General features: G+C 46.4%; 3 protein-coding genes across 5 annotated transcripts; all 3 read left to right on the forward strand.

The window, feature by feature from the left end:
* The first annotated feature begins 239 nt into the window (after window positions 1-239).
* Window positions 240-17516, forward strand: LOC136573253 (uncharacterized). The gene is made up of 12 exons (XM_066574551.1): window positions 240-363; window positions 2079-2150; window positions 4163-4240; window positions 5158-5330; window positions 5423-5728; window positions 7085-7222; window positions 8751-8823; window positions 9324-9451; window positions 9907-9943; window positions 14576-14659; window positions 15392-15567; window positions 17466-17516. The coding sequence occupies exons 2-12, from the start codon at window positions 2117-2119 to the stop codon at window positions 17514-17516; spliced, it is 1278 nt and encodes a 425-aa protein (XP_066430648.1). The 5' UTR covers window positions 240-363; window positions 2079-2116.
* Window positions 17517-18630: 1114 nt separating this feature from the next.
* LOC136572628 (multifunctional protein ADE2-like) lies at window positions 18631-29811 on the forward strand. 2 transcript variants are annotated; one of them, XM_066573369.1, is made up of 5 exons: window positions 18632-19058; window positions 21193-21306; window positions 24793-24973; window positions 25073-25231; window positions 28533-29811. In XM_066573369.1, the coding sequence occupies exons 1-5, from the start codon at window positions 18849-18851 to the stop codon at window positions 28697-28699; spliced, it is 831 nt and encodes a 276-aa protein (XP_066429466.1). In that variant the 5' UTR covers window positions 18632-18848; the 3' UTR covers window positions 28700-29811. The 2 variants fall into 2 exon arrangements, with proteins under 2 accessions (XP_066429468.1, XP_066429466.1); XM_066573371.1 differs by lacking the exon at window positions 21193-21306 and having other exon boundaries at window positions 18631-19058.
* A 23280-nt stretch (window positions 29812-53091) lies between these two features.
* On the forward strand, window positions 53092-59035 carry LOC136572629 (multifunctional protein ADE2-like). Of its 2 annotated transcripts, none has more exons than XM_066573372.1 (10): window positions 53092-53204; window positions 53334-53369; window positions 54438-54635; window positions 56105-56283; window positions 56973-57152; window positions 57249-57362; window positions 57561-57644; window positions 57946-58126; window positions 58538-58696; window positions 58808-59035. In XM_066573372.1, the coding sequence occupies exons 2-10, from the start codon at window positions 53354-53356 to the stop codon at window positions 58972-58974; spliced, it is 1278 nt and encodes a 425-aa protein (XP_066429469.1). In that variant the 5' UTR covers window positions 53092-53204; window positions 53334-53353; the 3' UTR covers window positions 58975-59035. The 2 variants fall into 2 exon arrangements, with proteins under 2 accessions (XP_066429469.1, XP_066429470.1); XM_066573373.1 differs by having other exon boundaries at window positions 53172-53204; window positions 53338-53369.
* Window positions 59036-67988: the final 8953 nt, after the last annotated feature.

A 67988-nucleotide genomic window follows, 5' to 3' on the forward strand; every position in this document is an offset into this window, starting at 1 on the left:
TATGTGTTTATGCTTCTGGGGGAAAAGCTCATCTCAATGACAAGACCTGCAGCTCCATATTAAACACATGCAGAACACTTTCCGCATGCGCCGTCACTACTTCCGCTCTATGGACCGCACGTAACCCGGAAGTAATGACGAGCGGCCAGCCTATAGGAAAAGTCCCCCCGTTCTGTCGCATTCTGGTTTGCGGCGCACATGACCCGGAAGTGATGCTCACGTGATGGCTGAAGCTTTGTTTCCGTAGTAACCGATTGATTTACTGTCTGCCTGCTGCTGTTGATGAATGTAGCAGCATCATGGACTTCAATGGCAGCTGACAGCTGCAGGGCCTTTAGAGACTGGTAACCTGCGGTACGCAAGGTCAGTCCTGGAACCAAGCATCCTGTATCTCCAGCTGTACAATGTTACAGTGTTTATTAGAAGCCTAGGAAAAAACTATTTAAAGGGATTGTCCTCTATGGGAAATGTCCATCTGTCCGCAGTGAGAAGGCCGGAGAGTCAGATAATACCTGAGGCACGGCCATAGGCATTATTAGATCTGCTACAGACTATTTGTTGTGGATCTGCGTGCGGACACTGCGCAGTGTTACAGTGCTGGCAAAGTAGATGAGGATTTACCGCACGGCTCATCCGCACGCTGTGTTAGGGATCCGCAGTGTAGACTGACCTACGCCATGGGCCGTCTCTTTCAGTGGGCCGTGCCAGAGATAGCCGGGCCACAGACGTTTGGGTATTTCCATAACTCCATTGAAATGAATGAAGTGGCGGCTGCGCATGTTCAACCACCGCGACCAGCCGCTCCATTAACCCTTTGTGGACCAGGCTGTTTTGTATCTTAAGGACCAGACACTTTTTAGGGATTTTACCCATGTGGTTTTACTGCCCTATTTTTTTTCCTTCAGCTACCAAAATTATTTTTGCTGTCTGTTTTTTTTTCCGTGACATACAGGGCTATTTTTTAAATTATCTTTTTCACTAATTTTTTTCAGTTTTTTTAGTATTATTGGGGTTAAAAGGCTTAAAAAATGATTTTTTTAAATATATATATATATATATTCAATTAGTATATTTACACTAAAATAAAGTATGGGAACGGGTTCCTCACTGTGTTTCGGACGTTTTGATATATAATATGTATGGTTTTGGATTACAGGGCGCATACGGCGCTGGTCTTGATTGGCGTCAGTGTTGGGTCATTTTCTTTTTCATATATATATTATTATTTTATTCTGTAATCTTTTTTTACTTATTTATGTACCCATTTTTTTAACATATATGTCTCCCATGATGTCATATTAGACCTCTGGGGATCATTCACATGGTATTTATTTATTTTTTCATAAGACACTTTCCCACTGTAGCTGGGGCATCCATAGGAGCCCCAGTTACAGAGATTACAACCCCTGTAGTGACATTAGTCACCGGCAGAGCTGATCAGGGTCTGCCAGGTCACGTGATCGCCGGGTTGCGTAGTGGAAGTTATACTTCCATTTTCACTCTTTAGTACATAGCGCTCACTGAGCCCTATGTACCTGGGAAAGGAGAAGTGGTTAATCCCACGCCATATTTTTGCCATCGGATAGGATTAAAGCCCAAGACCAAGCGCCGTAAAGTTACAGCACTTGGTCTTTAAGGGGTTAAGTGTGAAGTCCCTGCAGGTGGTAGAAGCATCCCCGCAGTGACAGGATAGGAGGACATAGGAGCCCTGGTTGCAGACCCCCAATGACCAGCAAGATATCTCCTATCCTGTGGATAGGGGACAACCTGAAATTCTGGTACAACCTCTATAGGACTGTGCTTTGTTAAACACATTGGCGCGACCAAGGCCTCTTAATGAGCGGGCCGAATCTTGCTGCAAAATACATGACAAATTTGCAGATTTTGCTGCAGAATCATGGCAAAATTCATAGTGAAATCTACGCCCCGTTCAGCTGTACCCTAAAAAGGTTCTGTCTGTCGGAAGAGATTTCCAGGAAGAAAGGCGATCATTTGATCACCATAATACAAGATTCTGATTTTCTTCTGTGTTCATCTGTCATTTGGCCAATTTGATCTCATTGTATTTCCTCTTGTAGATTGCACTCCTGGGGATGACCGAGAGATAGTCCTAAGCATGCAGAATATAAAGGAGGAGCCCGTGGATGCAGGTGAGAGATGTCCTCGATAAGATAACTAATATCCGCCTTCAAATTCCATCATCTTTTTTCCTTCCTTCCTTGTTCTGCCTTCTTTCCCATTATTTTGACCCTCAGCTGACTCTTGCAAAGAGTCACTTTTTTTTCATTTTCTTCCTTTTTTTTACCTTCTTTCCCATTATTTTGACCCTCAGCTGACTCACTTTTTTTTCATTTTCTTCCCTGTTATTTTAACCCTTGTCTAAAAGTCAAAATAATAAGGAAGAAGTTGGAAAAAAGGAAAAATATGATGGAATTTGATCCCAGAGCCCATTTATATCCTAAGTAGTAATTCACTACTGCTGGTCCTTTGCTTAACCAATTTTTTACCTTCTTCACTGCTATTTTGACCCTCATCTAAGGGTCAAAATAATAAGAAAGGACGTGAAAAAAAGGAAAAATATTATGGAATTTGAACCAGAGCTCCTTGTATCCTGGGCAGTAACTCATTGAGCCACATTTAATCCTTTACTAAGCCGTCTTTAAAGGTGATTACTTACAGCCAGGACATGCCATCGCTTTATGATTGGTGAGGGATTGACTTCGGGGGTCTCCAGCAATCTTGAGAATGAAGGGGCCGTAGCACTGATTCAGCGCTGCTGCCCTTCACAGTCCTTCTCTGCACAGTGGCACCAGATCTGGGTAGCCAGGAGAGCCGCTATGCAGGGAATGACTGGGCCACAAATCAGCTCTGCAGCCCCTTCATTCTCCGGATTGCTCGAGGTTCCTGAGGTTTAACCTTCACCGATCATAAGATCATGTCGTAGCGACCTGCCATCACCTTATAAAATGTGGCTTTAATTTGGGGGTTTCTCTTAGTTACCAGAATGTTGGGGTTGAAGTCTACTGAATTATATCCGTTCTTTTCTGGAAACACATTCTGTACTATCACATGACTATAGTAAGTTAATTGGCTAATTAGTTGCTTCATTATTGCTCCTTACACTAGAGAATGATTTAGAGCTGGAGAGCAGCAAGGACGAGGAGTTTAGAATAGTGTCAGTAGACACTGCAAGGGAAGCCAATGACTGGGGTGAGCATGGTGATAGATCTTTGCTCCATGTGTAGTCGGATGACAAGATCTCCCATCAGCTGAAAGGTACGAGCCGTGAACCACTAGATGTGTGCTTTACTATACACATGCCCACAATTAAAAAGCTTATGAAGGTTATAGGTTTTAGAAATAAAACACTCTGTTTAGGGTATTTTCTTCCCATAGCCATTGTTGGCATACTTATAGTACACGGCATTGAAGGGGTTTTTCAAGACTTAAAAAAAAAATTGCCAAGCTCAAGACAACTGTGTAAAACAGACAAAAAAATCAGTACTCTCCTTTTAAATGGTATCCTGCCGCTGCCCCAATCCACACTGCTGGTCCCAGAAGCTCCTGAAGGGCCATTGATGTATTGTAGCAGTCATGCTAGCAATGGACGATGTGTGACTGTCGTTGGAGCTTCCAGGATTGGAATAGCGGTGTTGGGCTGGGGGGTGCCATTCAAAAAGTGAGTTCTGATTTTTTATTTTTTTTTTTATTTAATTTTTTTTTACTTTGTTTTACACAATTGCACCCCCCCCCCCATCCTTTTCCCGGGGGTGGGGGGGGGGGGGGGGTCGTAAAGGACAAAAGGAGGTTTTCCAGGGCTAAACTATTGATGTCCTATCCTGATCAGTAGGGGTCCGCTGCTCGAGATCTCCACCAATGGTCTATTTGAAGTGGCAGCGGTGCTTGCCTGAGCACTGTGGCCGCTACAACCCATGCTAGGCACAGTGTTGTACGTTGAATAGTGGCTGTGCCTGGTATAGTAGCTCAGTTCCATTCACTTGAGTGGGACTGAGCTGCATGTGACTCATGAATGTGATATCTTATACCTGAAAAGAGACCGCGGTACACACCCACGCCTCATGGCCTCTTTAATCAGCTGATCAATTGGGATCCTGAGGAGCGGCACCTCCACTGATTGGCTAACATTTTTACCGTTATTTAGAAGCTGATGAGAACATTGTGGATGGCGATGAAACTCAGGCAATCACTTTACGAAGCAAGAGGATGGGATGTCCATACGGTGAGTTAATATCATATCATTGGAGATCTGAGACTAATGCTGCAGAGCCTGTTTTGTTGTATGATGTTTAGATACTTTTATCTTCTTTTGCTTGACTTAAAGGGTTATTCTAATCCTAGAACTGATGGCATGAGCACAGGATGTCTAACTAGAATGACCCTCACTTCACTGATCATTGCATGCTATGTGTGACATCATTTATTGTTGTTCTGTGGTTAAATGACTTTATGTTGTTCTCTACCATTTCTATATTGGTCTGTTGCCCCATATCTGGGTGTAGTGCTGCGCACCAGACTACTGAAGGAGGGGTATTCCCATAGTAGATAGTTATTGCATCTCATCTTCTTTTTTGCTGCTGCTTCTAAGGAGCAATGAAAGACATAGGTCCTTTCAGACATTTCTATGCTATCCTGTTGCTTATGCTATATGTATGCTATGACCATGCAAATCCACAAGACTTAGTAAAGCAGCTAATGAAGATCAGTCCAATAAGAGTCATGCTGCTTTGTCTACAACAAGTGCACTTAGCAGGTTAGGTAAATGTAGGATCAGGAGAGGCAGAGATTGTGTACACACTGACTGCAGATCTGAGAGCAGTGTGGGTGCAGGGCAGGAGCCTGTGAAGACAGTCCCTCCTCCACAGTGAAGAAGATGTCATAATGTCCTAGTTACTACAGAAGCTGAACGCCTAATGGCAAGCAGTGGATTGTGGAGGGGCTGCACTTGATTTACAGCAGTAAAACAAAAAAACTTAATGAAAGTATGTTACAAGATTAACGAGACACATGCAGGCTATAGGAAGAGCATAAGTTGTCTGCAAAGTTAGCGTCCTTCTAAACTGAATGCGGCATGGTATAATGTGTATATAATTAAATAATAAATAGGTCTTCACCATATTTTCTTTTTGTATCTTATAGATCATCACGTTCCATCAAAAAAAGTGATTTCCGAACACATAACTTCTGCTCCTGTTGAACTCTCATCGGGGATGCAAGCTGATGAGGAAGAAGTCTGGGAAGCACAGCACCTTATTGATCAGCATGGTGTCTATCTAAGGGATCATTCGGACCACCGTAGATATAACCCTCAGGTGCATTTCACAGTGTGTGCTTCGTACAATTAACCTGTTCCTATGATAGTCCTGTGTGTGGGAATGCTTGTTCTACCTTACATATGTTGCAGCAGCAAACAAGATTTCAAGGAAACATCATTTTTAATCGCTCAAGAAAACATGGCCGAACTTCCTCTGGAAAATTTCGGAAGGTCTGTAAAGATATCATATGTTTACCTGCCGAATACCCGGAGGATAACTGCACATACAGAGTGCCACGGGGGAAGGAGAGAGAACAGTTCGCCATGCTGGGACTGGTGGGGAAGATCCTCATTCAGTCTTCCTGGAACTTTGAGAATTTCAGGGCTGAAGTAATTACCCTTTTCCGAAAGTATTTCTCATGTTCAGAAGAAGAGTTTTCTTTTAATTTCCTACAGGTAGGAGTTTAAGTGTCCATTATATCATTACGGTGATATCGCATGCTGTATAAGTTCACAGTTTCCTGAAGAGAGTGTCAGCTTTTGGAACCAGTCTAACTAATATATGAAGTATGAACGTGGGAGATGTTACAATTAGAGATGAGCGAACGTACTCGTAATGAGTACTTACGCACCCGAGTACCGCCATTTTCGAGTACTTCAGTACTCGGGTGAAAAGATTCGGGGGGCGCCGGGGGGCGGGGAGAGGCGTGGCGGTGCGGGGGGTAGCAGCGGGGAACAGGGGGGAGCCCTCTCTCTCCCTCTCCCCCCCACTCCCCACTGCTACCCCCCGTGCCGCCACGGCGCCCACCGAATTTTTACGCCCGAGTACGGAAGTACTCGGAAATCGCGGTATTCGGGCGAAAAAGGGGCGTGGACGAGCACGTTCGCTCATCTCTAGTTACAATGTCACAGCAGTGCCACCTATTATGGACATTGACTTGTAGGAAAGCTACCTGCCTACAGGTGGCGCTGCTGAGGTATTGTACCATCTATTTGCATAACAAATTTCCCAGAGAAGCATGGAATGGTCTTTTAAGTCTCCTCACACCTACTAGGTAGTCTCCACAAGGAGAAACTGTAGCCCTCCTGATCTAATATGCTAAGAACATGCATTATGAGCAGTTTCCTAATATGCATGTTTGCCTTACTGCTGCTGTCCCCTATTTTCTTTCACAGTCCTGCACTTGAAGGGAATCATTTGGGTACCAGATTGTATTGGGTGTAGATTTGTAAGAATATATAGCGTGTTTTTCACTTTGATGATAGGACGCACCTAGGTTTTAGAGGAGGAAAATAGGAAAAAAATATTTTGAATTGTCACCAAGGGACTCTAGGTAACAGTTGCAGGGATCGTACAGAATGACGGAGGGCCACTATAACTACTTTCTCTTCCACAGCAGGAGCAGTGAAGCTCTGGAACAGCGGCGCTCATGTACGGCGGGAGGAAGCTGATTGGTAGAGGTGGGGGAGCAGCAGCAGTTCACGCTGTCGCTCACCACCAATCAGCGGAGGTGGTAAGGAAAGAGAGAACTGTTCTCCTCCCCTGCTATGAAGTAGGGTCCAGCGAGCGCGCGGTGGATCGAATGCGCGACTGTGCATCATTCTGTGCAGTTTGAATTTCGACTCATTTGGTTTATAGACCGCACTGACTTTTTTTCCCCATTATGGGGGGGAGAAGTGTGTCTAATAAAGCGAAAAATCCGGTAAGTCTTTTGCATAGTTTGCACACCACAGAATCCTGCGTGCCTGCTGTATTTGAACAGGTTCTGTCACATGTAAGCTCAGAGGTTTATTGTTTCCATGTCTTTACAGTGTTTACCAGGGAATCGGAAATTGATTAAACCAAATGTGTCTGCAACCTTTAAATGGAGCGGTATTGCGATAATAAGCCTGGCCGCACAGGGCTCAGTGTACATCAAAACGCCACACGCACTCGCTGCACGTACAAAGGTAGGAGATTTAGCTTTTACATATATTATAATGAATACATGTTAGTGGATATACAGTGGTGCCTTGGGTTAAGAGTTTAATTCGTTCCGTGACGGAGTTTTTTACCCAAAACACTCGTAAGTCAAATCCATTTTCCCCATTGAAATCAATGGAAACGCCATTAATCCGTTCCGGATCGCAAAGCTGTTCCATTAATTTCAATGGGGATGCTGGTGCCCCATTGAAAGCAATATCCCCATTGAAATCAATAGGATGCCTGCACCCCCGCAGTGATTTTTGGGGAAGGGCTTTAAATATAAGCTCTTCCCTGAAAAACATCCCTAGCTGTAGTAAAAAATATATACTCGCCTGTCCGCTGCTGCCGGCGCTCAGCTGCATGTATCCACGTCTTCTCCCTGCATTGCTCTGAAGCTTTTCAACAGGCGGGGATTTAAAATCCCCGTCTGTTGAAAGAGCTGTGTCTGATTGGCTGAGTGTTTAGCCAATCACAGGCAGCGCTCTGCCATTCGTTGAATTCACCTGACTGTGTGCTCTTCAGTCTGCGTGGACGGTCCATATTGCATGTCCTGTTCTCCTCCATGAATACGAATGAGATTAGGATATGTAGCAATTATTTTTTTTCACACGGAGCATCAATCCATATGTATAGCCTCGTAGGCTGTAATGGGTCCATTTGCAGTTTGTGAAATACACAGACAGCACACAGACAGAAAATCCACTAGTGTGAGTAAGCTCTTCAGGCATAATCTATGGGTTTCTGTTTCCTTGTTTCATACTGTCATAATGAATTTGTCACTTAGCTTTGGGTGCGACGCATGTCACCTGACCAAAGATTGCCGTGTCATGCTGCCTTCATCACATGTAATATAAGTGATTGTAGTCGCCTTGCAAATCACAAGTTGCTATGATTGCAACACAACAGTCTCAAGAAATCCAAACCTTCTGGATTACATGCTATGAAGACAAGTTGACTGTGTGATCTGTAGCCGTGTGACACGTGTCACACCCAAAGTTGCTATATGGTCCCAACCTTAGTCTTCTATCACTTTCCTATTATTACGGTTATTTCAATAATTTTTAATTGTTATCCTGTTTTTTTTTTATAAATGGTGGCAGTGGGAGGGAATCCTAATAACATAATAGCAAAAAGCATTAATTGACTAGTAAATTACCCGTTGGTCTTTGGTTACACTTGTTGCAGTGATGCCGCATCTATATTCTCACATGACCGCTACGGTCAATCTCCTGCTATCAGCCTGCTCCAAAATCATCACCAGGGACATTATCCCGTCCTAGCTCATGTGACATGTATGCAGGGCGTCACTAGGGCCAGGGGACCAGGGACATCACGGATCTCATGATGGAGTGCTGAATGAGTGCTGTTCTAAAAGCACATTGTCTACAAAATATAGTCAGTGGAGCTTAAGCTGCAAAAAGAAAAGTAAAATTCGGGTAACCCCTTTAGTAGGACTTAAAGAATACCTCTTTCACAGATAAGGAATAATTGTATTTTTTGCTGCCTTTTTAGAATCTGTTCTTCACCACCAAGCAGTGTCTTCCTAGAACTGAGAGTGAAAATGTCAACGAGAATATTCCTTCCGGTAAGAGCCTGCTTTTCACCTTCAAGGGTGTTTTCACACATGTACATTTTGATGATGATGATTTTCATTTGGATCCACAGCAGACGTCCACCCCCCCCCCCCCCCCCCCCATTCAATTGAAAGGGTGAAATCTGCTGCGGCTCTGCATCATAAACCCTACCAGTTACGTGGATTTTGGCACTGTTTTTGATGCGAATTCATAGTAGGGGATTATCTAACTGTACACACTGCGCTGAGGATAGTACTTCACAATACCTTGACGTGTTTGGGCCGAACTAATCAGATTTGTAGCCAAACTTATGGCTCACAAAAAGGGGGTACCTTTAAGTTCCTCAATGGTCAGATACAACCAGGTGCCTCTTGGACTTGCGGTGATTAAAGCAGCATAATTTTGACAGTTTCTCTGTAATGAGCTAAGCAGATCTCTTACATCAGTGAAGATTTTGTTAAATTGCATTATTTGTATGACGTGGACATATTTTATTTTACATTCCTGATAGACAGAACGATACCTGAAATCATCCGGTCAGGAGATACTCGCCTCTTAAACAATGTGTACCAAATGGATGAGGAGGATTCTCAACACTACCCTATAAAAGACCTCAAGGTTCTCCAGCAGCAGGAACTGGTGGGTAGAAGTATTGTTTTCATTGATCACATTGCTTTTTCTTATGTTAAGACTAATTTAGAAACTTTAGACTATCCCTGGCATCCTGCTCTCTCCTCCTATTGCATTCAGAGCTGCATTCCAAGTTCTGCTTTTTTATGCACTCATTCTTCAGTGCTATACAGCCTACAGCTCCTGCAGAAGAATACTCTGTACAGTGAAATATGGAGCAAGGGAGAAGCAGTTCTGTAAATGCAACTTGGATGTGAGTGCATAAGGCCCTTTTACATGGAACAAAAAATCATTTAAAATGCTGTCCATTTACAAATACTCCCAGCGACCTCTTATAGAGGAGTATTCCCTTAATGGCCATGATTGGCCCCTTTAAGTGATACAATTTAGCTGCTTAGCTTACATTTATGTTACATCAGGCTGAAATCTCACAAATGTTTTGTTGTATTTATAATTCACTGTAGGGTTCAGATCCGTCTGCTGAAACTTCATCAGATACAGGTTTGTGTAAACTCCACTATATGTTTCTTTTGGATTGTTGATACACCTTGATATCAGGTACCTCCAAATAGTTCTGGAATTTCCTTGAAAATTATAGGCTATGCACACCTTCACAGCTTTTTTTGGGGGGGGGGGGGGGGGGACGGTTCTAAAAGTTTTCAACCGTTTATTTTTTGCACTTGCAGTATATCCCATTAAACTGTAAGCTGGAGGACTGAGATTATTTTACAAATCAACACTCTGGGGGACGGATGGACTGTGGAACTAATGAAAAGAGAGGGGATGATGTGTGATATATAGCTACACAAACAGAGGGTGGCGGAAGGAGATGTTGATACTGTAGTAATGTACATTTATGTTCCCTTTGTGTTATAGAATATATTGGTGCTATATAGGGTTGTTATTGTTGTTAATGTATGAAGAGGCAGCCACGCTCCCTCCTGAGAAGCAACGCTCATTTCTTCCTAAAGTGGCATATTTCGTCGTGAATGTAAAATGTCATACATTTCTCGTCTCTTGCATTGGGGGTCACACGCTATGACCATGGGTATAGCTACTGCCACTAGGAGGCGGACACTAAGCAAAGAAGGTGTTAGCTCCTTCTATTGGTTCATTGGTCTTCGGACTAGGGGACTTCAGGGCTGGTACTAGACTCTCCCTGTTTACCCCACCAAAGAGAGCTAACAGACTGGATTTAACCTCTCTGATCACAGCACGGTCCTCAGAATACAAGGAGACACAGTCAACGTTAATTTGACCCTGACCCACTAGCCATAGAGACACCCCACATTGGAGCACTGCATTTCTCCTTAAAGGCAGGCGGGTACAGGGGGGTACACTGCTGGAAACCAGGAGCTGGACTCTCTGCGGCAGAAAGGTAAGTAAGTATCCTCCTCCTAATGCTGTCCTTTCCCCTCTACTCTAAGGGCGCCTACACACTTGCGATTTTTTTTTCCTTTGCGTTTTGCGTTTTTTCTGAAGAGCAATTAGGATAGAATGTGTTCTTGTCCACTTGCGTTTTTTTTTCCGGTCCGTTGCAATTTTTAACATAGGAACTGTCAGTTGCATATGTGTCCTTATTTTTCTCTTAATGCACCCATGAATGTCAATGGAAATTAACGGAAAAGGCGCGAAAAACGCGCGGAAAACGCTGCGTTTTTCACGCACGAAAATCGCAAACGCCAGTGGGTAGGCGCCCTTATAGGGGTTTCAGGTACCACAGCGTCCACTGCCATCATAGACAGGCTACACCAAGTGTGTCTGACAATGCTGATTTTTTTTTTCCATGCTCAACCCTCCATGTGGTAGACCTCAGAAAAGGGCCATGCCTCCTGTCTTAAGGCATCCTTCCAGCTCCCCAGCCTCAGCATTCCCACCACAGTTCCTACAGGAGTGCACTTGGGGCTCTCTTCCAGAGATAACAGCTGCTCAGAGGTGGAACTTTCTGGGTGTCCGAATTCAGATCTGGACGAGGAACCGGTCTCTAAGCTGTCCTTTCTGGTCAATAGTTTGATAGTGGCAGTGGAAGAGATCAGTTGAAGGATCAGCTAATGACTACATCTATGAAAGCTATCACTTTTCGGCTCCCAAAATGTTCCCGGGAATTTTTTCTTTGCCATTCTGAATTTGAACCTCCCCGACAAATGCTTCACCATGCCTATGCATTTGGACATTATATATCCCTTTACAGAGGATTTGGTGAAGAAGTGGTCCTTTTTCCCAGTAGTGGACCCCCCAGTGTCCCGTTTGTCTAGGCATACTAACTTGCCTATAGCTGATACTGCAATCTTGAAGGACGTACGGGGCAAAAAGCTTCAATTCTTTGCCAGGGCCTCTTTTAGCTTGTGTTTGCCTCTACCTGGGTCAGTAGGGCCACTACTAAATGAGCTAAGTAATTAAAGGGGTTTTCCAGGCAAATACTATTGATGACCTATCCTCAGGATAGGTCATCAATAGTTGACCAGCTGGGGTCCATCGCTCAGGACCCCGACCGATCAGCTGAGTGGGCGCATGCTGTCAGCACCGCAATAACAGAGAGATCAGAGCAGAAGCCTCCGCGCACACCTTCATGTAGTGGCTGGCGCTTGTAACTGCAGGCACAGATCTCATTAAAATCATGTCCCAATATGTTGCGTTCACTGACATTTCCCCCACGTTGACATCCACTTGGATCATTACCAGTTCACGGCTGTAACATTCACGCTGGCCCTGTGGGACAAATCAGTGAACTCTCTTGATCACCAGATCCGACTACCTCCACAGCTTCAACGTTATCTTTTCTGGTGGCTGCACCTTTCTGACTTTGCATTAACAGGTCCTCACAACAGATGCCTGAAGAAGACGTTGAGCCACTTAGTCAAGATCTGTCACTTATGCATGAAGTCGTTGAAGTCAGTCATAGCGTCCATAGAACACTCATGTTTGACACTGCCTAATGCTCTTTTCCCTTTAGCTCCGCTGTCATCTGCTATGAAACCTGTCCTCAGGTCCTGTTTGTTCTCTCTACCTAAGCACATTGCTCTCTGCACTGGCCGGTCCTCACAGCGGATGCCAGTTTATTCTGTTCGAGGAGGGGGGTATGCTGTAGAAACTAACAACACAGGGCACTTGGACAGTACAGGAAGCCACCCTCTCGATAAAAGTTTTAAATCTTCGGGCCATTCTTCTGACATGTCAGCACTTTGGATTTGCTCTCTGATGTGTTTTACAAGCTCTCTCAGAGATAGGGTCATCCGGACATCAATCTGATTGCACCCAGATTTAACCACAAACTTCTCATGTATGTTTCTAGATCCCTCGGACTCGAGCAGTGGATGCCCTAATAATTCAGTGGACAGAACAAATTCCAGTTTCCATACATCTTCTCTCCCTTTCCTCACCCACCTAGACTTCTCAAGAAGGTCAAGCTGAAGGGCCTGGCAGTGATTCTCATTGCATCTGACCTGCTAATCAACACTCCATGGCTCCTCCCTCTTCGAGAAGTTATTCTCTTACAGGGTCCCCTTTTCCACTTGAGTTTGTCCACGTTTCGTTTAATGGCGGTTGAAGCCATGATCCTCAGAGCCTATGGTTTTGACGAGACAATAATTCAAACTTTGATGAAGGCCAGGAAACTCTCCTCAAGTTTATCATCATGTATGGAAGACGTTCTTCCTCTGGCGCAAGCAACTGTACTTCCATCCTATGCGGTTTTTGCTACCTCCCCTTCTGTCTTTCGTGCAAGAAGACTTGGATATAGGACTGGGCCTTAACTCCCTAAAGGGTCAGGTATCGGCATTGTCCATTCTTTTTCAATGTCCTCTGGCCTTGAAGTTAGCAGTCTGTACCTTCCTACAATGAGTTATACACTCCGCTTCTCCATACCGTTCTCCAGTCCCTGCTAGGGACCTTAATTCGGTACTGGGTGCACGCTGCAGGTTCACCCTTTCGAGCTGTTGCCTAACATCCCGACTCATTTTTTGTCCTGTAAGGTAGCTTTTTTTAGTAGCGATTACTTCCATCTGCATCAGCAGCCTTCTCCGACAAGCCTTCGTTCACTATCTTGCATCAGGACAAGGTGGTCTTGTGTCCCGTGCCCTCCTTCTTACCTAAGGTGGTGACGACACATCAATGAAGACGTTATTTTGCCTTCCTACACACTCAAGGGAATCTTCTCTCCATTGACTATACTTGGTTCCAGCCTTGAGGATTTACCTCTCCCAAACGTCTTCTTGAAGGGGCTCAGACACTCTTTTTGTGATTCCAGAGTGCCCCAGATGTGGACTAGCGGCTTCCAAATCCGTTACCTTGCATTGCATTAGGTCTGCAGCAGTGGAGGCCTATCGCCCCAAAGGCAGGGAGCCTCCCTTCCGTGTTACTGCACACTCTACTAAGGTGATGGGTACCTATTGGGTGGTATGCAGCAGTGCCTCTGCTCTTCAAGTGCATAATGCCGCTATATGGGCTTCTCTACACACCTTCTCTAAATTCTATCGGGTACACACTTTCGCATCCTCTGATGCCGCTCTCGGTCAAAGGGTCTTACAGACTGCCGTAAACTGAGTCCATGTATTTCAGTTTGCTTTCCCCACCCTTCGGGGCCTGCTCTGGAACATCCTATGGTCCTAGGTTGTGTTGCCCAATGCAACGGACAAGAAAATCAGATTTTTGTACTTGCTGTAAAATCTCTTTCTCATCTTGTTCATTGTGGAATACAGTAGCCACCCAATCGTTGGCAAATGTCGTTCACTTTTTTACCATGTTCTTACCCTTGCCGGGGGATTCTCTCTGGAGTTTTATCCTGCTTGCATACAAACTGCCTAGCTGGGTACCTGCTAGAGGTATAGCCGGTAGGTGGATCTAACACTTTCTTTTCTTAGTGTCTGCTTCTTAGTTGCAGTACCTATACCCATGGTTCTAGACTGTGTCCCCCAATGAATGAGATGAGAAAGAGATTTTATGCTAAGTACAAAAATTAGATTTTTTTTCTGTGCAAGTAAATTTTTTTTAATGCCAGTTTTGTCTTCATAAATATGCTCTTTGGTGTGTCCTTTTTATGACTTTCATTTGTACCACTGCTTTTAATGAAAGGTCAGAGACCTTCTGAAAAACAATATCTAGAAATAACTAAAGAGATGTGCGTAATCTCTACAGGGAACACTGACACAAAGTACGACACGGAGGAGAAGACATTCAACATGACCAACAACATGGTTTTTAAAATGCTGAGAGATGCCGGTATGGTAGGACGTTCTATCCCGTAATCACAGCTACATGTATAAGAGATTTGTACATTTGATGCAGTATTCTGAGCTTACAAAGGGATTGTACCAAGATTACAAACTATGCACAGGATAGGGAATAACTTGCTAATCGGTGGGGGTCTCACAGCTGAGACCTCCACCGATCTCGAGAACGGGGTTACTTCATGCCCACTGCAATAAAGAGGAGAGTGCGGGTTGTACATATTCCGCACATATTAAAAGAATAGAACATTAGTATGTCCACTCACAGGAGTGGAAAGCGATTGTGATTTAAAATCGCAGCATGTTTTATTTTTCTGCGGACTTGAAGTCAACAGAAGCCGATACTCCGCGGGTACCTGTGTCATCGCTTAGCAACGGCGTAGGAAAAAGAAAGATTACAGAAAAAAAATCTGTACTGCGCATGACCGATGGCAAGCCACCATGGTCATCCGCAATAGAAGAGAAAGCGGGTACGCAAGGTTGCCAGCCACAGTCAGAGTCGGATTCCGCTGCGTGCTCCAGCATATTGAATCCGACTCGGTCATGTGCACCCGGCCTCTCACTGAGAGCAGTGATTCTGCCCGATATCCTATGTAGTAGGAATCCTAAACACAAGCTGCACTTGTCATGCCTCGCTTAGCTATACAGTACGATCTGAATGAGCAGTTCACAGGTAAATGAGTGCCAGTGAAAGTTCAAGTAATTAGTTTTAAACATTTCCCAGGTATCAAGACAGCACACGTGAAGAAGGTCAGTGAGAAGCTATTTGTCACCTGTGGCTGTGAAATAATTCCCATTGTGTGGGGTTGCTGGAGGATAGCCACGGGCATCTACCTCAAGAGACATCCTGCTACTGAAGGACGCAAACTTTACCCTCCCAGGGTTGAGTTTTTTTATGAGGTAACCCTTAGGGCTCAGTCAGACGGGCGTTTTTTCGCGCGATTTGCGCATGTGTCCGGCGATTTTATAAAACCATTGCTTTGCAACGGTATCGGACACATGAGAGCTTTTTATGCGCTCGTCCGATAAATTATAGAACAGAAATCGCAGATCGCACCTATCTGCGATTCCTGTTCTCTTCTGTATATGCGCTCAATGGGGCTGGCGGCAGCAGCGCCGACCCCATTGAGAACATATACAAGACAAATCATTCTCCTCAGCTGAATGACAGCTGAGAGCTGCCCCCGATTGGTCCCTGCGCTGAGCCAATCAGAGGCAGCACTCACCCATTCATGAATTCATGAATGGGTAAGTGAGAGCTGCCTCTGATTGGTCAGGCTGTGACCAAGCAGAGGCAGCTCATTCAGCAGGCGGGGATTTTAAATCCCCGGCTGCTGAATACTACTCAGAGCAGTTCAGGAGAATTGCCAGCCGGCTGCGCTGAACTCCGTCTGCCGGGACCAGGCGAGTATATTTTTATTTTTTATTTTTACACATTTCTGGATGAATTGCAGGGAAGGGCTTATATATTTAAGCCCTTCCCGAAAATTCATCGTGAGATCGCCCGCAGCGCGTTGCTTTCAATGGAGTGTTTGTCACCTGAAAAGCCCTTTATTTTACGCGTATAAAATTGGGAGCCAAGTGCATACAGGTGGAAATTGTTATTAAAGGTTTTATCTAATGTTAGATGGCATTTAGCACTTTCCCGGCATGTTTGATCATAGAGTGGTAGAGTTGGAAGGGACCTCCAGGGTCATCGGGTCCAACCCCCTGCTCAGTGCAGGATTCACTAAATCATTCCAGACAGATGTCTGTCCAGCCTTTGTTTGCACACTTTCATATGTTGCCTAATAGTAGACTGTGGTGAGCTGGTCATTCCTGTGAACGATCATGTGAACTCCAATCCTGGCTATATAACACATAAGATGCCATGATCAATAATGACCACAATACCTAAGTTGTTTGCAGTGGGTGGGATAGGGGGCTCCTTATGTAAGCCCATCGGCATCCCAGCGCTGATGAGTTGTCATGGCAGTTGAGGGCCCAGCAATGGCCCTGCCTAAGTCATAACCTAATAAGTACCCTGTCAGTGTAACACTGACAAGCATAATACATTGAGTATTGCAATGTATTTTAAAATCAGTCTGGGGATCTCATGGTTGGGTCCCTAAAAAAATCAAAAAAATAATAAAACAAAGCCTTTAGTTTAAAAAAACAAAACAAAGAACTATACTTAATTTATGCTGCTGCAACTGTAACAACCTGCACTATAAAGTGAAAATGTTATTTTTGTGAACACTAAAAAAAAATAAATCTAAAAAAAAATGGCAGAAATATAGATTGCCATAATGATAATGAGTCATAGAATACATCAATATCTGACAATATCAGTGGGAGTCCGCCACACAGGACGCCCAAAGATCAGCTGTTTGAAGATGTCACCGCCTATTCTCAGGCCATCATTTGTTACATTACCCAACAGCCGCTCTGTCCCGTTCCAAGTGAATGATATTAATGGCACTCTGATTCTTGACACAGGAACAGTATCTCATATTTGGGTGACTTGTCCTACAATTCAAGATTTTTGGAAAGAGGTTTCTGACCTTATTAAAAGTATCACGGGTTAAAAAAAATCTCACTTACAACTTCATTGATATTGTTTTGGGCCCCTTCAAACTCTTTTTGCCCCAAGCGTAAAGAGCTACCCATCCAGATGATCACAGCAGCAAAGTTGCTGATCCTGGCATGCTGGAAAGACCATGAACAGCTCTGGATTAACAAACTAGACTCCATTTGTAGGATGGAAGAGCTAGTATATTAAATTTAAACAAGTTTTGGCTCCCTGTGTGTCCTTCCAGCAATCTAGGAGCTATAATTTCCATGCAACTGTTGAACCACCACCTCGGTGAACCAGAACCTGTTCTTGAGGTTCTAGAATCAAGCTAATGTAGATTTATAGACTTGATGCAGCTTTTAGGATGTTGTTCTATATCTAATGTTTTACAAACTTTGAGATATCTTCACACTCGATCTACCAGCTCAGGGGCGAACTATGTAAATAGTTATTTATCTTACGTATATAGTTATTAAAGTTTTCTCTCGTTGTCTACATTGTACGATTCACCAAGCCAACCCAACAAAGTACGGCTCCTCCGAAGTCTTCGTCTGTCAGCTCATTCCTTCACCTGGTATCCCTGGCCTGTACTGAATGCAGTGCCATTAGTCAAGAGATGCGGAAATGCCAACCCGTGTAAAGATACCCTAAAACCCAAGGAATCTGTCAGCTTGATCATGTCGTTCAATTCACAAGCAGCATGCTATAGAGCAGGAGGAGCTGAGCAGACTCCCTGGCTGTATTGCCAGCTCCATTGAATTCAATGCGCTGAACAGCGCTGCACTGCTCCAGCCCGTTTCTATTGAAACGCGGCTAGGAGCAGTTTTTTCGGGCGATGTTTCGGCCCCGGTCACGTGATTTGCGGATCGCGGGGAAAAACGCCCGTGTGACTAAGGCCCTAGATATAGTTTAGGATATAAATGCTGTGTAGATTTACTGAACAAGAGTAGCTCACCAGTGCAGAAACCTGATCTCTGGAGAAAATGACTCGTACTCCGCTGGAGGCATTCACACTATGATCACCTATCCTGTGTAGTCTGATCGATGGGGATCTCGCTCCATTCATGGGGATGCTAGAAAAAGCCGAGCACTTGTACTTGGCAGTTTACAGGAGGTCCCATTGAAATGTAGCTGCAAAACACTGCTTCATTCAAGCACCTCCTCACTGTGTGGGGGGCAGTGAGGGGAAGAAGGGGTCATGGGACCCCTGTTCTCGGGATTCTTGGGGCTCTCAACAGTGAACTCTCACGATCATACTTTTATGACCTCTCCTGTGGATATGCGATAAAACTCATTTCTAGAAATACCCCTTTAAGTGAAATGATCTTATGACCTTGTAAATAGCTTGCAAATCATTACTTGCACATGCCCCTTTTTCTCCACCCTAGTAGTGCAGCCATAATCGTCCTCCCAAATGAAAAACCAAAACATGGATGCCATGGTAAATTTTTATTGTCCTTGCCCCCAGACACTGTATCTCAGCGTTTGGTGTGCACAGGCCATATCTCTCTACATGCCCTGCATGCACACTATATAATAAGCCGAATGTGTATCTGCTCTTTGCTAGCCATCATATGTACTGCCCATTAATAAGGGGTATCTTTCAGGAAGGACCAGCTCCGGATTTATGTATTATACCTATACTGTTTTCCAGCAGAACGATGCCTGTGAAGATGTTGTTTGTTCCAAGGAGCACATACTGGCCTCAAAGATGAACTGTGCTGGACTTTCAATTGGTCAGTCTGAAATTGACATCATGAATCACAGTACGGTAGCCATGTTTGAAATTTTGGAAAAAGCTTGTTTGGCTGCAGACTTCATTCTTCTAAATATGAAGGTGGGTACCACACAAAACACAAATGAATCCCAATACCTATTGCCATTAAACGAGGACTGCCAATACATAAATCTCTATTTAGAGTGTTTGTCACCTGACAAGCCCTTTATTTTACGCGTATAAAATTGGGAGCCAAGTGCATACAGGTGGAAATTGTTATTAAAGGTTTTATCTAATGTTAGATGGCATTTAGCACTTTCCCGGCATGTTTGATCATAGAGTGGTAGAGTTGGAAGGGACCTCCAGGGTCATCGGGTCCAACCCCCTGCTCAGTGCAGGATCACTAAATCATCCCAGACAGATGTCTGTCCAGCCTTTGTTTGCACACTTTCATATGTTGCCTAATAGTAGACTGTGGTGAGCTGGTCATTCCTGTGAACGATCATGTGAACTCCAATCCTGGCTATATAACACATAAGATGCCATGATCAATAATGACCACAATACCTAAGTTGTTTGCAGTGGGTGGGATAGGGGGCTCCTTATGTAAGCCCATCGGCATCCAAGCGTTGATGAGTTGTCATGGCAGTTGAGGGCCCAGCAATGGCCCTGCCTAAGTCATAACCTAATAAGTACCCTGTCAGTGTAACACTGACAAGCATAATACATTGAGTATTGCAATGTATTTTAAAATCAGTCTGGGGATCTCATGGTTGGGTCCCTAAAAAAATCAAAAAAATAATAAAACAAAGCCTTTAGTTTAAAAAAACAAAACAAAGAACTATACTTAATTTATGCTGCTGCAACTGTAACAACCTGCACTATAAAGTGAAAATGTTATTTTTGTGAACACTAAAAAAAAATAAATCTAAAAAAAAATGGCAGAAATATAGATTGCCATAATGATAATGAGTCATAGAATACATCAATATCTGACAATATCAGTGGGAGTCCGCCACACAGGACGCCCAAAGATCAGCTGTTTGAAGATGTCACCGCCTATTCTCAGGCCATCATTTGTTACATTACCCAACAGCCGCTCTGTCCCATTCCAAGTGAATGATACTGATGGCAGAAATTGATGGCACTCTGATTCTTGACACAGGAACAGTGTCTCATATTTGGGTGACTTGTCCTACAATTCAAGATTTTTGGAAAGAGGTTTCTGACCTAATTAAAAGTATCACGGGTTAAAAAAAATCTCACTTACAACTTCATTGATATTGTTTTGGGCCCCTTCAAACTCTTTTTGCCCCAAGCGTAAAGAGCTACCCATCCAGATGATCACAGCAGCAAAGTTGCTGATCCTGGCATGCTGGAAAGACCATGAACAGCTCTGGATTAACAAACTAGACTCCATTTGTAGGATGGAAGAGCTAGGTGCCTTGGAAAACAGTATATTAAATTTAAACAAGTTTTGGCTCCCTGTGTGTCCTTCCAGCAATCTAGGAGCTATAATTTCCATGCAACTGTTGAACCACCACCTCGATGAACCAGAACCTGTTCTTGAGGTTCTAGAATCAAGCTAATGTAGATTTATAGACTTGATGCAGCTTTTAGGATGTTGTTCTATATCTAATGTTTTACAAACTTTCAGATATCTTCACACTCGATCTACCAGCTCAGGGGCGAACTATGTAAATAGTTATTTATCTTACGTATATAGTTATTAAAGTTTTCTCTCGTTGTCTACATTGTACGATTCACCAAGCCAACCCAACAAAGTACGGCTCCTCCGAAGTCTTCGGCTGTTAGCTCATTCCTTCACCTGGTATCCCAGGGCCTGTACTGAATGCAGTGCCATTAGTCAAGAGATGCGGAAATGCCACCCCGTGTAAAGATACCCTAAAACCCAAGGAATCTGTCAGCTTGATCATGTCGTTCAATTCACAAGCAGCATGCTATAGAGCAGGAGGAGCTGAGCAGACTGATATATAGTTTTATGGGAAAAGATTCAGTATAACTTGTATTTTATTCTTTTATATCTCTGCTCATCCTGAGCTGAAGAGTCCAGTGGGTGGAGCTATCATCTGATTGACAGCTGTCTGTGTATGACTGTACATACAGGGATAGCTTTCGGTCATTGACAGGACCGCCCACTGGACTAATTCCCTTTAAGGTGTTAAACACACTACACTGTTTATGATCTTCTAAAGTTGTTTTTGGATATAAATTTCTCTTACTTTATACTTAGGTTCAATTTGGTGTGAACTTTCAAAGTAAAGAAATTGTCCTTGCGGATGTCATCAAATATAATTGCAGGCATCAGACTCCATTAGAAGACCAAAGTGAGAAGGATGACAAACCAGTAAGATCCCATTCATCATTGTTGTAATAGAGTAGAAAGAGAATTAACCTAAACCCCTCTGTAGACGTGCTGAGAGCGCGCCATGATGTATAGTATGTGACCAGCGTTCTCTGAGGATGAGCTCTAAATAGCTTGTAATCCAGAATCTGAGAGGGAAGGTATTTCATTCTAATACTGGATCTAATTCCTATATAGCTACTTTCCAATGGATGGATAACTAGTGAGTTTCTCACCGCTCCTACAAAGTTATAGTCTCAACCCCTTTAATGATGCAGCCCCTTTTTTCTCATAGTATGTTAGGCCGAAAAAAAATGTATGTCTATCCAGTTCAGCCTATTACCCACCAATGTTGATCCAGATGAAGGCAAAAGGAGAACTCAATGAGGTAGAAGCCAATTTCCCCCATTTCAGGGAAACAATTCCTTCCTGACTCTAATCTGGCAATTGAAATAACCCCTGGAACAACATCTTTGTTTTTTAATCTCCACTTTCAAAATTTCATAAACAATTATTTTTTTATCGACGTAGTGATCTATAGACTTGTAGTTAATGTACCATATAGAGTTCTGAAAAACTTTTACAAATTTCTATGGGGAGGGAAATTGAAAAAAAATATCCCACAATGTTCATATTGTGGCAAAATTGAGATGATTATGTTATTTTTTGGGTCAGTATGATTCAAATCTATATAGTTTTATTTTTGCTGCTTTTAAAAAGTAAAATATCTTTGGAAAAAATGTAAATTATTATCTGCGGCCCCGGCTGTCATGGCAACCGAACAGTACCCCACAATCTCAAAAGTGTGGCAGTGTTCGGGAAGCCCAAGCACCAATCTGTGCATTTAAAGGGTAAACAGTAGAGATGAGCGAGCACGCTCGGTTAAGACAGTTACTCGAGTGAGCATTGCTCTTCTCGAGTAACTGCATACTGGTCCGAGCAGATTCGGGGGGATGGCGGGGGGGAGGGGGGGGGGAGAGAAATCTCTCTCTCCCCACCCCCCACCGCCCCCCCAACTCTGCATCATAGTGTACTTTATTACCCAGTTTTCCTTCGTTCTTGTGATCATGTAGCTTGGAGTGCCCAGTGTGTGTGCTACACCCCGTAGCCGGAGCCCGGGGCTCTATCTCCTAGGTGACCATGTACAATAATGGGCCTTAGTCTTCTCCTAAAGTATAGCAGCCTTACTAATGGAGGCAGGCGCTTACAATATAGATACAGTACTCTGCATGTTTTTGAGCTGCCAGGATACTCAACAATCTGTGCAGTGATATCATAAGGACTGCGATTATAACGGCTAATGAGGTTTATTATGACACATGGACAATTCAGTTATTTACATCTGGAGGGACCCTTTAAAAATGTTATTAGCCTGTGTCTTATATTTGTCTCCACATATTCCATCTAGAAGGCAGTAAGAACTGTAATGGGGGGCCTTACTGTGTGCCCAACTCCTTTATAGGAAATTTGTATTGATATTACTATGGAATTGCCTTACAGAATGCTAGAAAACTGGGAGACATATTAACAGCTGGATAGGAGAGGAGATGTATGGTGTTTGATTAAAGGGGAAGACCAGTTAGTTGTTTATATGGCTTGTATACAATGGAGCAGATTTACTATTGAAAAACCATTGAACATGCTTTTAGACACGTTCAGAAACTTTTTATGATTTAAGGGGTTTTCCTTTGTGGAAAAGAGGGCATGGCCTAAATGAGACCTTGTGCACCTACATATATGCCAAAAATGGCAACAAGTTTTGGTGTAAACTAGGTCAACTAATAGGTGGTATAAAGTTAGACTAGACAGTGAGTCTGCCCGACTATGTGAGAGTTATGATAACATACCAGCATGTGCTCTATGTTTAATAAGAAATCATTACTTTATCTTCCATAAATGTCGGCAAACCCACTTCTCTTCATTATTTGTCATGCTTTTCTGCCATGACACCCGTGTACAATAATATACATTTGGATGGACCAAAAGTCCCCATACACTTTCAGACTTTAGTTGTCCAATCCCGCTTATAACAGCAGTCTGGATGACTCTCTGATGTGTATGGGCTTCCCCTAACAGATGATGTCGGGAAAAGAAGGATTGTGGATCTTCCATTTTTGCACCCGGTCCTTTTGCTCCCCAGGACATAAGCTGGAGCCAGAGCTGTCTAGCTCCTTAGACACACGAACGTTTGCCCAAACTCGGTGTTCATCATCAGCTGTTGAAGGTCTATGGGCAGCGTAACCGTATAAAGAATTAAAGGGGTGGTCTCGCGAAACCAAGTGGGGTTATACACTTCTGTATGGCCATATTAATGCACTTTGTAATATACATCGTGCATTAAATATGAGCCATACAGAAGTTATTCCACTTACCTGCTCCGTTGCTAGCGTCCTCGTCTCCATGGTTCCGTCTAAATTCGCCGGCAGCTTGCTTTTTTAGACGCGCTTGCGCAGTCCGGTCTTCTCCATTCAGCACGAGCCGCTTCAGTGTGCTCCCCGCTACAGCTCTTCTGCGCATGCGCAGACGAGCTGTCACTGCTCGGGAGCGCGCTGGAGCGGCCATTCTGTACCTTCCTCTGTTAGAGGAAGGTGCAGAGCTGCCGAGCTGTCCGGAGAAGCCGCCCAGCTGTCCTGCCGTCCAGCTGTCCTGGTAAGTGATGGGCCGGGGGGGCTGCCGCTGCGATGGGGGGGCTGTCGCTGCGCCGGGCTGCCGCTGCGATGGGGGGGCTGTCGCTGCGCCGGGCTGCCGCTGCGATGGGGGGGCTGTCGCTGCGCCGGGCTGCCGCTGCGATGGGGGGGCTGTCGCTGTGATGGGGGGGCTGTCGCTGCGATGGGGGGGGCTGTCGCTGCGCCGGGGCAAGTAGCGCTGGGCCGGGGGGGCTGTCGCTGGGCCGGGGGGGGGCTGTCGCTAGGCCGGGGGAACTAGCGCTGGGCCGGGGGGGGCTGTCGCTAGGCCGGGGGAAGTAGCGCTGGGCCGGGGGGGGCTGTCGCTGGGCCGGGGGGGGGCTGTCGCTAGGCCGGGGGAACTAGCGCTGGGCCGGGGGGGGCTGTCGCTAGGCCGGGGGAACTAGCGCTGGGCCGGGGGGGGCTGTCGCTGCGCCGGGGGGGCTGCCGCTGTGATGGGGGGGGGGCTGCGCCGGTTACCTGCTGCCTGGCGGTGGGTGACTGGTCGGCGGCTGCGGTGGGTCCGGTCGGCGGCTGCGGGGCGTCTGGTTGCCATGGAGACACAGCTGGCAGCGTCTCGGGAGCGCGCACGTCGGGCTGCAGCGAGCGACGGGAAAAGAGCCGGCGGCCATCTTGGGGAAACTTTTATAAGTTGCTGAAACGCTGGAACGGTAAGTACGAACCAGCTAGAAATGTCATTTACAGGGGGGCTTAGTAATGTGTACTTAATGGGGGGGACTGGGCAAAAAAAAAATTCACTGCTTCCTCGAGACATCTCCTTTAAGCTGAAATGTAAATTGTGTTATGTGTGTTCTGCATTTTTCAGCATCTACCAAGCTGTAAAGGTGAAGGAAGAGTGGTTGTCGTAATGGAATCACTATCATACCTTGAGCACTGCGAAAAAATTAAGGCATCATGTGCAAAGTACTGTATCCCATGTGAGCTGAGGGTGTCATCTGTATACACCGGTCCTGGGGAGACCCTGGACATAAGATCACAGTACGAAGGTACATCACTGCTTCATCTTCCCACTTCATGGTTCTGCATGTTTCATGTGCTGCTGCTCCTGTATAACATGTAGCTGACGCTGATATTGTTGTCCGCAGGAGATGGCACTCTTACAGTTTTTATTACTGTAGCTGGAAGAAGCAATGGCCTGGCATCCCTACTTTCTGCAAACACTGCCTATCCTGTCATTAACTGCCCTGCTGTCACAGCAGATTGGAGCGCTCAAGATTTCCGGTCTGCTCTCAACACGCCAGAGAGTATGTGTGGCGCACGACATCCGATTCATTTATTAACGAGTGGCTGTGAAATATTAAGGAGGAATTACATACTGGCATAGAATTTACAATGAAGTAGCTTTATACCATGGAAGATTTAGTATTCAGTGAGTGCAGTGTAATTGTGCCGGCACACTGACGGTCATTTTTTACCTTGATTGTCTAAAGATCTACTTCATATTATGGTGACCCTTTCTTCTCAAAAATGTTAGTTGTACAAATTGGAAGTAGTTTTGGACAGTTTTCTAACCAAACAACCCCTTTAAAGGCCACGGACTCTTGCTGGATTGTGCGAATTTGAACAGTGATCGTTCATTGTAAACGATGCCAGCGACTGAATGACAAACCATAATTAGTTCACTTATCATTCTCGTTCAGTTTCTGCAGGCATAAAAATCAAATGATGATCGGTCCGTGTAATGAGGCAGTCGTTCCTCCATGAATGACTGCCTGTTGACTGTGAATGGTGGGCGACCGTAAGCGATCTCCATCTTTCTCTGCCTGCATTCACTGAGCGATCGTCGCTCATGTTTGAAATTCTGAGACTGATAATTGCTGGGAGGACTGTTGGACGCTTAGTACCTGACAGTCGTCCCCTGTAAAGGACCCTCTCCTTCTGCTCTCCTGAATATTCTTATCAGCTAACTTATAACCTCAATAAAGTCTACCTTTGTTGTGGTCGTAAATTAGCTCATTAAGCTCAGGAAAGATAAAGGCTGAAAAGTAATGTCCTTTTAACACGGGACAATAATCGTCTAAACGAGTGTACGAACACTGACGTCACTGCTAAGGTCGTTAGCGTTCGTGCAGACTGTTTAGACTGACAGACTTCACTGCTGGATCGCGGGCTTCTTGCTCAGTGCTTCACCCTCTATGTGAGCGGGGAGCATTTACACTGAACAACAAATCCACAATCCCGTGTAAATGGCCCATAAAGGTATCTTTACCCAGGGGGATTATCGCCTGAATATGACTGGAAACAGCGAATTCAGATGATATCCTTCACTATACAAGCGACTGAGCGACAAATCACTGATTTGTCGGAGTTACTTTTTTTTATCTCGCGTAAAAACCAACTGACTGTCTTCCCATGTAAACAGGAGTTGCTCAATCTTTGAGAAATTGCCTGTTTACTGTGAATGGTGGCGAACAGCTGGAGCGGTCTCTACCCCCTCCACCTCTATTTACAGAACAACTTTTGCTGCAGTGGAGAAGCACAGGAGCAATAGTCGCTGGGATGGCTCTCTGAGCGCTTATGCACCCAACAGTTGTCTCGTGTAAACACATTGTCCAACAAGTCCAAAACATTGACAAATCTCCTATCGAGACTTAAGGTACCTTTACACGAAACGATTATCACCTGAATTTGCTGTTGATAATCGCCCTGTGTAAAGGTAGCTTTAGACTGCAGTGTCTATATACAGTGATATGTAAAAGCTGCAGAAGACAAATGGTGCAACACTTTTAAATAACCCTATTGCAAAAAGAATTAGCCCAAAATACATGCATTTAAGTGAAAACAAAATGGCCCCCCCCAAGGTGTTTATAGTCTTTTAGTAATATGTAGAGATGAGCGAGCACCCGAATGCTTGAGTTCACGTTATTCGAGTCGAGCCTTTCGTAAAATCCGAGAGCTCTACTCGAGTAACGAACCCCATTAACTTCAATGGGAGACTCGAGCATTTTTGTATGTGACCCGCCGATTGCCGCCCTTTTTTTTTTTTCTCTCTCTCTTTCTCTTTCTCTCTTTTTCTCTCTCTCATTCTCTCTCTTTTCGCCAGCCACAAACTAGCGTTGACATACACAGCGGGGAGGGGTCAAATCTGACAGGTCAGCAGTGGGGAGGAGCCAAAACTGGGGCCGGGTTGAACACGGCGTGATGCTCGCTTGAGTAGCGAGCACCATCGAGTATGCTAATACTCGAATGAGCATCAAACTCGGCAGAGTACGTTCGCTCAACTCTAGTAATATGTAAAATTCCCCATTATTTAGTATATAGGCACTTATAGGGTCTCTTACAAGGAACCTGCCATCAGTATCATGCTGCCCTAAATATGGGCCCTAAGCAACATGAAATAGTTACAGGCTTTCTCATTACAAACAACTACACTTTATTTGCTGCGGTTTTTCAGAGAAAATATCATTAAAAAATGAGCCAGACACAGAGAGAAGTATCCGCTGGGCAGCTACCCGCTGGCTTCTCTCAGCCCTGCTCTGTTTAATTGACAGGTCTTTCCCCAATGGGGAAGCTGGAGGGGAGATGTTCAGTGGACACGTCTCCTTCTGCCCAAAGGTTTTTCATGCACAGTAGTTTGTAATGCGCCTATTGCTGTTTCACGCTGCCCATGGTAAATTCATCTGTTGCAGATGTGCATGGGGAGTAGGATTCTCAGCAGTCAGGTGATCTGATGAAAGCACTTCAACTTTTGGAAGCCATATTTTCTCGAAAATGTACTTCACAGGGAGGTCTTCTGTCAGCTGATCGTATGCTGTAATGTTAATGCGCGTGTATCCTCACAGGAAGAATAAGTCTGCCAATTGGTAAATGGTAAATTCTATGGAGCTCTGTTTATAGGAATGGAAAAGTCAGCACTGGGGAAAACGCAGCTTTCTTAAAGGGGTTGTCTAGTCTGAAACTATTAATAACCTATCCTAAGGATAAAGACTTGGGACCCCTGCTGATCAGCTGTTCGCTGGGCTGGTATGCTCATGCATGAACCTGATATAGCAGGGAGCAGACAGCGGTGTTCCCGCTGCAGTGCAGCATTACAGGTAAAGTTCCCATTGAAATGAATTGGAGCTTGGCTTGCAATACCAGGCTGGGCCACTGTGCTGGGAACGGAGGCATCTTCTTCCTGACGAAATTGGCTCAGTGCCCAAATACAATCAGCAAACAGCTGATTGGCGGGAGTCCTGCATGGCAGACTAATGTCAATCTAATATTAATGGCCTATCCTGAGGATAGGCCATATAGTTGAAAGCTAGACAACTCCTTTTAAGGTGGCCATAAACAGTAGGTAAAATTTAGCCGAACCCACCAATTTCAGAAGGACTGACCAACAATTTAATGTGTAGGAGGATTTCCCAAATCTACCTTGACAGCAACATTTGTTACTGCGGGGAGATAAGTCATTGCCAGAGGAGGTCAGTGTCCGATGGCTTATTCCCCTCTCTTTATTGAAATCAGCAGCACACTCAGCTGAAAGAAAAGGCCCGCAGCAAACATGAATGTGATTAACAAGAACTGTTACATTGTAATGTTTACTCTGTCTTGGATCCACAGATCTTGGATTTTGCACTGTGATGTCTCCAGAAGCAGCGGCTCAGTTCTCTGCTCATATCTTAGGACTAAGTAATCACCAGTTATGGTCCAAGTTACGCTCCAGCACTCTGAACAAGTGGATCTGTATGAAACAAGCGGATGAGAAGCTGAAGGACTGCAGCATGTGATCTCCAGCTGCCCAGCTTATGTTCTCCTGCCCCTTCGCTGTAGAGCTTTGTCATCATCAGCAGCTGGATGTTTGTATATTAGTTGATGATAATGACTTTTAACTGAGACCTGGAGACCCCAGAACCCAGTCTCCGTCTGCAGTTTCCAGGGATGTTAGGAGGGGTTTGGTGATTCTCATGCCAGGTCCCCTAATTATCCATTTTTCAGTTCAAGTTTTATTTGGACGTCACAACACAGTTTCCTATATTTATTATTTTGCAGCATTTTGCAATAAACCATAAACAATTTTTCTTTACTTGTATCAGCACTATATTTTCAGTCACTGCCTTTTACAACTTTTATGCATATGACAGAGAGTTGTTAAAGTAACATTGCAACTGTGGAAGGCCTCCCTCACACAGGCGTTTGTTAAAACGCGTCGTTTTTCAACACTGCGCTGTGGTTTCAGCAGCGTTGACAGTGTTTATCGTTTTGACTGCATTTTCAGCACAGCTGAAAACGCAGCCAAGGAAGCTGAATGCCACAACTGAGCCAACTGGCATACCGTGTTTCCCTGAAAATAAGACCCTGCCATATTAATAGGAAGTGCATGTCCCCCATGGGGACTAAAAAAAAACCTGTAATTATTACAAAAAAAGAGGAAGTATAAGTTTTGAAAAAGAAACCTTTTCCCATATTTGTAATAAAAAAATCAAAACAATAAAAAACAAAAACATATTTAGTATTGCTGCATCCGTAGAAGTCTGATGAATCAAAGCAATGCATTACTTGTCCTGCATGGTGAACGTTGTCAAGGGGAAAAAAATACACCACATCAGAATTGCACTTTTTTTTGGTCTCCGAGACAAAAAATGTAATAAAAAGCAATCGGAAAGTTGTATGTAGCCCAAGAAGGTACCGTTAGAAACTACAGTGTGTCCCACAAAAAAAACGAGCTCTCGCAGAACTGTGTTGATGGAAAAATAGAAAAGTTATGGCTGGCAGAAGATGGCGACTGAAAATAATTAATTTTTTTCCAACAAGGTTTTTCAAAAGTAGTGCAGAAAGAAAGTATACGGTATATATTTGTGTGTTTGGTATCATAGTCCTTGTACTTACCCATAGAATAAAGTTATCATGTCATTTGTCCAAAGAAGCCTCGAATTGTGTTTATATTCCATAAGTTTTTTATTACATTATATGGTATGTTAAAAAGTGCCATTGAAAGATACAACTCGTTCTGGACAGGAAAGTACCATTTTTATTTTGTTTCAAACCAATGGACTCTAATTTTCAAAAGTTGATTTGTCCCGGACAACCTCTTTAACTTGTTCAGCAGTTTGTGCTACTATTCCTTTTCTGTTCACTAATTATCCTTCCTCGGATCCCTTTTGGTAGGTACTAACCACTGCATACCCAGAACATCCTACAAGACCTGCGGTTTTGGAGATGCTCTGACTCAGTCATCTAGAAGTCACAGTTTGGCCCTCAGATCCTTACATTTGCCATTTTTCATGCATTTGACACATCAGCCTCAAAAACTGACTGCTCACTTGCTTCCTAATATATCCCCCCCTTTGACAGGCACCATTGTAATCAGATATCAACGTGAACTTAATGTTATGGCTGATTGGTGTATTAGCACCATGTAATGTCGAGACAATAGAGCTAGACATGGACAACATAATAGTGTTTTGAGTATGCAGAAAATATCGTCCATCAGCAAATTGTTGCTATATGTGGCTCTATTGCTATCCTATGCTCCGTGTTTAGATAGTGCTGTAAGCAGTTGACTAGTCATCCCGCGCTCTCTGCCTTGGCATGTTCACTCATTGGTACTGCACCCGCTCCAGCTATACTGCTGCCAACCGTTAACTAGAGGATAGAACAAAATCATTAAAAAAGGCTTTGGATGTCTGTAAAATCAAGGCCTCCTACAGCTTCAGTTTTATTCTGGGCCTCATAACCATACAGTAGATCTTTCAGTGACAGGGGCCAGGTAGGTAGGGTGGTGGACAGATCCATGGAGAGCCGTTACCTTTGTTGAGGCATACATGAATGTCTGTGCATTTTGTATAGTTGATGCAAGGCCGCTTCAGTGTTGTCAGACTGCACTTGTCCTAGATATAGGGCTGTGCGCTTACAGCAGCTCACAAATGAGTTGTATATAAAAGAGTGAACCTTGGAAATAATGGGGAAGGAGGATCTTTGTAACCTAATAGGGGCTAAGAGTACCCATAGACTGCCAATTCCTGGGACCTAGGCATAGCCAAAAACAACCAAAATCTTATGTTTCAAGAATAGAGACTATTACTTGCATCAGATTCCTCCCATCACTTAATGGGGTATACCGATCTTGGCAATCCCATTTCAATGTGTTTGAAATCACAAAACAATGCACCCACCCATAAGATATTTAATTACAAAATGCTCCATTCTCCAGGTATTGATTCCTCTGTGATTGATTATTACTTCTTGCCAGGAAAACAGGCCATCTCTTCTATGGAAAGAAATAGCAGAACAGGCTTATGCGTTTCTTTTATCTAAGGGCTCGTTTAGACCTGCCAATTTCTTGTTTGAACGAACAAAGGATGTCAGAGTTCACTCGGGCAGCCTGTTTACAGAGGCCATTTGAAATGGGGTTAGGAACTTAAAGCTGTTATGTCTGTATGTAGACATCAATCAGAGAACATATTTGCTTTCTGATTACCACATTTGAGGGTCTTTTTTTTCTAGAAAAGGCAGCAAAGACCAGCTGCTACTTCTATACCTTGTTTGCAAGTAGATCAATATGTCCTGGCCAAGAGAAGGGAGGACAGGACAGACCACTACTATCGAGGTTTCGTTCAGAATTTCCAAAAATTGTCAGACCACTTAGTTCCCCAGATGTAGTCTGCCACAGCGACATTATTTGAGGCATGTCTACTACCCTTCAAAACAGAGGAATATTTTGTGACCCTTGACAACTGGAGAGTCCAGTAGAGAAGGTGGTACCAGCCTCCTGTGGACTACTTCTCGGCACCTTCACTACCTCCCCAAAACCAAAGGTATATGTCCTATGATACTGGCCGCATATATTTATTTTCAGCCCCACTTCAGCACTATTCACCAATCAGGTTGCTGAAATTCTGAAACGGACAACCCAAACAACCAATCAGGTTGCTGGAATTGTGAATCAGAACCAATCAGGTTGCTGGATTTGCTGAATAGTGCTGAAAATAAATATATACATACTGGCCATGGGTCTCAGCCTTCATCGGATAGAACCCATAGTTCGTTTCATAGGTATGACTCATATTATGCCCCCCCCCCCCCCCCCCCCCGTCAAATTCACAATGCCTTTAAAGAACCTCTCCCCCAGCCTGGCACAAGACCCACAGGACACAGAACATTTTTACCAGGACCGGTGAGGGTTATTTGGTTTGCAAATTCCTGTTCTAGAGATGAGCGAGCATACTCGCTAAGGACAATTGCTCGATCGAGCATTGTCCTTAGCGAGTATCTCCCCGCTCAGAAGAAAAGGTTCGGCTGCCGGCACGGGTGAGAGGTGAGTTGCGGATCTCTATCCTGTTCCCATTTTTTGCACTTTTTATTTAAAGGCATGGAGAAAGCGTAAACTTTATTTTGCCTTCAGATAAGAAAAAACATTTTGGTTAAGCAAGCTGTGTTTTAGTACCTTATTCATTTGACATGGTAAACAGTTGCACCTTCACATTTTCGCTATTGTAAAATGTAAACTTTTGGGGCACTGTCATGAGCCCCTGTGTGTTTACTGACAATATAGACACATCAACACATGGTTAATGCAGGCTATTACATTGCTTTTCATAAAGTGTGGCCTTATTTTGCTTTCCATAGTGTTGAAAGCAATACTGCATATGCAAACAGTAGGGCGGCAGTATTGCACTGATGTACTAAACAGTAGTTAAAGGCACTGTCACAACTGTACTACGCATTTTTGTTAAAGATGTTTAATAGAGATGAGCGAGTAGTGCCTTAGCCGAGTATCTCCCCGCTTGTCTCTAAAGATTCGGGGAGCAGGGGGGAGAGAGAGATCTCCCCTCTGTTCCTCCCCGCTCTCCCCCACCGCTCCCCGAATCTTTAGAGACGAGCGGGGAGATACTCGGCTAAGGCACTACTCGCTTTTCTTTCCCTCTCTCTCTTCCGTCCACCAAGCCAGCCACAAACTACCATTGACGTGCGCAGCGTCGCAGCGGGGAGGGGTGAAATCTGACACGTCAGTGGCGGAGAAAGGACTGGGGCGGGGTCGACCACGGCGTGATGCTCGCGAGCATCAACGAGTATGCTAATACTCGAACGAGCATCAAGCTCGGAAGAGTACGTTCGCTCAACTCTAGAGCCAACAGCACTACTGAGAAGTACTGCTTACAAGTGTAATAGCGGGATTCGTGAGTTCGGCGACCTTTTAAGATATATGTATCCAATCCAAGAAAACATCGGTGTGTTGATTATAAATCTACATCTGGCAACAGAAAGTGAAAGCAGTTCTAGGACAGACGCGTTCCTGCAGCCCAGTGAGGGAGAACCGCTTTGTGGATTCATCTTCTGTTGTGTCCTACTAGTAAGTTATTTAAGTCTAAACATGACAGGAAGGGGTTAATGTCCTGTATATGAAGCCGAGTAGGGGGAGAAGTATAAGAGGCCTGGTGAACAAGATGTGTTTTAACTAGGAAGAGGGATGTTTATCAGCTCTGACCTTTACTATTTGCTGTATAAGATGCATTAGGTGTCTGTAGCCGGACTATCTGTGCTTAGGGTTATATTGTGTATCAGGGTAATGAGACAACATACTAGGCAGTAGTGCATGTATTACATCTCGCAGACATCCCACTTCCAGCGCGTCGCTTGCTGGGTATTTGGAGGCCATATACAGAGTGGAAACTTTGAAGGAGAAAATCATGGACAGAGTTTTTGTTCTTATGGACGCTGGTAGGGAAAAAGAACATCCAGTTTTTGTGGGCCGTCTGTAAACTAACAGACCTGACTTAAAGGGGTTGTCCCGCGAAACAAAGTGGGGGTATACACTTCTGTATGGCCATATTAATGCACTTTGTAATGTACATTGTGCATTAATTATGAGCCATACAGAAGTTATCAGAAGTTATTCACTTACCTGTTCCGTTGCTAGCGTCCTCGTCTCCATGGTGCCGTCTAATTTTCAGCGTCTAATCGCCGGATTAGACGCGCTTGCGCAGTCCGGTCTTCTTCTTTTCTGAATGGGGCCGCTCGTGCCGGAGAGCGGCTCCTTGTAGCTCTGCCCCGTCACGTGCCGATTCCAGCCAATCAGGAGGCTGGAATCGGCAATGGACCGCACAGAAGCCCTGCAGTCCACCGAGGGTGAAGATCCCGGCGGCCATCTTCACCAGGTAAGTAAGAAGTCACCGGAGCGCGGGGATTCAGGTAAGCACTCTCCGGTTTTCTTTTTTAACCCCTGCATCGGGTTTGTCTCGCGCCGAACGGGGGGGCTATTGAAAAAAAAAGAAAACCGTTTCGGCGCGGGACAACCCCTTTAATGCACATCTGTTGCAGCTTTATTATGGCTCCATACCAGGTGATAAGGGCTCGCTCACATCAGGCTCGTTACCTCCGGCGCTGAATTCTTTTTAGGCTGGATTCACACGAACGTATACCGGCTCGGTTTTCAGGCCGAGCCGATATACGTCGTCCTCATCTGCAGGGGGGGAGAATGGAAGAGCCGGGAGCAGGAACTGCGCTCCCGCCCCCTCTCTGCCTCCTCTCCGCCCCTCTGCACTATTTGCAATGGACAGGGGCGGAGCTAAATTGGAAGAATTAGCCCCGCCTCTATCCCACCTCTCCCCATTGCAAATAGTGCAGAGGGGCGGGAGCTCAGAGCACTGCTCCTGGCTCTTCCAGCCTCTCCCCCTGCAGACGAGGACAACGTATATCGGCTCGGCGTGAAAACCGAGCCGATATACATTCGTGTGAATCCAGCCTTCAAGACAGAATGAAATAGCACAGCATGCTGCACTATATTGTCCTGCTAAAGGCTGGGCGCCAAACGACCCCAATACCCTAACTTCACACAGGCTGACACAAGCGCTGCAGAAATTCCTCAGTATATACAATACAAGCAACTGAAGGAGATCTTACAAACCGCACATTTTCCCTTCCCCATTGACTTCTATGGGGACTATTGGAAAATAGAATATGTAATTTTTTTTGCGTGACCGAAATACGCATTAAAATAGTGCATGTGAATAAACCCATTGAATAGGTTCTATTCTTTGCATATTGCATGCATCAATGAGCCTAATGCCGGTTTCACACAGGTGACAAAATTGCGCGATTTTCCAGCGATGCAATAGCACGAGACGACACATGTTCGTGAAGCCCACGCTTTTCAATGGCTTCCTTCACATTTGCGATGTTTTCACTGATGCTATGTTGCGAGCAAAAAAAATCTCAGCACGCCCTATGTTTCTGCGATGTACTATTTTTTATCTCCCATGTTTTCCTACAAAGCCTCCTTGTTTATCGCATCACTGTGAGGATGGGTAATTCAAGGAGTCATAGACCCGGTCCTGCCAAAGCATACAGGACATTTATTTAAAGCAGTCCATCTTTACATGGCGAACAGAAAGTCCAGAAGTCCACAGACATGTTCCTTAGGGCTATTTCAGATAACCGTAATTACGCCGGCTGATATACGGCGTCTCTCTCTGCAGGGGGAGGAGGCTGGAAGAGCCGGGAGCAGTGCTCTGAGCTCCCGCCCCCTCTCCGCCCCTCTGCACTATTTGCAATGAGAGAAGGCGGGTGCAGGTGGGGCTAAGTTTTTGTAATTACCTCCGCCTCCCCTCATTGCAAATATTGCAGAGGGGCGGAGAGTAGGCAGAGAGGGGGCGGGAGCTCAGAGCACTGCTCCTGGCTCTTCCAACCTCCTCCCCCTGCAGAGAGGGACGCCATATATCGGCCGGCGTGAATACGCGGCCGATATACGGTCGTCTGAATAAGCCCCCAGGCCTCGTTCACACAGGCGTCAAAATCGCGCGATTTTGTTGCGTTGCTACAAATTGCATGTATGTGAAGCCCATTCTTTCCTATGGGTTACTTTACACATGCGCTGTTTTGTAACATTGAACTGCCCGACACAAAAACCTTGCGGGTCGGCGATATGCCCACGACTTATGAGGTTTTGTAGCCCATGTTTCCCTATGGAGCCTTCCTCTCTGTTGCATTGCATGGCACAAAAACGCAACTTTTGTGCAGTGCAATGCAACTTTGAGAGTAGGAAATTCAACTGTCAAAGCCCTAAACTAAGCCCTAGCTGCAGGAAAAAATAAAAAATACACATACATCATGTTAGAAGCGCTGTCTGCCGCCGCTGCAGTTTCTCCCTGGGTCCCGGCACTGTTTCTCTTCATCATCTTCTGGTCAGGGATTGAAAAATCCCTGCCTCCTGGAAGCACTGGCTGTGATTGGCTGATGCTAAGCCAATCCAATCACAGCCAGCGCTCGATGAACCAATCACAGCCATTCATCGAGTGCTGGCTCTGTTTAGCTAAGCATCAGCCAATCACAGCCAGCACTTCCAGGAGGCGGGGATTTTTCAATCTCCGGCCAGAAGAAATGGAGAGGAAGACTGCGGGGGACCAAGAAGAAGATGCAGTGGGACCCTGGACAGCACTTCTAGGTGATGTATACTTTTAAAAAAAAAAAAATTTCTTCAGCTACGGCATATTTTCAGGCTACGGCTTATATTTAAATTCCTAGCAAGTGGTGCTACAAAGTCGCGGTATCACTGCAAGAAACCGCAGCGATATTGCACGAACCAGCGATCCAATATCGCTGCAATTTTCTCATTGTAATACCATGTCACCCATATGACCCATGTGACCAATGCCTTACAAAGTCCTGGCTCAACTAATAAAAGAACTGAACTCCACACTAATTGCCCAGGTGAGCCTTTATAGCAGTGAAAGGCTCCTGCAATCCTTTTCAGGAGTCCTATAAAGTCCATTGATTGGCTGACAGTCTGCCTCTATAGCCTCAGAGAAGACACACCTTGAAGCAGGTAAGTGTTCTTATCCCCCAGACAAAACATAATGCATTTTACTCAGAACATTTCCTTTAGCTGTAGTACATGGTTCCCAGGAAAAGAAAGGAATAGATCAAGCGTTAGGTGGCCAGCCTAATGAGAAAAGCAAAGAAGCCTTCACCCCCATTCACACAGAAGGGTTGTATAAGTAAAGGAACGCATGCATCACCACTAAGGCGATACATATAATGCTAATAAAACAAAGAAAACCTCATACATCTTCACAATCACAAAGCAGAAGCTCGCGATTTTCATGCAATACATTTTTAACATTAGACTCGTCTCAGGGGCGTAACTATAGAGGATGCAGGGGATGCAGTTGCACCCGGGCCCAGGAGCCTTAGGGGTCCCATAAGGCCTCTCTTCCCCATATAGGGAGCCCAGTACTTTGGATAAAGCATTCTAGTTGGGGCCCTGTTACAGAATTTGCATTGGGGCCCAGGAGCTTCAAGTTCTGCCTCTGACTCGTCTATTGACCTTCGTGCGCATTAATTGCGTGTAGCAGCGATGCACGATTTTTCACAAGAAAAAGCATCGCTGACTCAAAAATTGCGGGAACTAAGCTGCAATATCGCCATGATTTTCTTGCGCAATTTAATTCCGCCCGTGGACATTGGGCTTTAGGCTAGTGTTACACAGGTTTAACTTCATGGTGAATTTTGATTTAGGGGAGGAGGCGGGTTGGGTGTGGAGCAGTGCACTGAGCTCCCGCCCCTCACCACTGTTTGCAATGGGAGGGGCGGGATGTGGCTGTGAAAACCCGGGCGATATACGGACGTGTGAATAAGCCCTAAGGCTAATGTCACACAGGCGAGTGCAATATCTGGTAGTGAATCACGCCCCCATAGTGCACTAGCCAAAATACGATACCCCTGCAGATGCAGGGCTTTTGTGTTAAAACTGCCTCGCATCACTTCGGGGAAGTAGCGATCCTCTGGCGCGGGAAACCTGGTATCAGTGTTATGCTTTGCCCCCCCATTGAAAACAATGGGCAAAGTGATGCGAGTGAACACCCAAACATGGGACATGTTGCAATTCTTTTTGCGGTGCAGCAATAAACCGCTCACGTGTATGACCCCATTCAAAAGAATGGGGTTCATATTTGTGCGCCTCGCAACGCACAAATCTCGCACAAGATTTGTGGCCGTGTGGAACCGGTCTTAGGCCTCTTTTACACGTTTACTCTAGTTTGCAAAAAAAATACTATGCATTTCAAATGTTTTTAGGTGTCTTTATCGTCATACATTTTTATATTTTTATGTTTTTTTTTGTTTGTTTTCATACATTTTATAATTCCTATAGAGAAACTGATGACAAGACACCTAAGGCTAACGTCACACGGACGAGTGTGATATCGGACTGTGAATCACGGCCCGCTATCGCCCTCGCCATCCTTGTGACATCCCACTGGATGCAAGGCGTTTTCGTAGGAAAACAGCCTTGCATCTACAGGGATGGAGGCAATCGCCCGCGGCGGCGGCTGTCAGTCGCAGCAGAGGATATAGCAGAGCTCTTCTATTGCTTTCAGTGGGGTTGGCGCTGCTACCGCTGGCCCCGTTGGGAACAATGTTGCTGCGATGCAAGCTCACACAGCCAGATAGAACACGCCAAGATGTTTCTTGCATCGCAGCACGGTGCAATACGGGAAAACATCACTCATATGTATGACCCCATTCAAAAAAGTGGGGTTCGTATTTGTACGAGTTTTGAGCATCTCGCAACTTACAAATCTTACATGGGTTTTCTTGCCTGTGTGAAGGCATCCTGAGAAAAGCATTGTAGCGAAGGCATACTGCAAATTGGAAAAAAGTCGCCAACCGAAAAATCTTCCAAAAGTAAATAAAAATCCCTTGCTTTTAGGCAGGGTTCACACTGGGCGGATTTGCCGCGGTTTTGCCGCGGATTGCTGTTGCATATCTGCACTGCGGCAAAACCGCTGTGTTTGCAGTGCAATGCAGCACAAATGAGATTTGCCAAAAAGCTGTTCTCACAGGACGGATTTTTTCCTCACAGCCGCAGTTCGGAAATGCAACTGCGGCGCGGTTTTAAAAGATGCAGCATGTTCATTTTTCGGTCTTTTCCACAGCGCTTTTTTGTCCATAGACCTCTTTGGACGCAGCCAAATTCGCACCAAATACGCGACAAAAGTAAAAAGCGCTGCGGAAAAAAAGCTTGCAAAAATTAACCTTTGAAGCGGTTTTGCTGCAGAAGCGGTTCTTCTGCGGCAAAACCGCAACAGAAAAACCGCGGCAAATCCGCCCTGTGTGAACCCAGCCTTAGTGTTTTTTAATATTTCCTTGTTTTTTCTTTTTAGCTATCATCTGGCTGCAGAATTTATTTTTTTTTTATGCAGCAAAAACATTGAAAAAACAATGCTATGTGTAAAACCACTATCAGACTATTTTCAAATGGCCAAGTATGATATCATGGCGGGGAACACTGCCCAACATCACGCTCATGCTCGTGCCATGGCTCCGCGGATGTGAAGTGTTGGTGTCAAAAACACCTCCCATCACTTCAGTACAGCTGTGATCGTCTGGAGCGGCTTTCAGCCGTGTCTGTGGAATTGGCAAGTGTTTCCCATTGTTTTCAACGTGAAACCTTGCATCGCACTCGCATGCACATCACACGCCATGTGATGCATTTTCCAGACCCATTGAAGACAATGAGTGAGGCATTCCGAAGGCGCATCTACAAATAGGACATGCCGCTGATGTATATGACCTGATTCGGTTCACATTTGTGCAAGATTTGGCGTCACACAATGCGCAAACCTTGCACGATTTTCCTGGCTGCGTGAAAGCGGCCTCAAGGCTTTCACACAGGCGGAGTATATCTGCTGGGACGCAGCGGAATTTGCCATTGTGGAATACGCAGGGCTAGCTGCAGATTTTGATTCAGCATTTCAGGGTGGCTTCACACCAACATACTTGCACTATGCGTGAGTCTATTTTGCAAGTGTATCAATGTATTTTACTGTAAGTACTGCGCTCACAGGGCATGTTTTTTTGTTGTTTTTTTTTGCACACGGGACACAACCTAACCATGCCATGATTTATGACTAATTAGCCTAATGAAATTGTGCAGTGTATTGCAAATCTAGTTACACATTATGCATGCATTTGTGCACTGCCCATGGACTTCCATGAGGACCTTTGGGAGAGCACAAAGGTAGAGCATGCTGCTATTTTTTGAATGTGTGGGCAAAAAAGAAAATGAGGATAAAAACCAGGTGCAGCGCTGTAGGACTCCTCAAGAATACACATACACACATTTTTTTGATTTAGACTGGCCTGTACTGAGGAGGGGCAAAACCATTGCATACTCTTCTTCTCTCCCTTGCCTTACATCATCTAGCTTCACCACTTGTAGTCTGGCCCTATGTTAGAGCATCACGCTTAGGGCTTATTCAGACGGCCATATATCGGCCAGGTATTCACGCTGGTCGATATACGCGTCTCTCTCTGCAGGCATAGGAGGCTGGAAGAGCTGGGAGCAGTGCAATGAGCTTCTGCCCCCTCTCTGCCTCCTCTCCGCCCCTTGGCACTATTTGCAATGAGAGTAGGTGGGATGGGGGTGGGGCTAAATTTCAGGAATTAGCTCTGCCCCATCCCACCTCCCCTCATTGCAAATAGTGCAGAGGGGCGGAGAGTTGTGACAGCTGCAGCAGGGGATTCCTTCAGCCACAAATGTGAGGCTGTCACATCCAGGGGCTTAACCCTGTTCTCAATGGGGCCGGCAGCAGCAGTGCTGGCCCCATTGAAAACAAAGGGATAACATTGTGATCTCCTGCTGCTGTGACAGCTGCAGCAGGGGATTCCTTCATCTCCACAGGGAGTCCCCTCTTCACTGAACACTGTGACAGCAGTGACAGGGTGTTCAGTGAGGAGGGGACTCCCTGCGGGTATGAAGGGAGTCCCCTGGAAAAAAAAGCATGCTATGTATTTTTATGCAACAGAATTGCACACACCAAATATGTGCATATGAACGAACACATTCAAATCAATGGGTTCTATTTTCTGTGCATTGTGTGCAAATTTTTCGAGTGCAGATATGCTTGCAGATACATCCTGTGTGAATCTGGCCTTAGGAGGCTGTTTAGAATGATGAAAAACATGGCTAACCTGTTCCAAAAACAGCGCCACACCTGTCCATGGACTGTCTGATATTGCAGCCCTCCATTGAAGTGACCAGGACTTGGCTGTAATACTACACACAACCCACAGATAGGAATGGTGCTGCTTTGGGTAGAAAGCAGCCATGTTTTTTCTAATCCTGGACAGTCCTTTTAAGATATGTTCTGAATAGAGATGAGCGAACGTGCTCGGCCACGCCCCTTTTTCGCCCGAATACCGCGATTTTCGAGTACTTCACTACTCGGGTGAAAAGTACTCGGGGTCGCCGGGTGGCGGGGAGAGGCGTGGCGGCGTGGGGGGTAGCAGCGGGGAACAGGGGGGAGCCCTCTCTTTCTCCCTCTCCCCCCCCACTCCCCGCTGCAACCCCCCGCGCCGCCACAGCGACCCCCAAATTTTTTCGCCCGAGTACGGAAGTACTCGAAAATCGCGGTATTCGGGCGAAAAAGGGGCGTGGCCGAGCACGTTCGCTCATCTCTAGCTCTGAACTCAATTTGAAAAAACTCAACGTGTGGGATGGGGTCTGGTCTAAAATTTGTCGAGGGCCCTTTGATTATAATTTTTTTTTTTTTTAGTTTTTCTCTGCTTAGTTTTCTTAAATATGTGATACAAATCTCCTAAATACCAAACTCTCGCGCACAGAAAACTCGGACATGCCAAAGCGCGCTGTTGCAGATGCCGCCGTACTTTATGCCCACGCTGAGGCCTATTCTGACGGCACGGATGCTGAAGCTTATGCTGAAGCTGGAATTGCTAAAACAAAAGTTCAGGCTGGTATGTTTAGTGCCGAAGCCAGTTTACTCAATGCTTCAGCTGGAGCCAAAGATACAAGGAAAGGAGCCGGAGCCATGGCGAGAGCAGAAGTAGCAAGCGTATCCGCTGGTGTTGGACCCGTAAAGGTTAAAGCTGGTCTTGGTGTGGACACTGGCATCAAAGCAGGAGAAGATGGATTTGAAGTTAAAGTCTTGGGTACTGGAATCAATATAGGACCTCAAGCCAGCATTTCTGTTCTTGGTTCAGAAGCTGAATGTATTGTTATGTAATAAGCACTGGGTGCTGCGATTAATGTTCATATATGATGTCATTTCCTTAAAGGGGATTTCCACTGAAATACTATTGATGACCTATCATCAAGATAAATCATCAATAGTTGATCGGCTGGGGCCCGCCGCTTGGGCCCTTGACCGATTAGCTGAGCGGGCGCATTCCGTCAACTGTTGATAACCTATCCTGATGATAGGTCATGAATAGTATTTACCTGGAAAACCCCTTTAAGTTGTGTGAGTTCACCATGCTGTAAACCCGCCTGAGCACATAATAAAGTTAAATGAAAGGAGGAAGTTTGTGTTTGATGATTACAAGATGGTCATTTAAAGGGCTTTTCTGACAGATGGAGAAAAAAGTAGCTGCCAGTTGCAGAGGTCACAAGAAGACAAACAAAGGCTACCTACATATGGGCAAGCACGATGTTGGGCTGAGAAAGTCGCAAAGGAATCAGACCCAGTGCCCCCCAGAGAGAGTATACTCACCTCTCCAGATCTGCCGCGAGTGTCTCGTCCGGCAAGCCAGCGCGCATGCATAGTATAGCGTATCATGCGCCGGCTCTGGGCTGTGACGCAGATTCCCGCGATACTTCCGCAGTGCTCACACTGTGGAAGTATCGTGGGACAGTCGGCCTGTGGAATGGAAGCAGTCCACGCGATTTTCCGCTCAGAATAGAACATGCTGCGATTTCCAACCCCCCACCTCCACCCCAACCTGCTCGTGATTGATTTCCGCTCATGGGCAGGGGAGAATCGTTGTACACAGCATGTCTATGGATGGACATTGGGGCATTGGGGCAGTCCGTGGGCATTCGGCTTACACAGGGATGCAAGGGGTTTTTCTGTAAAAACGCCTCCCATCACTTCAGAAAAGTTGCGATTCTTCAACGCAGTTTTCAAACACATCGGAGAATTGTCAAGTGTTTTTTGCATTGCTTTCAGTGGGAAACCTTGCATCACACTTGCAGGCACATCACACGGCATGTGTAGGGGCCCAGAAAACCATCCTGGTCATCTCCATAAATCTCATACATGTTAAGGCCGCCTGCACACGAGCGGAAATTCCGCGGCGGGATTTCCCGTGGAATTTCCACCCCTGGAAGCTGCCATAGGATTGCGTTAACAAACGCAATCCTAAGCAGACGGCTGCGAATTGGCCACGCGAAATCTCGCGCAGCAAACAAATCGCGGCATGCTCTATTTCCCAGGGAGTCTCCACGACAGCACCACCTGAGATCGCCTCCTCCTGATAGGACAGGAACACACCGAGAGGTTAAAGTTCCCCCCCCGTCCTCCCCTCCTCAGTGTTTTCCTGTCCTGCCAGGAGGCAGGGTCACCGAGAGGGGCTGGTGGAGACGCCAGCCCGAAAGAAAGAAGCATACCGGCAGATCGGAGGGCAGTGCTCCAGCCTGTCCTCCCTTCTTGCAGAGCGACTCCCGGGACGCCACATGGGGTGGTCCCCCCGGGCCAGGTTCCTCCCGCGGCGGCCCATGGGGGGTGCAATGCGGGGCTCCAGCTCTCCTACGCGCCGGCTTAGGAACGTGCGCGGCGCCTCCGGCTTCCCCTTAACGAGCAGGGGAGGGGGCGGGGCGCCGCGGCAAGCGGCGAGCGTGATGACGTCATCGCGCAGCACGGCCGGCGCTCGGAGGGGGCGGGGCTAAAATTTAAAGGCGCCAAAATTCAAAAAAGAAAAGGAACCTGAGAGAAGATGGCGCCGAGCAAGAGAGCCACTCAGTGAGTATTGGCTTAAATGCCCCAAGAGTGTCTGCAGCACCAGTTAATAAAGCAATGAGTGCTCCAGCACCAGAGGTCGCGGAATGCTCCACCGCGGCGGCAACCGTAAGTAGCCAGTGGGGCAAACAAGGCATGCATATTCGTATACGTTGTTAATGAATTTTGCATCCTTACACGAAAATTTTGTTGTCTGCCAGGGGGATAGAAGAGTTGCCCCTCCCAGAGCCAAAGCTAAAAAGTGCGCAGAATGTGGCACAAGACTATCGGCTTCGCATGCCAGGCCATTATGCAAAGCATGCATAGCCAAGTTGGTCAAGGAGGAATCAGGGGGATTCCTCGAGGATGTCAGAAAACTCGTCCAAGAGGAAGTGCGGTCAGCACTGTCGACCCCAAAAACTCCACCCAGAGGGGCATCGGGGACAAAGCGCCGAAGAAAAGCGCATACCCCGCAGGTGCTCTCAGACTCAGAGAGTTCAGGATCTGAACCGGAAGAGCTGATGCTTGAGGAGTCCTCAGAGGAAGAGGAATACCAAAAGTACCTCTTCCATAGAGAAGATTTAACGGAGCTGATTAACTCCGTTAGAGCTACACTGAAAATGGAGGAGCCCAAGGAACCCCGTTCAATGCAGGACGAGGTCTTTGGGGGTTTAGGGGAGAGGAAGAAACATACCTTCCCGGTCCATAGCAACGTAACAAAATTAATACTTAAGGAGTGGGAGAAGCCCGACACGGGATCCTTCTCGTCTAAGGGGGTGAAGAGGCGCTACCCGTTTGAGGAGGGGGTATGTGCGAATTGGGAGGAAGTACCCAAGGTAGACGTCCCAGTGGCTAAGGTGGCTAGGAGGACAACATTGCCCTTCGAGGACGCCACACAGCTTAGAGACCCAATGGATCGCAAGGCGGAGGGCCTGCTAAGAAGATCCTGGGAGGCAGCGGCCAGTACGCTCAGGCCGGGGGTGGCAGCCACGTGCGTCGCCAGAACCCTGGGTGTGTGGCTCGAACAACTGGAGCTGCACATCTCGAGCAAAACACCAAGGGAGCAGATCATAGATTCCCTCCCTATGTTAAAGATGGCCACTAACTTCCTGGCAGACGCAGCAGCGGAGTCAGTGAAGCTTTCGGCAAAAGCAACGGCCCTAACCAACTCGGCCAGGAGGGTCCTCTGGCTGAAGTCATGGTCGGGCGACCTAACATCCAAGAATAAATTGTGCTCGCTACCCTTTCACGGCCAATTCCTCTTTGGTCCGGATCTAGATAAAATACTAGAGAAAGCGTCGGATAAGAAGAAGGGATTCCCGGAGGAAAGACAACGTAAGGGGAAGACCTTCTTCCGAACCCCGGCACAACAATCGGAACCCTATAAAGGCAAGGGCAAGACGGGCCGATGGAGTTACCCCAAGGGAGGCAGAGGGAGAAACTTCCTCTTCAACCCGCACCAGGGGGACCCAGCCAAGCAGAAGCCCTGACGCCATCCCAGTGGGGGCGAGGCTGCAGGGCTTTGCGGATCGGTGGGCCTCGATTTGCAGGAGCCCGTGGATCCCGGAGATCCTGCAGGAGGGATACAGAATCGAGTTAGTATCCCCCCCCAGGAGAAAATATATTATCACGCGAGGTCCAGTACAACAACTGTACCCGCTTCAGCAGGCGGTACAGGACCTAAGACATCTAAAGGCAGTGTCCCTCGTGCCACAGGAAGAGGAGACCTGGGGGCATTACTCCAGACTCTTTCTAGTAAAGAAACCCGGGGGAGGTTCACGCCTAATAATAAATCTAAAACCCCTGAACGTTTTCATAAAATATCGAAAATTCAGGATGGAGTCCATCACATCAGCGGTAAAGTTGATCCCCAGGGGGGCCTACATGGCCTCGATCGACCTGAAAGACGCCTATCTGCATGTACCGATCCACAGGGACTCAAGGAAGTACCTAAGGTTCGCGTTGGAAATGGGCAGCAAGACAAGGCATCTTCAATTCAGATGCCTTCCCTTTGGAATCTCCTCAGCACCCCGCATCTTCACGAAGATCATGGCGGAGGTTGCAGCCTACCTAAGGCAGAGGTCGATCCTAATAATCCCATACCTGGACGACATACTAATCATAGCCGAGTCCAGGGAACGCCTAGTAGAGGACTTGGCAACAGTGCTCAGCCTGTTACAGTTCCTAGGTTGGATCATAAATTGGGAGAAGTCCAGCCTAAACCCCAGCACGGAGAAGGTGTTTTTAGGCGTAACACTCGACTCAGAGGCCCAATGCTCCTTCCTCCCCGAGGCAAAGGGGCAGAAAATTCGGCACATGGTAAAATCCTTTATGCAGAGACGGTCATGCACAATCCGGGAGGCTATGTCCCTCCTAGGAAGTCTAACATCATGCATCCCGGGGGTAGCATGGGCACAGGCACATACCAGACCCCTGCAAGCTGCAGTCCTCGCAGCGTGGGACGGCAGGCAGGCTTCGTTAGAAAACAGAATACAGATCAGGAACTCGGTAAGGGTATCCTTAAGCTGGTGGACGTCCCCAAGAAATCTAAGAAAAGGAGTCCACTGGATATTGCACCCGGCAGTACAGATCACGACAGATGCAAGCTCCTGGGGGTGGGGGGCGCACGTCGGAGACCAGCTCCTACAGGGCCCATGGCCACCGCAGACGAAGCATCAATCCTCAAACTACAGGGAGCTACAAGCAATCTGGAAGGCCCTGCAGCACCTGGGGGAGACGGTAAGAAACCAACATATACGGGTACTGTCGGACAACACCACGGCAGTGGCCCATATCCGACACCAGGGGGGCACGAGGTCACCAGCTCTGCAAAGTATCGCGCAAAGGATATTTCGCTGGGCGGAGGGCCGCATCATCTCACTGTCAGCGGTACACTTAAAGGGATCTCTGAATCAAAGAGCAGACTTCCTCAGCCGGGGGCGCTTAGACCCAGGAGAATGGTCCTTATCCCAGGAGGCGTTCCGGATAGTGACGGACAAATGGGGTCCCCCGCAAATAGACCTATTCGCGTCAAAACAAAACGCCAAGGTGACGAACTTCTTCTCCCTCAGACGGGAAGACCAACCGACAGCGGTGGACGCCCTCAGCCAGGACTGGGGAGGAGAGCTGGCGTACGCATTTCCCCCGATCCCACTAATCCCAAGGGTACTACAGTACTTCAGGTCACAACCGTGCACCCTGATCCTTGTGGCTCCCTTTTGGCCAAGAAGGAGCTGGTTCAGCCTCCTGAGAGACTTGAGCATCCAGGAGCCAGTTACCCTTCCGGCTCAGGAGAATCTCCTAACGCAGGGACCCCTGAACTACCCCGACGTAAGCAGACTTCATCTAACAGCTTGGTTACTGAAGAATCCATACTGAGGGGCAGGGGATTCTCAACCAAGGTAGTCAGAACGCTAATGGCAAGCAGGAAAGAGACTACCAACCGCATATACCAGAGAATCTGGAGGAGGTTTACCTCTTGGAGACAAGAGAGAGGCTCCTCAGGCAGCAGTGCGGACGTCCCTCTGATCCTGGACTTTCTACAGGACGGCCTGGATATGGGCCTCGCCCCAAGCACCCTAAGAGTCCAAACGGCAGCCCTTAGCGCCCTGTTTGACACTAAGTTATCCGGGGACAGGTGGATCAATAGATTCCTGGCAGCGGCAGATAGGCTTCGACCCAGGTCCACCAATATTTGCCCAGACTGGAACCTTAATTTAGTCTTGAGGGCCATGACAGGGGACCCCTTCGAACCAATGGAGGGGCTCTCATTAAAAATGCTCACAGTAAAAACTATCTTCCTAGTGGCAATTTCCTCAGCCAGGCGGGTCAGCGAGCTACAGGCCCTATCCATACGCCACCCGCTCCTCAAGATTACAGATACCAAGTTAGTCTTTAAAACAGACCCGACCTTTTTACCTAAGGTGGTATCCCCATTCCATAGGGCCCATGACATAATAATACCCTCGTTCTATAATCACCCAAAAGACGAGAGCGAGCGAACCCTAAGCTGTTTGGACGTCAGAAGAGCAGTCTTGACGTACATCGAGGCCACAGGCCCATGGAGGCAGGACGACAACCTGTTCGTCCAATATTCAGGCCCTAATAAGGGAAAGAAGGCAGCCAAAAGCTCTATAGCCAGGTGGATTCGCCTGGCCATTAGCGAGGCATATAAGGCTTTGGGGAAGGAGGCCCCCTCGGCTCTTAAAGCCCATTCCACAAGGGCAGTAGCGACCTCATGGGCCGAGCATGGCTCGGCATCAGTAGAGCAGATATGTAAGGCAGCAGTATGGAAAAAGCCCCATACTTTCGTCAAACACTACAGGGTAAAGGTGCAGCTAGACGAGGACATGTCCTTCGGTCGTAAGGTCCTCTCAGCGGCAATCCCACCCTAGAATTACTTTAGTTGATACGTCTCAGGTGGTGCTGTCGTGGAGACTCCCTGGGAAAGGTAGGATTATACCTACCCGATAATCAGGTTTCCAGGAGTCTCCACGACAGCACCCGTACATTCCCTCCCCAAGAAAGAATAATGTATATAGAAATAATTAAATAAATAAAAGATAATAAAATAAAAAGTATACCAGATAGGAAAAAATTTAAGTTAGCTCCTACCCCGGCAGTTTCGTTATAATACACTGAGGAGGGGAGGACGGGGGGGGAACTTTAACCTCTCGGTGTGTTCCTGTCCTATCAGGAGGAGGCGATCTCAGGTGGTGCTGTCGTGGAGACTCCTGGAAACCTGATTATCGGGTAGGTATAATCCTACCTTTCTGTGCGGGGCTCTGTGAGCCCCGCACAGAAGCGTCACTCACCGGCTTCCAGCTCCGGTCTGCACATGCGCCGGCTGCCCAGCAAGCCGGCACATCAAACAGCCGGAGCCGCGGGTGAGTACACGCCACTCTCTTCAGGCTCTCGGGTCAGGTCCCGCGGTGAGAATCCTCGTCGCCGGATCCGACCGGCTCGTGTGCAGGCGGCCTTATTCTATGTAGATGCACTGTGCAAAGCTTGTCTTGTCATATCCAGTGAGTGTGTTGCACAGCTGCAGTGCTCGAGAGGTTAACTCCAATAAAATCATTGCCTGCATGTAGATGTATCAGTTTGTCATGTCATGTGGTATGAGTGAGGCCTCATGTCCACGGGTAAAATCAGGCCCGCCGCGTATTCTTCGTGGAGAATGCCACAGCGGGTCCCTCCTGCCCTGCAGACATGAGGCTAAAAATAAGAATAAACTCACCTGTCCGAACACTGCGGATCTTCCCTCCGTAGCGGCCGGAACTTCTTTCTTCGGCCCGGCGGATGTGCTCGGCACGCCGGAAACGTGCTGGGCACATCCGCCGGGCCGAAAAATTAAGATCCATACGCGACGGAGGGAAGATCCGCAGCATCCGGGCAGGTGAGTTTTAATTCTGGAAGGGTGTTCCGTGGATCCGGACAGCTTCTATAGGCTTCAATAGAAGCCTGCGGGAGCCGTCCCCACGGGAGACCCCGCACTAAATGGAGCATGTCACGTTTTTTTTTTTCCCACACACGGATCCGCGCCTGAAGGGAAAAATGACATACGCAGGTATTTAACTACCTGCGGGTGTCCAATGCATCCCTATGGGGCGCGGATCTGCGTGCGGGAAAAACGCTGCGGATTTTAAATATTAATTATGCCGTGGACATGAGGCCTGAGGGTATAAATCGGAGTGCTTGAGAGCGGGAAGACGTCTTCCATCTTGTCTGCTACCTGAGTGCTAACACAGAGCCACGTGGAAGCACCTTCAGGTGAAGATGGAGAAAGAGGAGAGGGATGCATCCCGTAGGGATTGGAGTCTGGATGTGAATGGAGTGAGTCCTAAGACAGTAAGAGAGAGCTTCCCCAAATAGTTCTGTATATAGAGACTCATCGTTCAGGTACCAATTCAGGCCACAAGTTTTGCCTATGCGGCCGTCCAGAGTCGGGATCACCGCATAGAGGTACGCTACTGAGACACATCCACGTGCCTGCCGTGCAGGGTAGTGGTGTTGTTCCTTTTATGAGCGTTAAAATTCTAAGTACAGCACCAATCGGGCCCACCCCACTTGCCCCGTTGCCGGCCGTAAGAAGAGACACCACACAGAGGTCTGGTATCGTTTCTCACACGGGACATGGCTGCGGCTGCCGACGTCGACGTGTTTTATTACAGATTACATGAGATCTTATACCCTTTGTCCCATCCCCACTAGGGGGTGATGGGCTCATAACCATATATGGGCAGTCCGGATTTGCGGACTGAGACAGTGAAAATCATATAACAGTCATTATCTTGATACTGGCGCCTCTGGCTTACGTACAGAAAATCACGTATTCAATTAACTCCAGTACAAAGAATCACCCACTCAATTCTAAGAAGTCCGGATTTCGGCCTAAGACAGTGAAAGTTATGTACATTTGAACATCTTGATATCTTGTTCCAGCGCTTCTGGGAAATCGGCCAAGTACATGCGGCCTTCATGTCTGGTTCTTCTTTGCTGTGTTTCTAGAACATCTGTTGCAAAGCCTTGGGATATCTGATGTAAGGCGACATATAAGTTTTTTTTCATTTGGAATTGAATAAAACTTGCATATAGGTATAAAAGCATAAAAAACACATATGGCAATATATATATATACCCTCACACTTTGAGTGAATATTTCTGTGGAGTGACACTTGCCCCCTTCCTCCTCTGGAGTGCTCCCAGTCCAGAAGCTGTGCCGTACAGATAATGTGGACTGTAGGACTGGTTTAATCCTGAGTATTCTCCCTGACCTCTGAGCTCTAGTCTACTTGCACTTAAAAGAATTGTACCTGCCTCTCTGTGAATATTTGTTACCAAAGTTATTTCTCTAAGTACAGTTATACCGGCCCTAACCGTTGTTGGGGACCCGAGGTACTATACACAAGTCTGTGTTTATTGGCCGCCCCCTAGCATACCAGTGTGTGGGAACAGTGGCGTCACGAGTGATAACTACTACTACCCCCCTCATCCTGTTTGTTGGCATTCCCTATCCTAGGGGTGTCGAAGCTGGCCTGCAATCTTGCTCCGGCCTTGGCTATGTGTCATCCCCCTGGGACCAGAGCCTGGTAAATGCCGCCGTGGCAAGCCAACACTTTACCCTCCCAGCTCTCCACGTTGGTCAAGTGTCCGGGGTCACTCCTCTGGGGTGTTGCACATGCAATGTGTTTGACCCATTGAAAGCATTGGGCGATGTGTTCCGAGGAATGCGCAAAGATAGAGCATGCCACGATATTTTACAGCACCGCATCGCAGTCTTAAAATGCTGCACATTTATCACAGTGGCTCATGTTCAATGAAAAATTTGGTGCCTCTTTAGACGCTTTGTCTAATTTTACACCGCCTGGCAGTTAGCTTAGTTTAGAGGAAGATTTTTTTTGCCACAATTTTGGCTGAATCTCAAGGGGGGTGCAAAAGGTATCTAAAACTATAAATGTGGTGCACTCGATGCCTGTGATTCATTGAGCGCTGCATTGATTGGATGAGCCCTGCCGTATGAGAACCAATCAGAGGCAGTGCTTCCTGGAGGCGGGATTTATGAACCCCCTGATCAGGAAGCAGTGGCTGAAGACTGTGAGCCAGTGTGCTGGAGCTTCTGGAGAAATGCGGTGGAGCAGACAGCACCTGTTGGGTAATGCATTGTTTTTTTTTTTAATGCAGCTAGGGCTTATTTCAGGGGAAACAGTAGGCCTTCCTCCTGTAAAAACCGTGATTTCATGCAATGCAACACAAAGGAAGGCTCCATAGGGAAATCCGGGCTACAAAACCTCGTAATGTAGCAGCCTACAAAACATCGCTAATGTGAAGGAACCAATTGGAAAGCATGGGCTTCACAAACATGCGATTTGTAGCATTGTGAGAGAATCGCATGATTTTGGCGCCCGTGTGCACGCATGATCCCCTCCCTGGCTCAGCTATGCCAGAAATGCACATAAAAACGGTGTAAGAAGGCGTGCGTTCTAAGCAGTTTCCACAGCAAACTTTTTTTCCTCTAAAGTCCTGAAGTTGAACACGCTGCGACTAAGAACTGTCAGAAACCCGTTGGCGCAATTCTGGAAGATGTTTTTATCCATAAAATGTAAATAAAGCTGTTTTTATTCTGGAATCCCCGGTCGTGCCGGAGTTTTGTCTCTACCGCTGTTTCCGGTGCACCAGCACCCGTCCATGCGTCCGGCGGTGAGCTGCGCTGCCTGGATCACTATGTTAAGCGTATAGAAGTGTACCGCCACACGTTCCCGTACGTTCTCTATTGACCGCCGTGTTTACAAATCTATACGCTTTCATACGGTGTGGCGCGACACAAGAATATAGCAGACTACACGGACATCCCAGAATGTGTGAAAATGTGTGGCCGGCTAAAGCTGCTTACACGTATGCGTTGGCCGACACGTTTAACCCATTATATCCTGTGGATCCTCTGTTTTCAGCCATTTTTGGACAAAAACTGTGTGCGTTTCACGGATGAACGCTCTGACTTTTGTATTAACCTCTTAGTAGCGAAGCCTGGTTGAGCCTGAGGTCGCCTGCACAGGAGGACGCGGCCTGATATCACACTCGCCACGACGATGGGGAACGCGCAATGACAGAGCATGTCACGGGAAAACATTGCTCATGTATAGGACTCCACTCAAAAAAAAGTGGCGTGCGTATTAGCGCGAATTTTGTGAGTCCCCCAATGCACCAAACTTGTGCGAGACTCTCGGCAGTGTAAAGCCGATTTCTGTTTCTGTCCCGTTCCCGGAGCCGTGACCTTAGTCTTCCTGCTCACAGGCCCTACAGGGGTGGGTTTTGGCGCGTTGTATTTTTTGATGACGTCATTTTGAGATACTGATAGTGTACTGCGTAACTGTTTTTTTTCGGGGATTGCAATAAAAAAAACAAATTCCACCATTGTTTTATTAATTTCATTCTTACGGCATTCAGCGTGGAGAGTAAACAATGTGATAATTGTGCGCTCACGTCTGCGCGGGGATCACTGTTTTCTGCACAGGGAAAGGGGAATCCCTGTGGGCAACCGGGTCCGTCTTATGGCGGAACCGAACAGCACGAAAGGACCCTATCGACTACAATGGCGTCCATTCTGTTCCGCTCAGCTGCCGGGCACTTTGCTGGATCTTCGAGGGTCCAGCGCAGATGTGAAACCGCCATAACGGTATTCTCTGGGTCAGTACGACTCTAGCTATGCCAAATCTACTACAAATATGACTAGACTCTGCCTGGCCTCCGCCCGTCCCGTTCTACGGACTGAGCACAGCACGTGACTACATCAGTCTATTACATAACGGGAACGAACGGAATCCATTAGAAGAGTTCCTCGTCACGTGACCGCTCACACTTTCCTCACAGCGCGCTTCAACCGCCCCTAGCGGTGGCAGTGTGTATACTCTGGCGATACGCAAATTAGCATAAGTGACTCGCTGTGTGTGATTGGTCGGTGTAGGTGGGCGGGACATTCCGCCTCCTTATTGATAGGTTCCCCGCCCCGGCCCTCCACAGTGCTGCACGGCGGTGTCTCCTGGCTTGTGGCGCCTCATCACTGCTGGTAATGTCTGCGGCCACCACGTGCTCCTCCTCTCCCCCTGCTTCTGGCGGGGGCCTGACTGTAAAAGTGAACTACAACTCCCACAATGCACTTCTCCCGTGTAATAATTGTGTGTCTCTTTGTATTTAGACAGACGTCTCATCAGGAAGATGGAGCCCGGCGGAGGTGAGTGCGGGGGGCGCACAGGGTGGTCTCCAGTGCCCGGGGGTCTCCTGCATGCCTGTTACTGGCTGTTGGGGAAGGGGGCTTCATGCACCTACAGTTGGGGGTCAGTGTGCTATAATCAGTGCAGTCTTTGTACATACAGATATTAGTTGCAGCCGATTTGCACCCTTTTCAATGCAAAGCATGAAATCCTTGGGAAAAGTTGCATGTGTTACATAGTACAGTATTCGTGTGAGCATGCTCCCCCACCCCTCCTCCTCCCTCACTGATTGACCGGCTTCTCCTAATGCACAGTGATGTGGAGACTGTCAATCAGTGACTGGGGAGGAGCCTGCTCACATCACTCTCATCTGACTTCTCCTGGACGATGCACGCTGCATGCTACACTTTTAAATGAGCTGTGTGCTTCACAGATCCACATAATTGCTGGACCCCCTATAATCGGGGTACCTGCCACTATACTGTGTGGCCCCCGGCCGGGGCATCATAAGGCCCTTGACAAGTGCCCTTTAATGCAAACCTAAACTCTTTGACAGCTTTAGCAGCATTGCAGAGTGATCTGTTTAGGAGGGAGATAAGTTTGTAGTTAGCAGAGTTAGTGCCACTATACATGTGCCTGTGTGAGGGAGACTAGAGAGTGGCCATACATATATCGCCCCCAGACCAACAGCCTGTAAACAGCCAACCCTCAGAGATGGAGTGTTTCAGTATACCTCCCCCTGGTGTAATGGCTTATCAAAATCAAATCATGGTATTTGTATAGCGCCAACTTATTCCGCAGCGCTTTCAGGTAATTATTACTTATTACCCCCCACCAAGCTGGGTTCTCATTTTACCGACCTCGGAAGGATGGAAGGCTGAGTCAACCTTGAGCCGGCTACCTGATTCATGCGGGGATCGAACTTGCAACCTTCAGGTCGTAGGCGAGAGCTTACACTCTGCACCACATGAGGCTCTATCATCTGATAGTTGGCACAGTGCCCACGGATGGGTATCATGGATCACTGGTTACATACAGCGAATACGTTTCTTTACATGGTAATAAAACAGATGTCTCTCTCCATTAAGAGCTGAGACTTGGCAAGAAGCTGAATGAAGGTAAAACTAAAGAGGTGTTTGAGCTCCCGGACCACCCGGGCTGTGTACTCATGCAGTCCAAGGACCAGATCACAGCGGGGAACGCAGCCAGGAAGGACCACATGGAGGGGAAGGCAGCCATCTCCAACAAGACCACCAGCTGTATCTTCAAACTGCTGCAGGAAGCTGGTAAGGTTGGATTAAAGGTCTCTGTATAGAATGTATATCTGCCCTTCTAGGGTGGTAACTGCCCCGTGTTCGGCATGTAGGTGGGTTATACTGGACGCCTGGCATGCTCCTCTATAGGATGTAATGTCGTCCCTGGGGGCACAGTGGTGATTGACTTTCATGAGAGCCATGTCCTCTAGCCACTTGTCAACTACTAGTCCCCCAAAAAATGGCCAAGTAAATGGGGGGCAGTATCTGGGGCTTTCAATGTGATCGCTTGGGCTCCTAGCTGCCCCATTATATGGCCTGTGTGGCTGGACTGTTTGACCAGCCAAAGGGATAGTGACTAGGGGAGAGCCTGGTAGTAATGACATGCCAAAATATACGCAGATTTCATATTACTTGGGGGTGTCTGCTCTACACAGAAAATAAGGGGGTACTTGGCATATGACTATCAGGTATCTGCTAGCGTGTCTCATAAGATTGGGGGGTGGCTATGGTGTCTTGTACCGCATTGTCTACACTTTAGCTTTCCTCTTGGGATACTTTTTTACACGGGCCAAAAACTGCCCAAGTAATTTGCTGAAAAGGGCAAATACAGGCGACTGTCTTCCCATGTAAACACTGGGCCCACCAGGGCAGCTGGGTGAGACTCTCCCTGTTGGCGTTGTTTGGCTCTCAGCTCCCCTGAAAACCAAGTGACCATTGGCCCTTGTATCAGGCATCATGAGTGACTGCCTGTTTACCTAAATGAAGGCAGGTGGTTGGACGAGATCTCCAGCATGCTCCACCTCCACTTGGTGAGAGACGATCACTCTGATGGCTGCCGAGCCACCCACCAGCCGTCTGGTGTAGAAGCGCCCTTGAGTCACTGCCCATGGGGAGGAAATACTGCAGATTGTCCAGTTACAAATGCGCCCCCCACGGGTGTAGACCCCTCGTCTGAAGAGGTGGAATCTGCACTGACAATCCGCAGCATAAACTGCACTGCTGCGGACTTAACATCTGCCCCTGCGTGTCTGTTCTGCAGATTTCTCGTGGACCTTTTCTGCACCGCATGCACAAGGTTTCTTTAAGCTCAATCACATTGCCTACAGTTTAAGTGATACAGATTGTCCATGTGGAAAACCGGCAGAATTTCTGCCCCCTTGGAACGTGCCTCGTAGGCCTCCTGCACACGGGCGGATATTGGCTGCGACATCTGCGGTCGGTGTCCATACTGCGAATCCACAGCAAATACCACTTATTTCCTACGGAGATCTGCTTCCGTTGAAGTCAGTGGAAGCCGTCCAATGACACAGGAAAAAAAACTTTGAAGAAAAATCTGTACTGCACATGTGCGCCGGCGAGCCACCGAGTCCATCCGCAGTACAAGACAGAGCGGGTGAGCGCAGACAGCTGTGCCATGTGCAGGAGGCCTTGAACAAAACTGAGCTGACACAGGTTTTGCAGTTTACATTTTTTTTTTCTCCTTCTCCCCATCCTCTCAGGAATTAAGACTGCATTTGTGAAGAAGTGCAGTGCGACTGGCTTCATTGGCACTCACTGTGAGATGATCCCCATTGAGTGGGTGTGCAGGCGGATAGCCACAGGCTCGTTCCTCAAGAGAAATCCTGGTGTCAAGGAGGGGTACAAGTTTTCTCCCCCCAAAGTGGAGATGTTTTTCAAGGTTTGTTGTGAGCCCCTGTACCCTGCTGATGCCATGGCTTTACGATTTTTCACTTAAATGTTTTTTTTTGGGGGGGGGGGGGGGTGTCAATCACTTTAGCAATATGGTTTAATTAAAGTCTTTTTTTACTATGTCTTCTGCACCTCCTACATAGTGCTGTATATAGACACTGCTGGCTTAGTTTTCCTCGGCTCTGCTTGCTGCACATTTATCAGCTAGTTCATGACCACAAACAGTACAACTTTTTTTTTTCCTCTTTCATTAAACCCTACTGCAATGTTGTCAGCCCAAAATACATATTAAATACTCTTCCTATGAACACCTTTGATGAGGAATTTTCTTCTTCACCTAAATATCTTGTGGCGTGATTGCATAATGCTAGAATATGGCAGTAATTTAGGATTGGTGCGGTCTTGCCTATATAATTTTCTATGATCCTGGTGCAGAATTGCATCACCTTCTATCTTTTCTAAAAATGGCCCCCAGCTACTTGATGTGCAATGAATAACTGGATGGTCCCATACAAGTTGTGGTCACGCTGTTGCAATAAAGGAGAGGGGATGCAGTATTGTGGCCCCTTAACTCTTGGGATCCCAGAGGTCAGACCCCCACCGATAAAGTGATAGCACATTACTGTTGGTATATTGCTACATGTGCAATCAGCTAAAAACAAATGTATTTAATTGTAGGATGATGCCAATAACGATCCTCAGTGGTCTGAAGAGCAACTGATTGCCACTAAGCTAAACTGTGCTGGACTAGTGATTGGTCAGGCAGAAGTGGACATCATGAGCCATTCCACAGTGGCCATTTTTGAGATTCTGGAAAGGGCATGGGCAACACAAGACTGCACCCTAGTGGACATGAAGGTGAGATGCATGTATGGTCTAGGTGTAGTGGTATGCCCTTGTCACCACTTTGTCTTGTCCTTGTCTCAAACTTTCCAACACTTTCTCTTTTATCAGATTGAGTTTGGTGTGGATGTGACCAAAAAAGAGATTGTCCTGGCTGATGTGATTGATAACGATTCATGGCGCCTGTGGCCTGCAGGAGATAAGACCCAGCAGAAGGATAAACAGGTATTTATTTTCCTGTTATTTCCGTGCGGGTCTTTGTAGTGACCCGGGTGTCACATCCTTGACTACATACCTGTATAATTGTCTTTACTGGGATGGATAAAACTTGTTCGAACACCATAAAGTTGTGATGCGTTTCTTTGCAAAGACTTGAGAGAAGAAATGGCTATAGCCAACTTGTCACTGGTGTCTTCTCTCTAGACGTACCGGGATCTGAAGGAGATTACCCCGGAAGCTATGCAGATGGTGAAGAGAAACTTTGAATGGGTTGCAGACAGAGTGGAGGTAAAACAGAACTCTTGGATATATGGCAATGAATACTTATGCTACATTATTATGTTTTTTTTTTAAATCATCTTTGACAATTTAAAGAAACTGCATAACTTGTATGTCAAAGTCTGGTACGCAAGGCTCTTTCTTAAAACCTTGTCAGAAAACTAAGGGTAACAATGTCTCTTCTATGAGAGCAGTTCCATCTACGACTTGTTGGACTTGTCTTGGCTTTATGCATTCCAGTTGTGTTGGATAAACATGTCTAACTATACTTGTCATTAGGTTAACGTTGCCTTCATTTGTATCTCCTCAGCTCCTACTGAAAAGTGAAAGCCAAGGAAGGGTTGTCGTGTTGATGGGATCAATTTCTGATCTAGTGCACTGTGAAAAAATCAAGAAGTCCTGTGCAAACTATGGCATTCCATGTGAACTGAGGGTCACGTCTGCTCACAAAGGACCTGATGAAACTCTGAGAATAAAGGCGGAGTATGAAGGTAAGAGCAGGGAAGTATCTCCCCATTAGACTTCCTGTGTTTAGGCTCTAGCCCTGGTTTGGCTTACAAATACTGTGTTTTTGTTTTTTTTCCCCCCCTCTCTGGGCAGGCGCACACCTACTGCATGGCTACGGCGCACACCTACTGCATGGCTACGGCCATGTCCGTAGCATCCAGTGTAGTGTGGCATAAGTTTCTAATGTGGAATTCATAACCTCATTAAAATACCAAATGGTGTGGCTTTTGTGCTGCAGAATGTCTGCTGCTGACACTGCAAATTCCACCCATGTGGCCATGCCTTAGGGGTTATGCCTGAAGTAGTGCTTTAGAACAGAAATGTTGACCAGTGAGCGAGTCTAATAGTCTGAATGATGCATGCTTGATCACTGCCTAACCTTGTACTTCTCTTAGGAGACGGTGTTCCCACAGTGTTTGTCGCGGTTGCTGGTAGAAGCAATGGCTTGGGCCCTGTCCTTTCTGGAAACACGGCTTATCCTGTCGTTAACTGCCCGCCACTTACAGCTGACTGGGGAGCGCAGGATATCTGGTCATCTCTGCGAATGCCCAGTGGTAAGAGAATCCTCTGGTATATTGGTATAGTCTTGTACCTATGTCTGAGTGACTATATATCCTGTCCCTGTAACTATGTCTGAGTGACTATATATCCTGTCCCCTGCGCAGGTCTTGGATGTTCCACTGTCTTATCTCCAGAAGCAGCGGCTCAGTTTGCGGCGCAGATATTCGGATTGAACAATCACCTGGTTTGGTCCAAGCTGCGCTCCTGTACTCTGAATACATGGATTTCACTCAAGCAAGCAGATGCGAAGCTGAGACAGTGTAGCATGTAACCACTTCTCATGACCATTAACCACCTGTAGGACCACACCATTAAACGTTACGTTTTCTAGATGCCTGTGTCTTGTCTCTTTTCACATGAGTTCTCTCGGTAATGATGGTATGGTGTCTTACTGAGGGTGGTGACTTAACCTTACACATCTAAATACTTGGGCAGTCTTGGCTTGACTGTCTTCTGGTTGTGTTGGTGGGAAATGATGGCTATTTCACGGTTTAACGTTTCAATGTAGAGCTGGTCCGTCTTTGAACAAGAGATTCTGCCGCTAAATGCCAGAAAGTGAGCCCTCACTCGCTGTACTTCAACGCTTTGCAACGTCTATGGGCACCTCTAGACCTAGTTCTTGAAGGGCAGGGAGGTTGGTGTGAAAAGATCCTCCTTCCTGCCCCCACACAAGGTGTCTCCTGTATGGATGGATGCAGTGAATAAACCTTACATATTCGTAGCTGACTTGCAGATATGTGGAGAACCTAAACTAGGTCGCCTGCTCACACAGCCTATTGGCTGCAGGCATTTTAAAGCAGAAAACCACCGTGCCCAAATCTGCCCCCGCACCCTGTAGATTTGGCTGCGGTGGTTTCACTGGGAATTCTAAACCCTGTATAGTCAGAGTTGACATCTACAGCATTATTGGGCATGGTGCAGGTTTAGAATTCATAGCCGTTTTCAAAAACTTTGCAGAAAACTTCTGCTTCAGGTGTGGGAAATATTAGAAACTGTAATGTAACTGCTGCAGCTCTTCTGAAGCTGGTCATAACAGAACATTGAATGTGTGCATCAAATCTTTAGCCCTTAGGAGAAACAGACATTGAAGATTTAGGGTGCGGGCAGACGAGCGTAGGCATATTTACGTTCGCACGAGCGCAACGTATAATCGCCCGAACGATCGTTTTTCACCGATCACGACCAGAGCTAGAAAGCGTATTTTCGTTTGTTCCTACTTTGCAAACGGTCTTTTCGGCGATCGAATATGCGTTGGCGCGTATTTCGGTCGCATATGTTCCGTTTTTTTTCGAATTGCCGTTTTTACGCGCCGTAAAATCGCCCATGTGAACGAATACATTCGAAACCATTGCCTCAGATGGGCACGTATATACGTTTGGTCGCAAAAACGCGCCGTTTATGCGCTCGTCTGCCTGCACCCTGAAGAGCAGAAACTTCAGCTTGCATCACAAATGTTATCCTGGGTTTTACCATGCAGCCTCCCAGCTAATGCTTATCAGGCACTACTAATAAATATTTCACATGGTGCATTTTGCTACAGGTTCTACCAGATTTGCCTACTGGAGAACAGGTTAATTACCATCTATAGTAACCTAAATAAGCTACAGACCATAAGTTTACAGTCAGGAGGATGAGCTATGACGGTGGTGGCGAACCTGCGGCATGCAGAGCCCTCCCTACTGGCACAAGCCCCATCGGCTGCTCACCACTTGTGAATACCAGCAGGGGCCGCGGCTCCCCTGCCGGCATTCACAAATGGCACTGCTAGCCGCGCTGATCCCGGCACACTGACTTCAGTGTGCAGCAGGAATCCCTCTTCTCTCTCCCCCCCCCCCCCCCCTCCCCGACATCTCCTACTACTAGGTTCCGCTGGGAGGCGTCCAGCAGCGTGTGTGCCGGGAGCATATTAACACTTTCTTCCCCACTTCTGCAGCAATTCCCAGCAACCTGATTGGTTGTTTGGTGAATCAGCCAACCCAATCAGGTTACTGGGAATTACCTATTGAGGCAGAAGTGGGTAAGAAAAAGTTAATATGCAGGCCGGGACCATCGCTGACCAGAAGAGGAGCTGAGCTTCCAGGAGGAGGGAGGAGGAGGTAAGTATGTGGGTCTCGGGAGGGGCACTGTGGGGTGTCACTACTGCACTGGGGGGGGGTCACTGCTGCACTGGGGGGTCACTATTATCGGGGTGGGGTCACCATCACCGCTGGGGCCGCTGTGGGGGGTCACTTATCGCTGGGGGGTGGGGGTCACTATCACTGCTGGGGCTGCTGTGTGGTGGGGGTCACTTATCGCTGTGGGGTGGGGGGTCACTATTACCGCTGGGGCCGCTGTGGGGTGGGGCTCAGTATTAACCCTGGGGCTGCTGGGGGGGTGTCATTATTACCGCTGGGGCTGCTATGTGGTGGGGGTCATTATTACTGCTGGGGGGGGTTTCACTATTACCGCTGGGGTATGTTTACATGTGGCAGAAATAGGCAGGGCTGTTTCAAAATAGACAGGGTGCAGATGTTGACTGCTTTTTTGGATGTGGGAATGCTGCAGAATTTTCCACAGAAATTTCCGCTGAGGACATTCTGCAGTATTTCCGCATCCAAAAAGCAGTTAAACTCTGCCAGCTGTCTGTTTTGAAGTGGCCCTGTCCTTTTTAGAACAACGGGGGTACAATTATACATCGTGATAAGCCCTGCCCCCTGACATGTTGGCACTTTGCAATAAATAGGTGGGTTTTAGGTTGCAGTTTGGGCACTCGGTCTCTAAAAGGTTCGCCTTCACTGAGCTATGATCTTCTCTAACATACCTGTGTGCCAGGCACTGTGGTCAGTAACTAATAGGAATGTCTATTCCACCCCCCTCACATCTCTAGGTACTTTTGGTGGAAGGATTCAAGGTACTAACAGAAGATAGAAGTGCAGCATCTCTGTGGAAATTCCAGAATGCCTGTAGCAATTCTGCCATGTGAGAAGCTGACTCGTTTAGATAGCATGACCACTAATTGCTCAGAGCTGGTCAGAATTGAAACCGCATGACCACTGGAGGGGGTGGCAGGAGTTTCAAATAGAAATAAATAACCAAGGTAACATTAGCTCGATACACACATAATGGGGGGAGGAGAAGAAAAGAACACTGGATTGGCCCTTAAGTGCCTAATGGAGGTGAAAAAGCAATGTGTTCATAAATACACAGAATATATCTTGGCTTATTTCCCTGAGTGTATATGGGCCAGTGCTGCTCAGATGGAAGCGTATATAGGCGGGCCATGTAAATAAGCCCTTATGTGGAGGGTTTAACACACAAATATATTTGAGGATTATTTTGTGCTTTAGCCCCCCTGTCCACGGATGTGTGTGTTTTGGTTTTTTTTTTCCTCCTCCTCTCTCTCTCCCCTGCTGGCGAATCACACTGTCTAAAACTTTCCATAGTGTTGCTATGGAAAGCACCAGCTCCGTGGCCACCAGCAGAGAATCCTTGCGCTTCTCTGCTTGTGGCCCGCAATTCGCAGCGTGATGTAGGCTGACCGGTGAATCGTGGCAATTTCTGTCAGATAGGCTGATCACAGAGATTCATCTGCTGGCTCCCATGGTGGGTCTTCGCACCGCCCGTGGATAGGGGGCCTTAGAGTAAATGAATGTGGGCCAATCCACAGCTGACTACAGTAGGTCCCACGGCTCTTATCACAGCCTCTGACTCCTTTTTAGAAGTGATACATTTACTGCATTAAAAGCCTGTTAGTGTACCTTCAGCTTTAAGACATCTCTAACACATATTTGGTTCACCTGCTCATCTCTACGCCTGTTCTAGCATGAAGTACAAAATATAATAAAGCATATCTTCAGGCATGAAATAATACTCCTACCAAAACTACTTCTGCTAAACATAAGTAATGGAAACCTTTTTGTGCCCTTGTACCTGTAACCCACCTCCCCTTGTTTCCTTTCCAAATAACTTTAATAAAGCATTTACATTAAAAATAAAAAGGTAACATCAGGCTTCTCAGCGCCGGTGTCATAAAATAATCAGGCTATATCCTAGATTTCAATGTTTTCGAAAAATAGCGTCTTGGAACACATTGTCAAAACTTTTCTAAATTCCCATGAAAGAGAATATGCAACAAATTCTGCATTACTTATACTATTTTATATATGCCAGAGTTGGCGAATTTCTGCCAACTGAACTGCAACTGATTGCACGACTCAAGAGCCCATAAGCCCTGGTAGGTGCAGTGGAGGTTACAACATACTTGATGTACATTTTTTTTTTAAAGCCACAATGTGAATTTATAGTGCAGATTTTCCCCATAAACTGCAATGGGGAAGTTGAAATCTGCAATAAATTGTATTTTAAACCCACTGACACTTCTATCAAGTCTGCCGCAGAGAATTGGTTTTACGGCAGCAATTTTCCCACAACAAACCTGATCTGTATACATTCAAGCTTCTAAAGATCAAATGATCCTCCACGGGTTCTGAAACTCCCAACTGTGGATCAAAGGCTCGCATTATGAAATGGCGTTGCCTAACCCTGCTGCTTGTTTAACCTTTGGCTATTGCTTTTGTCAGTTTCAAAACTAAAATTGATATGTCAAAGTACAGTAAATGGGGTGGGAGCTGATCAGATGATGAGCGGGAACAGCGCTGCCCCAAACCACGTGACACCCCTACTGCTGCCATCCTCTAATGGACAGCAGTGATCTGACAATTGCTTCCACAATCTATTTTCTTTTTCATTGGAAACATTTGTATACAGAAAAGTGTGTGGGAAGGGGGGGAGATATCTAGAGGAAACCTGGGGGGGAACCACTTCTGAAGTGCCAGGAGCCAGTAATGTTTCATAGATCTATGGCCACCTAAACCAAATCCAAATCACATTGCAAACATTAACATTTGATGAGTATTCCTTTCACCCCGTTAGGTGGACAGAATGTCAAGAAAATAGGATAGTATTTTTTTGTAAAAACATCCGTGTGCGTCATATTCATTAGTCAGAGATGTAGGGAAGAGGGCAGATTTTGTACCTGATTTCACAGTCCCCCCACCCCTAATTAACTATAACACGGACTGTCTGCCAAGTTCACTTTATGTAAAGTGAATATAAATCGCTGGCATGTGGCTCACATCATGAGTTAGGAAGTGAAATCAAATCAGGTTTCAATTTAAAGCATAAATAGCAAATCGCTTCCCCGTTCATTATTGGCTACCAGCACAAGGCAGGGCATTGTATATTACATTTGTCTGTCGCAAAATGACAAAAGTTTGACAAAAATCTTTGAAATATGTAAGGAAGAGTGTAAAAGGATCCTTTTCTGACTAAACCGCTGTCAAGAATATTCATATTAGAGAAAACCATCAAAATGCTTAAAGGGGTTGTCTCGCGGCAGCAAGTGGGGTTATACACTTCTGTATGGCCATATTAATGCACTTTGTAATATACATCGTGCATTAAATATGAGCCATACAGAAGTTATTCACTTACCTTCCCTGCGCTGGCGTCCCCGTCTCCATGGCTCCGTCTAACTTCAGCGTCTAATCGCCCGATTAGACGCGCTTGCGCAGAAGGGTCTTCTGGCTTCTGTTCGGTCCGGCACGAGCGCCGCTTGCAATTATGAGCAAGTGGAGTCAAAGGCACGCCGAGGGCACCCTCACGTGGCAAGCATCATGTGTGGGCTAGACAGTGGCCAAACCTGCACCTAATTGGTGTAGATTTTAATTCTTGTATTTCAAGTGGTGAATTGCACAGCATATATATGCAAGCTGCAGATTAGTTGCACAGAATTTCCACACCCTGTGACAATTATTGAAGTCTCCCCCACATCGCTTGTAGTGTAAACGCTGCAGAATTTCTGCAGCAATTCCACAGCAGGACATTAGTGGACAATCCTCGTGGGCTCTGCCTGCAGGCCTTACAGTGGTGCTACAGCACAAATACCAGTGCCAGCTGGGAAACAGAGTTATGGCCCTTTAAACACCCATCGGCCCATGTAAAAAGCCTGCACGAGAGCTGACGGCACCCCTAAGGCCATCAGTACCTGTGCAGAGTGTTTGAGCGCAAAGCCAGTGATGTTTTTAGTCTAGTGCTTCACTTTCGATCTGAAGTGCCAAGCGTTTACACACAACGAGAGTGGGCATCCGAATACAGATCAACCAGGGCCCCATACAGCAAACCCCAGCTGATCAACCACAGATTTCTATTGATTACCAAATTTGAGAATAGCCAATTTCCCAGAAAGCCACTTTAGATGTATGGCAGTGGCTGGCCAAAAGCACTGACAAGTACGGTGGCCGACTGTATGCCGCTCCTGTGTGAGCGCTGTGCATTGGCTGGTGGAGGAGGACCTGTAGCTGATCTAGGCCAAGTAGGGAGACCTGTTAAAGATGCATATACTTCTGTGCTACAGCCACAAGAAATACAGTGGGGGCGGATCCTGGATCAGCCCTTTAATTTTACCATCTTGGACAGCCCACCTGCAAGATAATAGGGACACTGTGAAGAGCCACAGTTCTGGGTATAGATCCATGAAAGCGAGTGGATGAGCTGTGATCACCTATTGTGAATGCGGAGTCCTATGTTACCTGTTTACAGGTGCTACTTGCCATGACAATCCTGCTGTGATAAGACGACTAGTGCAAAGTTGTCTACTGCAGTGGAAGTGTCTGACCACTAAGCCTAAGGCCAGTCTCACTCGGCAGTATTCAGAATGCACTGCAGAAGGCCCACCGCAGATTCCAGCCGTGACCCCGTCTATGACCACGTATTCATGCAAAGGGTTGTGCACAGTACACTTTTTGCTTTTAGATTTCCTGTGCTGTTGCTTAGCGATAACACAGATACCCATAAGCTATGTAATTGCATATGGGCTGCAGGTATATCCATGACCAGAGAACAATGGGCTTGATGTTGCGAATTCCGTGGCAAAATAGAACATGCTACGTTCCATTTTCCACAAGCAGATTATGCGATTCTGATCTGCTAATGTGACCAGAACTGCATAAGTCAATGCATTTGATTGATCTGCGGTGATATGTGGATCAAACACTCACCGAATGCAGAACTCTTATCCAGTTGAAGCCGGCCTAATACTAGTTCATCTCAACTGCAGCATTTTAAGATTTGTATTTAATATAGGTTGTGAAACTAAAAGTTTAAAAAAAAAAACTGTAAAAAAACTTCAATTATATAAAAGCTCGTTGTTTAACAAATTCCCTTTAACCCTTTCCAATCCACTTAGTATCCAGATTTTCCTAGGGGGCTTACTCTTTTTCTGCCGTTATACAACGGCGCAAACTGCTGGTTAAAGCCAGTACTGCATGAGGTGACGCATTGGATGGGCTCCAAAAGCAGAGAGGCTGGCAATATACAGTAAGAGAACCCCGATTGACATCTTCCAACATCGGAGCTGTACAGCCTTAAGTCATAATGTCTTTAGACGTCAGATTGGAAAGGGTTAAAAGTCTGTAGCATATCTGCAACCAACATCACATGTTAGAACATGCAGATCTGCAGCTTCCTATTCCACCTTGGGAAAAATATGACGAGTATGAATATCCACTAACCCCCCCCCCCCCCCCCCAAAAAAAAAATATTATCCTCGCTGAAAAATTATCACTGAGAATTTTTGCTTTTAGACACACTGAAAAAACAAACCCTGTATGTGCCGAGCCAAGCCCTCCATATATATAATATTTTTTTTCTTTTTAAATGGACTGAAGGCCCCCCAAAGCAACACACCACAATCAAAAGTCAGAACAGAATATCATGTATGTGGGTATACAAGATGGGGAAAAACAAAAACATATCACATTAAAATGTGTCTAACCTTGATCCCGGGGGAATTCTGTGAATTAATGACTAAAGGGGTATTCTCCTTTTATAAAGTAAGGGCATATTGTTAATATTTGCCATGACCCCATGAACAGTCGGTGGGACCCCCACCAATCCTGAAAATGAATGTGCTGCAAGGTCAGACCCCAACCGATCATTCACAAAGAGTCATATCCAAGCAGCAGACCATTCTATAGGATGGGAAAACCCCTTTATAGGGCAGCATGAATGCTGTGGAATTTGTGCTTGGCGAATCTGCATTTACAGTAAAGCCACATGGATGAGATCTTAACAAATCTCATCCACATGGTACTGAAGCCAAAAAAAAGCAAAAAAAAACAAACCCCAAACTGTCCAGAATCCAAATGTTGCACAAATTTTAAATCTGCAGCATGTCATTTTGTACTGCGGATTTTCAGTAGATTCTACCTCTGTAAATGAAAGTTGAAATGTGCATCAAAATCAGATTGACACAGATCTCACCCGAAAGCACTAGTGGATTTTGCACTGCAGAAAATACACTACGTGCGAACATTAAGGGGGGAAAAAAAGAAAAAAAAAAAAGTTTAAAAATTGGAGGTATTGCATACAGCAACCAGATTACAGCTTTCTTTCAGACACACTTAAGGCCCTTTTACATGGAACGATTATTGTTCGTTAAGTGTTTTTCAAAACCCTGGACTGACGCAGGTATTTGAACGATGGTCGCCCCGTGTAAATGCATGCAGAGACTTTACACTGATCGGCTAGTAGTTAACAGCAGTCGTTCATTCACTGTAAGCAAGCAGTCATTTAGAACTGGAGGCAGGCAGGGGGGGAAAAAGATGCTCCCTGACCGCCCCGCCTCCATGCTGGCTGCGCTCTGAGCGATGCCAGAGATACTCGCTCCTGTGTAACAGCACAGGAGCAAGTATCACTGGAACGCACTGTCAGCCATAGTTTGCCCCCTCAGGATCTGTCCCTAGCACTGTCTTTATTAGTCTCCCGTCTCTGCTGCTCTGTCCCCAGGGACTATGTACGGAGAAGTTGTTCTGTACTGCAGATAGCCTCTTCTCTGGAACAGCTACACCTGCACTAGAGAAAACAATGCAGGCACAGCTTCCTGTTCTTGGGGGGGGGGGGGGGGGGGTATGAGAAATGTACAGAACAGGCTGATCAAATCCATTGTGAAAATGCTAATTTAAAAAAAAAAAAAAAGGGGGAGCACAATATAGGCAAAGAGTATCTTGCACTTTAAGAGCGTTTCTGCTCCGTTGGCAATTTTCAGCTCCTTCCTGCAGCTGAAGGCGGACCCATATAATGCTTTAAAGTGGCCAACAGAGCAGAAACACTGCAAAGGTGTAAGTGCAAGGCACTCTTAAAAGTTTCAGTAAGTCACACAGTACATTAAAAATTTTCAACTTCTTCCACAAAAACAAACTCTTATACAGCAATGTTGATAGAGAAAAAAAAAAAAAAGTTATGGCT

The sequence above is a fragment of the Eleutherodactylus coqui genome, chromosome 7 (genome assembly GCF_035609145.1).
Source record: "Eleutherodactylus coqui strain aEleCoq1 chromosome 7, aEleCoq1.hap1, whole genome shotgun sequence".
NCBI lineage: Eukaryota > Metazoa > Chordata > Amphibia > Anura > Eleutherodactylidae > Eleutherodactylus > Eleutherodactylus coqui.

Excerpts from the sequence above, each read along its gene's own strand:
- LOC136573253 (XM_066574551.1), top strand. The coding sequence starts at position 2,117 with ATGCAGAATATAAAGGAGGAGCCCGTGGATGCAG. Across the intron at positions 9,944-14,575 it reads TGAAACTTCATCAGATACAG|GGAACACTGACACAAAGTAC; the intron begins GTTTGTGTAAAC and ends TAATCTCTACAG. Across the intron at positions 14,660-15,391 it reads TAAAATGCTGAGAGATGCCG|GTATCAAGACAGCACACGTG; the intron begins GTATGGTAGGAC and ends AACATTTCCCAG.
- LOC136572628 (XM_066573369.1), top strand. The coding sequence starts at position 18,849 with ATGTATTATACCTATACTGTTTTCCAGCAGAACGATGCCTGTGAAGAT. Across the intron at positions 19,059-21,192 it reads TCATTCTTCTAAATATGAAG|GTTCAATTTGGTGTGAACTT; the intron begins GTGGGTACCACA and ends CTTTATACTTAG. Across the intron at positions 21,307-24,792 it reads GTGAGAAGGATGACAAACCA|CATCTACCAAGCTGTAAAGG; the intron begins GTAAGATCCCAT and ends TGCATTTTTCAG.
- LOC136572629 (XM_066573372.1), top strand. Across the intron at positions 56,284-56,972 it reads AAGTGGAGATGTTTTTCAAG|GATGATGCCAATAACGATCC; the intron begins GTTTGTTGTGAG and ends ATTTAATTGTAG. Across the intron at positions 58,127-58,537 it reads AATAAAGGCGGAGTATGAAG|GAGACGGTGTTCCCACAGTG; the intron begins GTAAGAGCAGGG and ends TACTTCTCTTAG.